At 33.9% G+C, this 72,089-nt stretch overlaps 2 protein-coding genes across 2 annotated transcripts; one reads left to right on the top strand and one right to left on the bottom strand.

The window, feature by feature from the left end:
* Window positions 1–19,788: 19,788 nt before the first annotated feature.
* On the bottom strand, window positions 19,789–36,131 carry LOC107846013 (BEL1-like homeodomain protein 9). Its single transcript, XM_016690540.2, has 4 exons — window positions 35,040–36,131; window positions 27,367–27,761; window positions 20,834–20,894; window positions 19,789–20,576 (listed from the first exon to the last, which is right to left on the bottom strand). Exons 1-4 carry the CDS (start codon window positions 35,829–35,831, stop codon window positions 20,043–20,045), a joined length of 1,782 nt encoding a protein of 593 aa, XP_016546026.2. The 5' UTR covers window positions 35,832–36,131; the 3' UTR covers window positions 19,789–20,042.
* A 3,471-nt stretch (window positions 36,132–39,602) lies between these two features.
* On the top strand, window positions 39,603–40,609 carry LOC124887826. The gene is made up of 2 exons (XM_047397742.1): window positions 39,603–39,667; window positions 40,090–40,609. The coding sequence occupies exons 1-2, from the start codon at window positions 39,603–39,605 to the stop codon at window positions 40,607–40,609; spliced, it is 585 nt and encodes a 194-aa protein (XP_047253698.1).
* The last annotated feature ends 31,480 nt before the right edge of the window (window positions 40,610–72,089 follow it).

The following is a 72,089-nucleotide window of genomic DNA, read 5'->3' as shown; positions in this document are numbered from 1 at the left end:
AGAAGCTCAACTTCTCCAAACTCGCCAATAAGTATTTAAGAGTAAATGTCAAAAGAAAAAAAAGAAGTGCAAAACTGGTAAGAGTAAATGTCTCAACATAGGACATATCAACTACGTTTCAATTCCAAACAAGTCTGAATTTGCACTGCGATTTTCATTCAAATGCTCGATAATTTTTTGCTAGGATAAATGAAGGATTATCTACTACTCGAGATCGTCGAATCTCATATGTCCAAATCAAGACACTTGACAAGTAAACACTAGACAAACAAATGTTCTGCAGCAGTACTAATTAACCTCCCTGGCTACCACATGAATGTTGGAACCATTAGCTGAACATTGAGATGAAGGAAAAAATAAACCATTTAATTATCAATACAAATTTTTGAAAAGGCAAGCTAGTAAAATGGCAGATACCGATGACAACGATCCACGCTGAGCCTCAAGGGGATCTCAAAATCCAGTTCAGGTATCTGCACAGCACAACCATAAACTAGTAAGATAGTGAAAACCATAAAGTAGCCTACCAGTTCTCTAACATTGGGCCCAAAAATAAGTAATTTTTTGATAAATTATAAGTATATTTCTTGCAAGTTTATCCACTTTTTACCTTGAATCAGTGAAATTGACCATGCAATTACCACTTTTTGTGAGAGATGCAACCTTCACCGCTAATTTTTTAGAGAGACGCAGAGAGAAGAGAGCCGAGAGATAGAGAATTGATAAAGTTGTGTGTTTAACGTATATTAAATGTAAATTTCCGACTATTTCAATTGGGTAAAAATTTAATATATTTAATTATTTAATGTTTCCGACTACTTCAGCCGGTTAGATATTTAATATAATTAAATTATATATTTAAATCAATTATTTGTAAGATTTCTAACTATAATAGTCGAGAATATTTTTATTATATTTAATTATTTATTTTTTACTACAACGGTCGGTTGTATATTTGATACAATTTAATTATATATTTAAATTAATTAATAAAACTTAATTAAATATATAAATTAATTAATACAATGTGAAAGACTATGTGTAACTTATATTGTATATATAATTATTTATTTAATAGTTAAATATAACATTCCGACCACTACAGTCAGGTATAAATTAAATATATTTAATTATTTAATATTTCTAACTACAATAGTCAGATAAATTTAATAAATTACAGAGCAAACTTTTTTAATATATTTAGTAATACATTTATTTAATGTATCTAGTAGTAATATAATTAATAATATATTATATTATAGCATTTTCGACTACAGTGGTCGAAAATATATATTTAATAATTTATTTAAATAATTATTTAATTTTTGTATAAGAATCTAATTATATATTAAGTAAATTATTTATTTAATTATTTATATTTTCGCCTACAATAGTCGGAAATACATATTTAATTATTTATTTAAATAATTATTTAATTTCTGATTATATATTTACTAATATATTTATTTAATTACTTACATTTACAACTACAGTGGTCGAATATATATTTAATTGATTATTAATTTTATGTAGTTATTAGTATTTTCAACTACAGTACTCGAAAATATATATTTAATAAATTATTTAAATAATTATTTTATTTTCGTATAAAGAACTGATTATATATTTAGTATTATATTTATTTAATTATTTATATTTCCGACTACAGTAGTCGCATATATATTAAATTAATTACTAATTTTATTTATTTATTAGTATTTTCGACTACAGTAGTCGAAAATATATATTTAATAATTTAGTTAAATAAATAATTTATTTAATTATTTACCGACTACTATAGTCGAAATATATATTTTTTAAAATTTGCTGCCAAATATTCTGACTGTTTTGTCACAAATAGTATTGAGAAAATATTTTGTAAAAAATAAAAATAAGAAAATAAGATTTCCGACTGAAGTAGTCAGAAATTTCTGACTACTTATTTCAGTCAGAAATTTTTAGTCGGAAAATAGAAAATTTTTGGTAGTGCTCCTCCTGTTTTAAATTGTCTCAAACAGATTATATTTTTGTTGCAACAGATGGATCAACTGTTGGGACAAATTATAACATGAGGAAGACCTGTATGATAATTTTCAAGGGATGAACCATTTGTTGCAATATATGCATCTGTTTGGAAAACTAAACTGGTAGGAAGTCTTGATTTAATTTGTCCCAACAGATCACCCATCCGTTGCAGCAGATAAGTCATCTGTTGGTACAAATAAAAATGGTATGTAGAACCATTTGATTTGCAATGGATGAACCATATGTTGCAAAAAATATTGTATATAATACAACAGGTTAGTCAACTGTTGCAACAGATGTATATATCTATTTGATAATTTTCAGCAGATGTGTCATCTGTTGAAACAGATATGTGTCTGTATGTTCGTTGGAACAGAAGATATATATTCACTTTCTTTAGATCATGCTGCTCTCCTGTGGCCCTTGTACATTGCTCAATAGTGCAACACCAGACAGAGTTAAGATTTCTCTTTTTTGGATGCTTAATAATGTCTTAGAAATTACTTTCTTTCTCCCCTTAGCCTTAATATCTAATGGAGTGGATGGACATAAAATCCACTTTGATGGAATGACACCCCTCATAGATGTCAATTTCTTTACAGAAGCAGTTAATGCATTACTAGCATTAATCACTACATCATTTTTCTCCTTGCAATCTTAACATTTGTATGCAAAACATTAGCTAGGAGAGGTAAAATTTGTATAACCAGTATGATCATACTCATAATGGTTTATTGTAAAAACTGTAAGAGGGGCATCATTATCCCCAACAACAGCACCACTACCACCACCAATATCTCTACTACCATTATCAATAACAACAAGCCCACCTCCAAAATTATTTTTCTTCTGATGGTTATAGTTCCAAACAATTCCATTTTTATTCTGTCAATGACCTTAGGGTCCGATAAAGTTTGCAAAGACCGTAAAGTAAGAAAAAATGGCATCTTCAAGTCTCGATTGGATGGAAAAAGTGACGAATGCACAATCTAACATATATCATTACATATATTAGAATGATGACTAGATCATTCGAAAAAATCATTAATCAAAATAAAACTTAATTATAATTATATTGACTACATCCTTCGGGGGTTTGAAGAGATCAAGAAATTTTATATTTTTATCAATTTTAACCGACAACCATCTCAAGATTCTTGGACCGAAAACTTCTTCCTGGTAGTTCACTTGTTGTCTCAAACAAGGAATGGCTTTTAATGTCCAAGTCTATAAAATAACATCAATAAATCAAAACCATTATTGAATAAAAAAATGAATCATATAATATTAAAAGAAACATTTACCATTAAAGCCCATGAAAAGCCATATAAGTTGACTGTCTTTGGCGTTAATGAAATCAACAATTATTTGACAGTCATTTTGAAGCTTTCAAAACCCCAAGGATAGTTGTTAAATTCCTCCAGATTGTCAGAGAGCCTTATTAAACCAACGCTTCTGTTGTTGTTAACCTCTCTCGCCTAAAGAATATTATGTACAAACCAAACCAAGCACAATGATTGCTTGTGCATTTTTGAAATTATTTTACCTTTAAACGTTTCTATCAAATTTTTATTTTTAAATCTTGGACCAATAATAGTCACCAGGCCATGATGATCACTCGACTTGCCTTTGCCTTTTTGGGGTATGGAGGGTGCCTTTTTGAGTTAGAATAGGTATAACTTGGGAAGAAAAAAGAGGATAATATTTTAGTTAAGTAACTATGACTAACTCCTTCCAACCAAAACAAACAGGCGTGCCATAGTAATTTATCCACACCTCATCTATCTTATCTTTGTTTTCATACATAAACCTATGCTTGAGAAGTTCATATACCATTTTCATTTGAAAATGAGCATTGTTGTCCTCCAGCAAATCAAGATATTGCCCAAAGCAGTTGTCCCTGAAATAAGCATCCAATTTTTATTATCGAAGTATTTTTCTGAAGGCGTCGAAAGAATTTCTCATAGCTGACTTAATCACGAAATCACCCGTTAAATTTGTAGCATTATTGCACTGCATTCTCATAGGATAACGATCAATGCTGAAGGTTTTAACCAACTCTTTAGTGAAATGGCTATTAGCATTTAGATCATCTCTTTTGAAATATTTTTCCTCCCCATGTTCATCATATTCTGCTCCTGATTGAGATAACACTTGTAAAGCAAGCTCATAGAGTGGTAGATGTAACCTAGTTTCTTTACTTGTTCCTTTACTTGGACTTCTGGGAGCCATATAATCTAAATATAACAGAAACATAAAATATATTATAATTGAATAATGCATCGTTAAAAAGGGACAGCAGTATATCTAACATGTACAATAGTAAAATAATAATTCCAGTAGACCACATATCTATTGCACCAGGTAGGTAATTTGTTGGAACAAATAACTAACCTGTTGAAACTGATGAGTAATCTGTTGCAACAATAAAAATAGATACTCATCTGTTGAAATAAATGACTAGATTGTGCAACAGATCACACATCTGTTACAACATATGAGAGATCTATTGGAACTGTTATCAATGGTCAATATGGTTTAGATTTCTTCTAACAGAAGAGTCGTCTATCACAAAAGATGAATGATCAGTTGGAAAATTAAGTCTTGGACATGTACTGTTGGAATAGTTTCTAGGATTTTAACCATCAAAAGGTTCATCTATTGCAGCAGATAATTAATCTGATGCATTAGATTTTTAATCTGATGATCCCTCTATTGCATTAGATAGTTGATCTGTTGCATTGGAAGGTTAATCTATTGTATCAGATTATAAATTAGTTAGTTCTTTTTTATATCTGATGGTAAATCCGTTGCAATAAGTATTTAATCTGTTGCATCAGATTGTAAAATTGTTACATCAGATGTTTAATCTATTGCATCAGATGGTTAATCTGTTGCATCAGATTATTAATCTGTTTTATTAGAAGGTTAATCTGTTGCGTCAGAAGGTTAATCTGTTGCGTTAGATGGTTAATCTGTTGCATCAGGTGGTTAATCTGTTGCATCAGAGGGTTAATCTGTTGCATCAGATGATTAATCTATTGCAAAAAAAATAGTAGCATGATTTTGTTCAATAAAACAACATCAATATCACCATTTTTACCAAGAACAAGAATAAATCAACCCAACAACGAGCGCAACACCAAAAATACCAACATTATTGTTTTGTTTGTACAGACACAAACAACGAAAATCAAACTTCAAAAAATCAACAAACAGCAAAAAACATATTTCACTCCAAAAAGATAAGAGAACAAATACCAGAAATTAGGGTTTGATTCAGACCGCATTTCAAATTAAAGTAACAAATATTGAAATTGTTAATCAGACCGCATTTCAATATTGAAATTATTAATCAAAACTAAAAAGGTCATAATTTTTTACCTGTGACAGAAGAAATAGGACGATGAAGAACTCGAAGTTGTTGTGGCTGGAGAGCAAGACTGTCACGTTAATTGATGATTGAAAGTCAAAAAAAACTCGAAGCCCAACTATTTGTCACAGGAGGTTGAAGTCGCCGGAGATTGAAAGAAGAAATTTGTAGAACTATTGGTTGGGAGAAACTGAGAGAGGAGAGAGACGGTTGATGATTTGGAGAGGAGGGATGTGGGTTGATTTGTATTTTTGAAAACATTCAAAAAATTTAAAAATATTAATCAAGTCCACAGTTAACTTAATCAAGTTTTCTAATTATGTTTGACCCTTTAAGTTGGTCAATGTCACCAATCCTTCATTCAAGACTCAAATGACACTTTTCCTTCAATTTTCTCAAGTAACTAGGGTTTTAATCGAAAATCTAACATAAGAGATTGAAAAAAATTGATCTTTTTCAGACTCGAACGCATGTTGAATAAGAAATTTGGAAGCCCTTCACCACTGAACCAAGCTTTAGCCATGTATCAAGGGGTTCAGTACTTAACATATATACGGTAAATCAATATTTTAATCATATATACATTGTGTAATTTTCTGATGAAGGGGTCCATCTCCATGTAGATCCGCCAGTGGGCGCTTGCGGTCACCTTCACTGGTAAAACAATAAAGAATAGTAAAACTACCATTAGTGAATAATATGTATATTGGAGTGTCAATGGTTCGGGTCGATTGCTAATCTTAAAATAATTACAATCATACTATTTTTTGATCACTTTATTTTGCATAATCAAAATTGGATTTTTGAGATCATATCAATCACTTTGATGAATTTATGCTATTGGTACATATACTATACCCCATAAAATACATCTTTAGTATGTAACTATGTTGGATATATAATAATATTCTCTCTGGCCCAATTTATATGACTCACTTTTTATTTTTGATCAATCTCAAAAAAATTGACATATTTGTACCTTTAGTAACATTTTAGCTTTAAAATATTCATTTTATCCTTAATGAAATATTTATAGCCATAGACTTATTTTAGACTACAAGTTTTAAAAATCTTTCTATTTTTTCTTAAACTCTGTGTCAAGTCAAACTACCTCACTTAAATTGGGACGGAGGGAGTAATTATTTTTTAACAAACTTGTTTAAGCTCTGGCCCCTTTGTCAAAGAATAAATCTTTACTCCTGGTGCAAGGACCTCATCCAAAGTTTTGGGTCATGGAACTGATTAAACTTTGATGCATCTATTCGCAATTGCATTTTGTGACACTTTTTTATGTAACACTCTAACCTACTTGACTACTTTTACTGGTCCCAAAAGAACAATCCAAAGGAAAATTTAAAAAAATAAAAATATATTATCTATAATATGTTAAAAGTATGAAGACCTTTAGAAAAGTGATTCGAACTTTTGGTCCGTCATAAAAAGAATCTTCTTTAGACAAAACTGTCTTTACACTATTTTCTTCAATTTATTATTTAATTATATATATTATATTAACTAGACTCCTGAAATATATGGGACTCCTAAAATATATGGAAGGAGACTCAATTAATATTTTTCTTTGTACAGATCAATTAGAAAAAAACTCATAAAATAGAATGAAAAAATACTCCTAAAATAGGACTCTATTAAGAAAATACTTCTATAAATATTGAGATGCACGTTAAACTAGAGAAGAATCTGCTTTACTTATTGAAAAAATATGATTGATGCTCATCTAACTTGATTTGGTTGTGTCACGACCTGAACCGAGGCCCTGGCCATAACGAGCATCCCAAACCATAAAGGCCCAAGAGCCCTTCTGATTGGCAATCATATGCAACATTCACATATTGTAAAGAAATGCGGAAAACATAGTAAAAACAAAAAATATGGTCATATTCTTGTTAATACTGAACAATACTAATGTGAGTCCACAAATATTCAAAACATCTAACATCAGTTTGTGGAATCTCTAACAGCATGAAAACAACTTCTATCTGAACACTGGGACAAGGCCCCCAGCCGGACCACGAACTAGAATTAAATGACCCATAACAAGGCCTTCTGAAGTAAGGGAGCCTCACCAACAGCAACTTCCGATAATAATTCTAGTGCTTAGCGGTACCCCTAGGCTGTGCCTCAGACCCTGAAATATAGGGGTCAATACAGATGTACTAGTAGGCAGAACAATCCAAAAAACAAAACACATTTTTATACAAAATAGGTGAAAGTATTTCGTAAATCTTGTCGACATAAAATAATTTAAAATACATGGGCAGTTTCAATAGACTTCAAAATAATTCTGTAAATCGTAACTCTTTTTTTTATTTTACTTCTGAGCTAGGTGGTACACCCTACAATTCTGATATTCCAAGGACTATATGGAATCCGCCCTTGACTTGGTGGCCAAGACCCCAACCCAAGTTTGTCGCAAAGGTTGGAGTTTCTAATTCTGATACGCCACATGGCACTAGGCCATCATATCATCCCTATTTGGGGACAGAATAAACCCATATCGGCAAAACACAATTTTGGGCATTGAGTTATCTGAACTTGTGCCTTCTTCGAGTAACCACCTAACCCTCTTTAATCCTATTTTTAGGAAGTTCTAAACATACATCTTTCAAAAATGAAATTCTGAAAAATCTAAATAAAATCTAAATTCTATTCTGTTCTGAGTCTGCTATGGCATTTAGCTGCTTTGTATCATCATACAAAAACTTGCAAGTCATTTACACAGCCATATCATAATATGCTTAGTTCTTCTAATCCAATCAAGTCAGTTGACCACCAAAAACACTTAACAATACAAGAGAGTTCTTATTTCAAAACTTATGTCAAACTATGCAAAGGTTCTCTCTTTTCAACATTTCAACAAATGATGGTCAATTTCTTAAAACAATCATGCAACTATTTCGATTATCACATTTAGCATTTACAAATAGGAAAATATCCCTTTCTTCAATTCATAACCAACATAAAGTTCGTAAGTGATAGTAAAACCCTTGGCTCATGCTTTAAGACATGCAATTGAATAACCCTTAACTTGTAAATCAAAAAGTAACACAATGAGAGAGGGAAATTCGTTCTTCATGCTCTCGATTCATAATTTAAAATTGAAAACATATATATACATATGCAGGAGAAAAATTCAAATTCAATGTAAGGCCTCAAGACCACAACTCTATATCATTGGCAGAGTTCACAATGCATACTCTTTAATGTAATTCAAAATCCTTCATAAATACATGATTTCGCAACATTCAAAACATTACTAAAATGATTTCACCATGCTCATGAAGTTTAAGAAAGCCCCACGTACCTTAATTACAAAGAATTCACGAAGAAATTGACTTTTTAAGCTTGAATTCCCAAAGCCTAGGTTGCTTTTTCTCCTCTTATGTTTAAGGAAGATAACTAGGGATTTTGAGAGTGTTCAAACGTATTTAGGGACTTTGATTTTGTGTAATTATGTTTAGGGATGGTTATGTAGTGTCAAAATACTTTGTTTCCCTTGATTAACTTAAAAACGGAGTTCCTACACCACAAAAAATAGGGTAGACGGCACCTAACCCATGGGAAACCTTAATTTTTGCGGTGCCTAAGCTATGGCCAAACCTTTTCAGTCAAGGTAGGTGAAGGTAAGGTGATGCCTAGCCGTTGCCTAAGCTCTATTTTTGCTACACCTACTTAGTTTTGAGGTCCTTAAACACTCCCAATACCTCTCACAACGTCAATACATAATCTTCCATCACTACGGGGGTCCTAAAGATTATTTTAGAAGCATCAAAAGAGTGTTATGACTAGGGGTATTACATTATCTCCCCTTGGGATCATTTATCCCCGAATAATGAGTCAAAGTACAATTAGCACGGTTTCAAGCACTACAAGGAAAGAAAAGAGTAGGATAAGGTAGGTACCTTTTATATCATTCTCCACGGTTTCAAAGAGGGTCTGATATCTTGAATGCATGTCATTCTCTGTCTCCCAAATAGCTTCCTCCGCTTTATGATTCTTCCACTACACCTTAACTGAAGCTAGCTTTCTACTTCTTAACTTTTGGACTTGATGATCTAAAATAGCAATGGGTTCTTCTTCATATGAAAATGAGTATTTTACTTTAATCTCCTCCACAGCCAAATCAAGAGAATGATCCCTAATATATTTCTTCAACATTGATACAAAAAATACAGGACGGATAAAAGCTAAACTCATTGGCAAATCCAACTCATAAGCAACCCCACCAATCCTCCTTGTAATCTAGTAGGGATCTATGAAGCGAGGACTAAGATTTCCTTTTTTTCTGAATCGCATGACTCCCTTCATAGGGGAGATCTTTAGAAATATCCAATCATCAACCTTGAATTCTAATTCTCTCCTTCTAACGTCAGCATAAGACTTTTGGCGACTCTGAGCTATCTTAAGTTTCTCTTTAATGACCTTTACTTTCTCTATCACTCGATGAACAATATCAGGCCTAAACAACCGAGTTTCACCTACTTCATGCCATCCAATCAGAGACCTACATCTCCTTCTATAAAGTGCTTCAAAAGGAGCCATCTGTATACTGGAATGGTAACTATTATTGTAATAGAATTCTATAAATGACAAATGATCCACCCAACTACCCTTGAATTCTATTACGCAGACCCTTAACATATCTTTTAAGGTCTGAATGGTGTGTTTAGCTTGCCCATCTGTCTAAGGGCTGAAGGCGGTACTCAGGTTCACTTGGGTTACTAGACCCTTTTGAAAAGACTTCCAAAACTATGAAGAAAATTGCGTACCTCGATCGGATATAATAAACACTGGAGCTCTATGAAAATAAACTATCTCCTGAATGTATAGCTTAGCATAATCATTCCTGAAAATTGGTTCGCACCAGAAGAAAATGAGTGGACTTGGTCATCCTGTCCATAATTACCCAAATGGATTCATATTGGTTTCGAATCTCGGAAGTCCCGTAATAAAGTCTATATTAATCAACTTCCATTTCCACATAGGCAAAACTATCTCTTGGGAAGTTTCACCTGGTCTTAAATGTTCTACTTTGACTTGTTGATAATTCAAACACTTAGACACAAAGTTAGCAACTTCTATTTTCATGTTATTCCACCAGTAAATCACCATAAGATCATGATACATTTTAGTAGATCCTGGGTGAACAACATACCTCGACGTGTCTTTCGCACAACCCATCTATATTCGGCACACATAGCCTACCCTAGTACCTTAAAATCCCATCATCGCCAATTTCAAATGCCATCACCTTTTATTGACCAACATCATTCTTAATCTGCAACAAGATGGGGTCTTCGGTTTGCTTTTTCTTAATTTCAACACATAGAGAAGATTTAGCTATCTCATGAACAATTACTCTGCCATCCTCGAAATCCAAAAGTCGAACTCCCAAATTTGCAAGCCGATGAATATATTTCACCATCTCCATCTTTCCTTCCTCAACATAAGAAAGACTGCCCATTGATAATCTTCTAAGGGCATCAGCCACCATATTAGCCTTTCCCGAATGATAGTGCAAACTCATATCATAATCCTTCAAAAATTATAACCACCACCTTACTTGAGATTCAACTGTTTCTGCAAGAAGACATACTACAAACTTTTGCGATCAGTGAATATATCAACATGTACCCCATATAGATAATGACGTCATATTTTAAGTACGAATACCACTGCTACTAACTCTAAGTCATGGGTGGGACCATTCTTCTCATGCACCTTCAACTGCCTAGATATATAAACCACCACTTTACCATGCTACATAAGCACATACCCATGTCCCAACCAGTACACTTCACAGTACATGACAAAGCCCTTTGTACCCTCGGGAAGGGTCAAAACTGGCGCGGTAGTCAACTTGTCTTTCAGTTTCTCAAAGCTATTCTCACAAGAGTCTGACCACAAGAATTTTACCTTTTTGAGTCAATTTAGTAAGTGGAGCAGCTATGGAGGAAAAACTCTCTACAAATCTTCTGTAATATCCTGCCAAACCAAAAAAGCTCTGGATATCGATTGGAGTCGTGGATCTGGGACATTTTCTCACTACCTCAACCTTAATTTCCTCACTAGAAACAATATTCCCCAAGAAAACAATAGCACTAAGCCAGAATTCATATTTGGAAAATTTTGCATACATGTCATGATCTTTGAGGGCGTGAAGGATTACTCAGAAGTGATTGGCATGATCCTCCTCACTCTTAGAATAGACTAAGATGTCGTTAATAAAGACTATGATGAACAGATCTAGAAACTGATGGAACACCCTATTCATTAGGTCCATAAAATTTGTAGGGGAATTAGTAGTCTGAAGGACATAACTAAGAATTCATAATGGCCATATCGGGTTCGGAAAGCTATTTTGGGAAATCAGCCTCAATAACCTTTAATTGATGATACCTCGAACGAACGTCTATCTTGGAGAAACATTTGGCACACTAAAGTTGGTCAAATAGATCATCAATTTTAGGAAGAGGGTATTTGTTTTTAATATTTACTTTGTTTAGTTATGATAATCTATACACATACGGAGAGAGTCTTCTTTCTTACACACGAATAGTACAGGTGCACCCCAAGGAGAAATACTAGGATGGATAAAGCCCTTGTCTAGAAGATCTTTTAATTATTCTTTCTACTCTTTCAGTTCTACAAAATCCATTCTATATGGAAAAATAGAAATAGGATGAGTGTTCGATAATAAATTAACACCAAAATCTATTTCCCTATCAGGTGGTATCCCAGGGATCATCGAAAAAACTTCTGGGAACTTATTAACTACGGGAACAGATTAGAGGGAAGGACTTTCAGTGCCAGAATCTTTGACCCAAATAAGATGGTACAAACACCTCTTTGATTTAAGTTTATGGGATCTGAGATAAGATATGACCTTCCCCCTAGGTGCTAAAGAATACCCCCCCCCCCCCACTCTATCACTGGCTCATTTGGAAAGAAGAAAGTGACTTTTTGGGTTCTACAGTCTAATGTGGCATAGCACGAATGGAGCCAATACATTCCCAAAATTTCACCAAAGTCAATCATATCCATATTTACAAGATCTGGCACAGTATCACGATTATTGACAAGTACAACACAATTTTTGTACACCCTCCTAGCCACAATAGAGTCACCAATAGGAGTGGAAATAGAGAAAAGTTTTGGAATAATTTCAGGCTCAAAACCAAAACTAACTGCCACATATGGGGTCACATAAAACAAGGTAGACCCTGGATCAAGTAGCACATACACGTCACGGGAGAAAATTTGCAACGTACCTATAACAACATCTAGTGAAGTCTCTGCATCCTGGCGGTTAGATAAAGCATATAACCATTTTCAACTGCCTCCAGTAGCTGAATTAGTACCCTTGGGTGGTGGTGGTGGAGCTGTGGAATTAGCTTAGGACTTAGCACCACCAAAATTCCCTCTTGCAGAAGGAAAATCTCTCTGAAAATGCCTGACTAACCACAAGTATAACATACCAACCTACGCAACTGTCACTTTCCTGGGTGATGTTTTTCACAAGTCTCACATCGCAAAAAAAAAACTGATGTGATTGAGCCACACTACCTTGGGACTGAGTACCCTGCATCTTCCAATGACTGCGAGACTGAGGGTTATAAGATCGTTGATCAACTAGAGGTCTTGTCACCGGGGCACTAGCCGATGTCTAAGTATTTCCCCAAAATTTCTTTTTAGACCACCTATTTCCCCAATTACCATCTTGATACTGATCGGTATACTGATCTGTGGACCGGCTCTCTTTGGTTGACTTTCTTTTTCCCTTACCTCAACTAACCTCTTCATTTTTTCTTCAACCTGCTATATTAAATGGACAACATGGAGAAATTCATATCTCTATTGAGCATTGCTCTTTTACATTCCAGCAACAGATTATCCGAGAGACCGAATGCAAACTTCCTCATGCGAGCTCTTATGTTGTCAACTAACCCTGGAGCATAATGAGACAACTGAGTGAACTTCAATGCATACTCCTTAACATTCATCTTGCCATGTTTCAAAATTACAAATTCTTCAGCCTTTGCCTTTGCCTCTCTCTGCTCCTGAAAAAAAAATAGTCCAGGAAAGCTTCTACAAACTTACCCCACACATAAGGTTCAACATCACCACCCTTCAAGTCCTCCCACTCATTGTACCACTGGTGATCTACGTCCTTTAACTAATAGGTTGCTAACTCAACCCCCTCAACTTCATTAGCATGCATAACTCTGAAAATTTTCTCCATTTTATCAATGAACCCTTGGGGTTCCTCCTCAAACTTTGTGCCAGTAAAGTTGGGTGGGTTTAGCCTCATGAATTGCCCAACACAAGTAAGTTCAGATGAACCAGATATAGAACCCATATCTTCAGACCGATGGGCTGAGAAGCCACCAGCTGAGCAATCATATGGATGGACTGTCGGAACTCAGCATTCAAAACTTTTTCTTTGAGGAGACTGGTGATGGTTAACACTGGTCCATGGACCCCAATATGGACTATCTAGAACTGGAGGAACTCCTAGAGTAGCAACAACCTCCAGAGTATAAGCTCTATTACGGGTACGCATCCCATGAGTAGGGCTGACATCCTCAGCTTAATTAATTTGATCGTTGGTTCTATAGGGAGGCATGATCAATATTTGAAAGATAGGAAATCAATGATTAGAGGACATTCAGACTCTATAGCACAAGCTAAAGCATGAGAGAAGGAAAGACATTCCTGAATGCCTAGTAGCTTCCTATTTATAAGTGTGGCGGGCTACACACCTATAAATAGGACTCTAATCGGTGTAATTTAACAAACACCCTAGGACCAAAAACCATGCTCTGATACTAAATTTGTCATGACCTGAACCGAGGCCCTGGCTGCGATGAGCATTCCGAACTATAAAGGCCGGAGAGCCCTTCTAATTGGCAATCATATGCAACATTCACATATTGTAAAGAAATACGAAAAACATAGTAAAAATTAAAAACATGGTCATCTTCTTGTTAGTACTGAACAATACTAATATGAGTCCACAAACATTCAAAACATCTAACATCAGTCTGTGAAATCTCTAACAACATGAAAACAACTTCTATCTGAACACTTGGAAAAGGCCCTCATCCGTACTACGAACTAGAATTAAATGACTCATAACAAGGCCTTTCAAAGTAAGAGAGTCTCAAAAATTACAACTTTCAACAATAATACTACTGCTTAATGGGACCTCTAGACTGCGCCTTAGATCCTGTAATATAGGGGTCAATACAGATGTACTAGTACGCAGAACAATCCAAATAACAAAATATATTTTTATACAACATAGGTGAGAGAATTTCATAAATCATGTCGACATAAAACAATTTAAAACACATGGGCAATTTCAATAGACTTCAAAATAATTTTGTAAACCATAACTCCTTTCTTTGTTTTTCTTCTAAGCTAGGTGGTACACCCTACAATTCTAATATTCCACGGACTATATGGAATCTTTCCTTGACTCGGCGGCCAATCCCTCAACCTAAGTTTTCCACAAAGGTTGGAGTTTTTGATTCTGATACACCATAGGGCACTAGACTATCGTGTAATCCCTCTTTGGGGACATAATAAACCTGTATCGGCAAAACATGATTTTGGACATTGAGTTATCTGAACTCATGCCTTCTTCGAGTAACCACCTTACCCTTTTAAGACTATTTTTAGTCTTTTCTAAACATGTATCTTTCAAAAATAAAATTCTAAAAAATCTAAATAAAATCTAAATTATATTCTATTCTGATTCTGTTATGGCATTATCTGTTTTGATATCGTCTTGTCAAGACTTGCAAGTCATATACACAGCCATATCATTATATGCTTAGTTCTTTCAATCCAATCAAGTCAGTTGACCACCAAAAACACTTAACAATATAAGAGAGTTTTTATTTCAAAATATTTATCAAACTATGCAAAGATTCTCTTGTTTCAACATTTTAACAAATGATGGTCAATTTCTCAAAACAATCATGTAATTCTTTTGATTATCGTATTTAGCATTTACAAATAGGAAAATATCCCTCTCTTCAATTCACAACCAACATAACATTCGTAAATGATAGTAAAACCCTTGGCTCATGCTTTAAGACATGCAATTGAATAACCCTTAACTTGTAAATCAAGAAGTAACACAATGAGAGAGAAAAATTTGTTCTTCATGCTCTCAATTCATATTTCAAAACTGAAAACACATATCTACATATACACAAGAAAAATTCAAATTCAATGTAAGGCCTCAAGACCACAACTCTATATCATTGGAAGAGTTCACAATTCATACTCTTTAACGTAATTCAAAACCCTTCATAAATACATGATTTCTCAACATTTAAAATATTACTAAAATGATTTCACTATGCCCATGAAGTTTAGGAAAGCCTCACGTACCTTAACTACGAAGAATTCATAAAGAAAATGACTCTTTAAGCTTGAATTCCCAAACCCTAGGATGCTTTTTCTCCTCTTATGTTTAAGGAAGATAACTAGGGATTTTGAGAGTGTTTAATCATCTTTAGAGATTTTGATTTCATGTAATTATGTTTAGGTACAGTTATGTAGTGTCAAAAGACTTTGTTACCCTTGAATTAACTCAAAAATGGAATTCCTATACCGCAAAAACATAGGATATACGGCGCCTAACCCATGGCAAACCTTAAGGTTTATGGCACCTAAGTTATGACCTAACCTTTCCAGTAAAGGTAGGCAATGGTAAGGCGGTGCCTAGCCATTGCCTAAGCTCTATTTTGTGACTAGGGGTGTTACAGGTTGCATGTCTAAATTGGTGGATGCTTAATTTTCTATTGTTGTTGTTCTTCACTATTGTTGTCAACATAATAGAATTCAACATGTGTGTGTATATATATATCTTCTTTATTTTCATTCAAGTCATTCTTTAGTGTTAAAATTTTCATTCAGACAAGAATTATTTTCATCAAAACTGAAGCTTTGTGATCACTATTGTATTATTTTGTTGTAGTTTACAAATCGTAGGTGAATTTACAAGTGGTAGATGAATGTCGGTCAACTTTGAGAAAATTTTTTAGGTAAAAGTTAGGTTTAATTGTATTATTTTTATATCTCTGTTTTGAAATTTTTTGTGTAAAGGTAAAGTTTAGTTGTATTATTTTGATATCTCTATTGTCGTATTATTTTGTTATAGTTTACAAGTGGTAGATGAGTGTCGAACGACTTTGAGGAAATTTTTGGGTAAAGGTTAGATTTAATTATATTGTTTGATGTCTCTATCATCTTTATTGTTTTGTTGTAGTTTCCAAATGGTAGATAAATATCTATCGACTTTGAGAAATTTTCTTGGTAAATGTTAGGTTTAATTAAATAAATTCTCCAAAGATGTTGAATTTAATTATTGTATTCATATTTATTATTTAAAAAAATACCCTATTTAGTGCAACATTTGAATTCAATAAAGGTACATGCGCGAGGCGAGTACAATTAAACTAATTGATATAAGAGATATAACGATGGAACGTTGCAGCTTTATTCGCCAGCAATAAGGAAAGGGCATTATTAGTAAGAAGAAAAAATGCTATAGATATTTTTTAAAATCCCTTCCTTCTATTTTTTTTAATTGATGACTCAAATCTCACCAACCTTAAAATAGAGATGGTGGAGGCCGGAGGGTGTTTACTATCTGAGTTTCCCTCTTGTCTCGCAATAACTACTCTGCATCCCCGTGAAAAATTCATGAGGGAAGGTGGGGAGGGTTAAAAACATATGAACCTAAAATGACAATTGTTTTTAAAAAAAGTTAAACCAAAAATATAAAAAAAGTCAAATTAAATTCTAGAAAACTCATAATAAAAAGATGCCTTAATTAGACACGAAACAGCAGTAAAAGTTACACCTCAAAAAGTTAACCGTTATTTCCTTCTTTTTAAAATAATTAAATTATTGGGGTATGATATACCTTTTTAGAAAAAAAAAATAGAACATAAATTGTAGAGTCCGTTGCATTTTACACCCTAATAATGTGTGCTTTCTTTTGTAACTTGCACCCTATTCTATTTTTTTTTAATGATTACATCCTAATCTCTTTATTTTCTTACAAAACAATAAAATCACCCTTTTCATAAGTTTTTTTATGGGGGTAAAATAGGGATAACAATAATAATAATTTTATATTTAAAGAAAGAAACATTTCTCTCGTCAATTTGAACATTGACAAACGAAATAATAAAAATAATGAATTAAGTGCATATCAAAGAAGGACAATTGAAGTCTTAAAAGAGAGACTATTTTGAGAATAAAAATGACATGGATCCACTGAAAATTGAAAAGTACTCCCAATTGAAAAAATTGACTATCGTTTGAAGAGAGATTATTTTGAGTATGCTTTCCTGTAAAAAGTAAAAAGGTGATAGAAACCAAGCTATGGAAACATAAACATAATTTGAGCTGATTGAATCAATAGGTTCATTATCACCTTGATAAACATTCAATAAAAGAGCTCAAATTAACTTGAAAATTGCTAATACTAAAATGTTAAAGAGCTGAAGAGAAACTACCTCCAATAAAGACTTGCAAAGAAAGGGATGAAATTTTCATTTTCATTAATTTACTATAATAGTTTTTTATTCTATCTCGCACAACAGATATTGCGGAAAAAAAAAATATAATCCTAAGACCTATACCTAAGTAATTAGATAAAAACCTGAAGTTCGAAAAAAAAATTATTCTGCACGAGCAGAACACTAAATAAACACCTAACTACAAAACCTCATTTACAATACTGAGACTTCTCTAATAGATAGCTTGTGGTTAGGGGCGGAGCTACACTTCGGATAGAAGGTTCATCCGAATTCCTTCGATAAAAAATTATACTACATGTACATGATTAAAATTATTATATATATATATATATATATATATATATAATAGATGTTGAACCCCCTTCGATTAGTTCATATGTTCACTTGTGAACCCCCTTGGTGAAAATCCTGGATCCGCCACTGCTTGTGGTCATATATCGCTTGGGCCATCTATATAGGGAGATAAAGTTACAGACCTATTCCTATTTAGAAGATGCATGGGTTTAATAAGCTCATCGAGATCATATAGTTGCATCTCTATGGGACCACTCTCAGAAAGTGGTACTTTCTCACTTCTGTGATCAATTGTTTGTTCCTCTTTATCACTATCATCATCTAGACTAATAAAATCAACAAACCTCCTCTCCCTACAAAATATGTCATTTCTTCTTCTTCAGTTAATTTTGCAGTTTTCTTTTAAATTTTTATCCATTGATGATTTACTCGTATTGTAATTTGTTGTCTTCAGTAAATATGAACTATCGCTTTGTTTACAGTTGGAGAGAGTTTAACTTAAGATCAGATGAAAAATAAATGGCGAAAAGAATGTAGTTCATTTAGCCTCTTACATTAAAAATTAAATAAATTTATTTTAAAAAATAAAATATTGTTATTCCTGTTTTACCGTCATGAAAAAATTATTAAAAGAGTAGTTTTACTATTTTGTAAGGAAATAGAAAGATTAGGGTGTAAATTATAAGAAAAAATAAGATAGGGTATAAGTTAAAAAAGATAGCACACATTAGGATGAAAATTGCAAGGAACCCTAAATTGTAGGTTATTTTCTCATGTTACCTTTTAATTGTTCTTAAATTACTCTTCTAGAATATGTGAAGTACTTAAGAACCTCATTAAATAAAGGGGTAAAATATGAAGAAATTTTCAATCTCTTGAAGAATGAATAATTCATTTATTTTGAACATGAAAAAATAATTTAATAATTTATTTATTTTGAAATAGAGGGATGAAACAAAACATGCACCTCCAAATGTGAATTACTGCTGAATCATGTTTTTTCACAGTTCTCGTCAAATCTAACTAAGGAAATTTGTTAAATATTTTACAGAAAGCAAAAGTGCTATTTTTTACGATTTAGGTTCCGTTTGATCATGAAAATCATAATTTTTCAAAGTTAAAGTTGAAGTTAAAATTGAAGGAAAATTTGTTAAATATTTTACAGAAAGCAAAAGTGCTATTTTTTACGATTTAGGTCCCGTTTGCTCATGAAAATCATATTTTTTTCAGAGTTAAAGTTGAAGTTGAAATTGGAATTGTATTTAACCATAAATATAAATTTGAGTTGTTTTGAAATTTTAAGAGAAAAAAGTGAAAATAAATTTTACTTGTTTTCACGTTTTGTTTTAAAATTTTATGAGAGAAATAAGAGTGAAAATAAATTTTACTTATTTTAACTTTTTTCAAATTGTATTTAGAATTTTCATGATTAAACACATTATTTTCACTTTTTTCACTAAAATAAAATAATTTTCTGAAAAAAAAAAAAAAATTTCATCGTCAAACTTCTACTTAAATGACAGAACTGCTCAAAGATTTATATTTATTTTTGAGTGGTTCATCTGTGTTCATATTTTCTCTTAAGTCTAAACATAGACACCACTTTAGAGCAAATTGAGTTCAACTAAACCCATTGCTTTCTGCTCGATTTGAAATACATAATCAAAAAAACTTTATGCAATATTCAAATTTGATTCATGATCACTATATATAAATCCTAGATTGATATCTGTCAATACAGGGCTACAAAATGCACAAAATAATAATCAACCAACAAAATCATGCAATAATTGCCCTTCAAACTGACGATTTGGTGCTTCAAATCCACCACCAAACATGAATCCCTCATTACTTGCATCGATACCAAAACGTCGTGCAGCATTTCTTGGAAAGGGATCTGTTGATAAACCCCCAATTCCAGTTCCATTATTGTTCTGATGATGAAGTCCCAATGTTAATGATACCCCACCATTTCCACCTGATGATACACTCACTTGATCAATTCCAACTCGTGAACGAGGCGAAAAATTGTCGTATGATAAATTCATATGATCTGTTGGATCATTATTTCGCATTCGCTTTGATGGAACTTGTTGAAATTGTTGTGCTGATGATGTAGATGGATTTTGATCAGATGGAAGTGAATTATTACTTGTGGGGAAATTTACTTCAACGGTATTGTTGTTGTTTTGGCCCCTTTGTGAAGCAGATTTGTGAGCTTGTCTAGTTTCAAGCATGTGTATCTCTTCAACCATAGGCTTCCATAATCTAACTCTTGCATTGATGAACCAGTTAGAAACCTATTCCACAAGTAACATATTGTGTTAGATAATCTACGTGTGAAAAAGGAGTTTTTCTCAAGTCACCCAACTAATAATTATTATTTCTCGTCTCGGAAAGTCACTTTTTGTCGAATAAAATTGAAATCAAGAAGGATGATTTTCTAAATAATAACTATTTATTGAGTAACTATCCGAGAAATCAACCTGTCCAAAAGATCAGCTATCACAGTGTTTAACTAGACACAACTTTTAAAGGGAGTGAAAAATGTGCAGACCTGATTCCTTGAAAGACCAGTCCGTTTGGCCAACATTACTTTGTCAGAATCTGTGGGATAACTGCAACAACATCAACACTAATGAATTTAATTTACAGTTTTTTCAAAATGAATGAAACATTTTCCCATTTTATTCTTAATCAAGGAGAAGTTATCATAGAAACACAAACGTGCATTAAAACATATTTAAAAAGCAATAAAAGTCAAAAAAAATTATAGTCACCTAAATACTATAACATATTTTCTCACAAATTTCAAAATACAAAAGCATAATAAATCCATTAAAAGCATGCATTCGTAAACAAATACATAATAAATCCATTAATAAATGAAAATACTAGTGAAATGGTATGATCCTTGAATGCCGACAAGAAATCTCAGATTTAAACCCTAAAAATTAGTCGTGTTTTCCAATAGGAAGCGCCAAAATCCATATTAGTTGGCCAGTGGGTAAATTAAGGGCACGGAATGCTTGAAGCAAAAGCAAAACAAAGAATGAACGTAGTTCATTAATTCCACATGGATGACATAAAATTGCTACTTGGCTTCATTTTGTTTAACGATATTTGACTAGGCAGTAGGCACTAACTTGGGAAAGAAAAAACTTATGCCACATACTAAAACTGTTCCAAAAACTTAAGCACAACTCAAGTTGACATAACTAGTGGAAAAGACAACAATATCCTTTTGGCCCCAAAATCACCTGGTTCCCACTAACCTTTCCCTCAAAAACAAAAACCACCTTTAACTCTTCCAGTTATCTTTCTCCTTTTCTTATTTTAAGTCCTCTCATCTACATAATGCCCCCTATAATATTAAAAAAACAAAATGAGTCCAAATAAGAGAAACAATGAATGGTGTTTTGCGGTTAGATGATAGTGAAATTTGCTCGCCAATGATAATCAACATGATGAAGATTCAAACAGTGGTAATGGTGGCAGCCTAGATCCATATTTAAAGGGTGATTCTTGTTCAAGAGATAAATATGTCTGATCATGTGGAGGAAGATAAAGATTTAACTGTTCCGTATGGAGAAGAATATGAATATGAGGATGAATCGGTTGATGAAAAAGATGAAGATGCAATGTATGAGGATACCTTTACTAACCAACAATATTTAGAAGGCCCTATTAAAGGTCTGATTTTTGCAAGCGTTGGATATGTCTTTGCATTTTACAAAAAACATAGTCAATTGACATGTTTTGGCATTGTAAATAGTACATCAAACCAAAAAGGTGGTGAATTCATAAGATATTTAATATTTGATTGTGATAAGAATAGAAAATCAACACCAAAGAAGCAAAGTAAAATGATTGATTCCAAATTAAAACTAAATTATTTGTTGTTGCTTAATGGTTGACGTTGTGTTACAAAAGTTATTTCAGAGTACATTCATCAATTGAATTCTTCTTTATCACGCTTTTTGCTCTGACACAGGGAATTAAGTAGGACTTTGAAGAGAAGTCTTATAGCTCACAACATTGCTTGAAATAAGACTTTTAGAGAGTATAAGACTCTTGCAAATCGACGTTGGCGGTCTTTATAGAATGAGGAGTACCCCTAAAGACCGTAGAAATTACATTCTTTAGCAAAAGAGGCTTAGAGATACTAAAGCAATACACAAGTTCTTTTCTAAAATAAATATAGGTCAAGAATGTGAATTTTTTTCTATGCAATCGACATGAATAATAGTGAAACACATTGAAATGCAAATATTCTTAGTATTAATATCGCGAGTTCAATGATGTTATATGCTTTGATACATGAATGGTACACGTCATTTGTGCCATTCATTGGTGTGAATCAGCACAAGCATTCCATACTTTTGGGATATGTTTTTATCACAAGTGAGGATATCGAGACATACAAGTTTGGGTTCTCAACTTGGCTTATGGCCATGGGTAATTCACCTCCAACAACTATTCTCACAGACCAATGCGAGAGTATCAAGTCAGCAATTAGAGAGGTGCTTCCAAATACTGTCCATAGGTATTGCATTTAGCATATCTTCAAAAAGCTACCTTTAAAGCTAAAGGGTGTGAGAAATTATAAAGTTGTCAAAATTGAATTCAAAGTCGTAATCTTTGATAGCATCACAATTGATGAATTTGAGGATAAATGGTCTTAATTCATTGAAAAATATGATGTTGAAAAAAAATTATGGTTCCTTAATCTTTATTTAAATAGGGGGAAATGGGTTTTAGTATTCTTCAAGAATTAATCATAAAATAGCATGGCGTCCATACAAAGGTGTGAGTTAATGCAAGCCTTCTTTGATGGCTATAATAATGGTCGAAACACTCAAATAATTTGTTGAGCAATATGAGAAAACCATGAGTTACAAATATTGCAAGGAATTAGAAAGTGAAGCATCCACCATAAAGACACAATCATCACCTATGTTTGGATTTGAGCAGGAGAAGTGGATGCAAAATCATTACACGCGATAAATTTATCATCTCTTCACAAAGCATATATAAAGATTATTTCACTGTGAAATAGAAACGGTTGAGTATTTTGATGCAGGGAAGAGAGTTGAGAAGTATACTATAACTGATTTTTTAATAAAGAGTAATTATCATTGAAATCAATTTGTGTTCAATCTGAAGTATAGACCTAACGATAACTATTTTGATTGCAATTGTAAATAATTTGAGATTGAAGGGATTTTTGCTGCCACATTCTCAAGTTAATATCATACGAAAGGATTAAGACCTTCCACAATAGGAATATATTACGTCGATGGAGAAGAGATGTAATTCATCCATACTCGAAGATCTTCCTAAGGCAACCGAACAATGATGGATGAAGTCAAAAAGAACAATGCACTCAAGAAATGGTTTGATAAATATTGTGATCTTACATTGGACAATGATGTTAAATGCATAGACTTCATAAATATTTTGAAATCATAATTTAAGCATATTTAGATTGGGACGATAACATTTTTGTCTCAAGGGATGGTGGACCAGACTCGAATGATAATGCAACATTCATAAGAAATTCAATGAAAGTTCATTTAAGTGGAAGGCCTAAATCTGTACCATCTTCAGCGGGTCTCATGTAATACTTGGATGCTAAATGTATCTTTGCAACTATTGCTACTTCAAAAAATTAAATGAAGCACTCCCTAATCGATAAACATACTTTTACCATAACACTTCCACTTTTATTGTCTCTACCATCCCTTCTACCTCCCCTATTACCACTTTTATTGTCTCTATCGACATTATTTATATTCGCATTTCCACCCCATCTCCCATCATCCCTCGTACCTTGCCTACTACTCCTCTCATAAGGTATATTCTCATAATTTGTCCTGCATTATCTACTATCTCTCCTAAAAATATTTTCACGTGCAGATCTATTCCTGTTGATCGGAGGTCTTCCATGTGAATGAACTTTTTTTATTTCTTATAAATACTACATCATTATCCAAGTCAAGTTCACCATAATTTAGGATAGCCATGTCTTCATCCCAATCGAGCTTTCAAAATAATTTTGAAGTCCATATTAACGTCACTGTATAAGATAAGATCACAATTTCTATCAAATCATTCCTTAAGAACATTGTATTTTTTAAACTCATTCATCATTGTTGGGTAGCCTTTGATAAAGAATTTCTTCAAGTGTGGACGAATTACATCTCTTCTCCCCCAACTTTCGATTTGACATTGTCTTAAGAGTGTGGCAACAATCAATCCTTTCATTTTTAAAGTATTTATAATTGTCAATAAAATATTTATCATTAGACTTATACTCCACAGTAAACATAAATTGATTTTCATGATAATCATTCTTTATTAAAATAGTTATACTATATTTCTCTACTTTCACCAGTTCATAAAAATCCTCATGCCTTTTTATTTCACAGACAAACAACCTTCATATATGCTTTGTGAAGAGATCATAAATTGCTAGCATGTAATGATCTTGAATCTGTTTCTTTCAAGCAAAATCTAGATATAGGTGGTGATTGTGTCTTTCCGGCGAACACTTCACTTTCTAGTCTTTAGCATATTTGTATCTCATGTCTATACAAACTATTTCTGAATATTTCAACCATTAATATAGTCATCAAATATGGCATGCATTGACTCACACCTTAGTGTAATGACTATGCTAGTCCAAAAGTAATGCTTGAGGAATACGATAACCCATTTCTTCCTTTCCAAATAGAGATAGTGGACACATCATATTTTTTAATGAATTGAGCTCATTTATCCTCAAATTCATCAATAGTGATACTATTAAAGATTACGAATTTGAATTCAATCTTGACAACTTTATAATTCCTCATATCATTTAGCTTTAAAGATACTTTTATCTATGGACAGTGTTTGACAACACCTCTCTAATTGTTGTCTTGATACTCTCACAATGATCTGTAAGAATAGTTGTTTGAGGTGAATTGCTTATGGTTGTAATTCAAGTTAAGAGCACAAATTTGTATGTCTCGGTGTCATCTCTTGTGATCAAAGAAAATCCCAAGAATATGGGTTGTTTATGCTGATTCACACTACTAAATGAAGCTAATGGCATGCACCATTGATTCAGAAAGTAAGTTGTACCAATACATATAAAACCATTAAACTCGCGATGTGCATGCTTGTAATGTTTGTGAACCCATACTACATTTTGATGTCTGCCACTATTATTATGTGTCTATTGCATAGAAAAATTCCTCATCCCTGACCTGCATTTCAAAAAAGACTTCGTATATTGCTTCAACAACACTTGACAATGTTCTTAATCTCTTTTGTTGAAGAATGTATTTCTACAGGCACCTCATTCTATTAGGGTCACTATCTTCGACTTGCAAGAGTCTTATGCTTTTTCAAGGTCTTAATCTTTAAATGTCATAAGCTAAAAGGCTTCTCTTTAGAGTCTTGCGCAATTCCCATGTGGTATAGGAAAAAAACGTGCTAAAGAAGGATCCAATTAATGATTGTATCTTTAAATTACTTTTGTAACATGATATGAATCATCAGACAGAAACGAACAATTTATTTTTGACTTGTAATCAACCCTTTTACTTTATTTTTTAGTGTTGATTTTCTATTTTTATCACAATCAAATGTCGAATACCAAACGAATTCACCACCGATTTTGTTTGATGATAATTTTACAATACTAAAATCAGTTAATTGACTATGCTCTTTGTAAAGTGCGGAGGCAGATCCAACACTTATAAAGATAGACAATAAAGTTATCCTCATGCAATGCATCTTCATCTTCTTCAACTCATTCATCCTCATATTCATATTCATATTCATATTCTTCTTCGTGTGAAACAGTTAAATTTTCGTCTTCCTCTATTTGATCAAGTTTGGAAAACCTTTATCGACACTTTCCAAATATGAATCTGAGTTACCACCATAATGATTGTCTGAATCTACATCATGTCGATTATTTTTCGCAAGCAAACTTTCACTGTCATCTAATATCAAAACACATCATTCAAAATTTCTCTTATTTGGCTATGGTACTTCTTTGGATCCATTTTATTTTTAAAATACTTAGGAAAAGTCGGTGCAATGCACGAGCCCAATATCTATCCTAAATTAATATTATAACAATAACCATACGTGGCATTTATTGAATTTTGAAATTTAAATAAATTTATTTATAAGAGTAAATTTTTGTATATATTCTTAAAATATTTTGAATTATCAATTATTGTAATTTACGACTCAAATATATATATTTTTTTTCAAAAATTTAATGCATGATCTAAATTAAACTCTATAAATATATAAAACTGATAATAAAGAGTGTAAAAGCAAAATTTAGTAGGCTTATATTTTTTAGAAGAGTGCAAACTTTATTGGTCCAATAAATACTCTAATAGAGGTGCAGCTATGTTCAAGAGGCTAAAAAAATATTATTGTCATTGAGGATCAATCTTGAGAACTCGAACACGGATAGTCAAGCTTAAATCACCAGGCCAATTGGCCAAAGCAGCTTACACATTAAGGAAGCACATATATTGACGGTGAGTTGTGTACTTCTCTTTTGTCTATTCTCTGCTATTAAATAGTTCTATTATCAGGGGAAATTTTGTAGATGAGAGGACTGAAAATCAGAAAAAGAAAAAGAGAGAAACATGAAAGGGTTATAATTGGCAAAAAGTAGAATAAAGGTGTTGGAAGAAAGAGGAAAAAATATACAAACATATTTTTGTTTTGGAGAGAAAGGTTGGTGGAAACCATACGGTTTTGGAGCGTAAAGGGTATTGTTGTCTTTTGCACCAGTTGTGCTAGGCTATGCGAGACTGAGATTCCAAATATGGTAATTAGGAGTTTTTTGACAAAAACATGAGTAAAGAATGCCACAAGAATGGGGAAGTACAGTACGGGTCTTCCAGAACCCTTGAACTTCGATGTGATATATGCTAAGCTCTTTGAGAAATTCACTGAAATGAACATATAAGAAATTTTATATTCAAATTCACAACTCATAAATTTTATAAATTTTAAATATTAAATCTGTCCATATTAAAATGAAACACATGATGAAGTAGGAGGACTTACGGGTGCAAGAAATGGTCAAACAACCAAGCCCTGAGAACTGTTACAGCACGTTCCGGTAGGCCTCTTTGCGGTCGCCAAGCAGGCTGATGATGCTCAACAAATCCAGCATTGTGTATTGCTATTGCTCTTTGGAAATTATTATAATTTAGCTTGTCTTTCCCAACTAATTTTGTAGAGGTAGAATCATCACAATTTATTTGACTACTATGACTATGAGATTTAATTGTGTAGTTCATTTGGTCACTAATGGCCTTTTTTAGACACCTAAAGTGTTTGGACAAGGCTTTTATAGATTGTTTAGCAAATGGGGCTGCATTCCCAAGTCCAGGAACTGATTCAAATGATGCCACTACTCCTTGTAGCTGTTGATAATATTGCTTATACCTTTTGTATACCTGAAAAACATATCATCCAAAATGATTAATTTTTGTCAAGTACATGCAATGAGAAATTTCCTTAATATCATAGATATTTGATTAAGCATGAAGTTTAAAGAATTAAAAAGGCTGCCTTTTATCATACAGACTTACGCTAAAAATGTGCTTATAATGTAACAAATTGTCCTTTAAATTTTGTGATCTTACACGTGTCCCATTAAAGAGTTATTCTATATATCCGTTTTAATTTATTTGACAATGTTTAATTGAATTCGGAGTGTAAGAAGGACTTCTGAAATTTATGATCGAAATCAAGACAAAAACATAGATATTTGTACAACTATAAATTATCTAATTATAAATAAGATGAAAAGTTTAAAATTAAATTACTTCTAAATAAGTGTAACATTTGGGATAAAAAATTTTTAAAAAAGTATAAAATTTAAATTAGGACAGGAGTATTAAATGTAGAATATGACATGCGTCCTTGAACAGACAAGAAAGAAAAGAAAAGTCAAATGGTAGTACTTTTGCTTTATATAAAATCATAAATAAGTGCAAAAAAGTTAATCCAAATATGAATACATATGTCAATTAAATACCCAAGAATAACTCTTAAGGGGTCGTTTCGTTGAAAAAAAATTATTTCGGGATAATTAATCCCGAGATTAGTTATCCCACTATGTATATAAAATAATTTATACCAGCATTATGATGTAAATAGTGGAATAAATAATATCGATACTATTTAATACCTCACACCAAATATAAGGGACGACCCGGTTCATACCTACTCCGTAGGTGTCGGGGAGGGAGGGACCACTCCGGGCCTGACCTACGTGCCCTCACCCCAGCTTCGCTGGATGGGCGTTTCGAACCCCCGACCCTGGCACACCACGGTAAGCAAGCTTACCGCTGAGCCAAGGCCATCCCTCCCCTCACACCAAATATAAAATAAAATAATTCTTCATTTTATCTCGGAACTATTTATCTCTTATACCTCACACCAAACAACACTTAGTTTCATATTACCACATTCAATGTCATATATTCCTATACTCCATAAAGCTATTAGAGCTCACTTTCATTCAGAACAGATCGAATTACAAGAAAATACCAAGTGTTTTGAGCAATTGATCATCACTGGTATCAAAATCACTTTTTTGTTGTGTCAAATTAATGGTGGTCACAAATATTAAAATCTTTCCTATTTTATAGGCTAAATAAATCAGTTTTAGAGAATGATTAATTTTTAGTCTTTTCATCTTCCATTTTCTTCAATGCATGTGTATTAATTTTAATGAATGTTTTAAATGAACATAATTAATAAGGTAATGATTTTAAATACTTTAATGTCATTGATTAATAGTATTTTATAAATTTATAAATGAGGAAAATTTAAGTAAAAAGCTCAACACTCTCAACCCCTAACTCTTGATCATCCCACCCCTACGACCCTCACCTCAGTCCCAACCCTAACCTACTCCCATAATATTTTGATAGATTACAGATAAATATTCTATGGATAATATTTCTTTTATTTATTTACCAATCACTAAAAAGTATATAAGAAACTCACTTATTTTCGACCAACAAAACATTTCCTACCGAACACACCTTGCATTCGGTTTCAATGGCTTTGTGAAATCCTTCAGATAAAACGACAAAACAATTTAATTTTAGAAGCTGTTCAATGGTGTGAAAAAGAAAAAGAACAAGAAGTTTTGTCGTACTATAAGACTAATTAAGCTTTTCTGGCCTCAAGTGCCTACCCTTAGGTGTCATGTAGGCAACAGGTCCGATGGGAAGCCTAAACATTACTGACTTATTAGCTACAAGGCCTACAAGAGAATTAACTGACCTTAAGTAGTTGGATAATATTTGGGTGAAGTTAAAAACTAAAAGGTACTCATTTGGTAAAATGAACGAGTATTTGGAAGTCTAAAGTCGTGCTTACAACATAGATTTCACAAGAAAAAAGAAAAGAGATAGTTGATAAATAAATATCATCATAAACTTGACATTAAATTATAATTTTGATCTTAAATTTTGACAGTGCACAAATATGACCTGTAACTATTCAAAACTGCACAAATATGACCTCCGATCGTACGTGACAAAATGCGTGTTTAACACGCAAAACTGAGCGCGTCCGACTTAAAATCTAAGGGCATAATATATAAATATGACCTTAAACTTTGATAGTGCACAAATATGACCTTTAATTATTCAAAACTATACAATTATGACCTTTAAATGACTTTTCACTATTATTTTTTCATTATTTTCGGCTCAAAGATGAAAATGACATCTAATTTCTTTTGTCATTGCGGAAAAAGAGCAATATTGAAAATTTATTAACTAGGTGGGTCAGCCCATACGAAAAAATCATGCAAGTATGTATATATATTATAAAGCAGAGGGCGAATTTAAGTTATAATATATCTAAATATAATTTATTTAAATAGTAAATTAAAGATGAAACTATAATAAAAAAATCATAGTTTTAATAAAACGTTATTAAATTAACGATATTAAGGTTAGTCGTAGTAGTATATTAAATTAATGTTATCAATTTAACGTTATTACAATGTAATTAAATTAACATTATTAAAAAGATTAAATTAACGCAGGGACGGACCTATGTGGTTGTTATGGGGTTCACCCGAACCCCCACGGTAAAAAAATTACGTTAAATATTTAAGATAGAAAATTTATATTTATGTACGTATATTAATGTTGAACCACATGAAACAAGATAATTAGATAGCCCAGTGGTGTATTTTGCTCTTCTTGGGCGCTTCCTTAATCCTACTGCACGGATTCGATTTTTTAATTAAAAAAATGTTAGGTATTGCTGTTATAGAAATAAATAAAATAATAATAATAATAATAATAAAAATGATGCTGTTTTAATACAAAAAGCAAAATTTTAACAGTGTACAAATATGACCTTTTAACTATTCAAAATTGAATAAATATGACCTCCCTTCAAGTGCGCCCTTTTAACGACGTGACACCGTGTGATTGGATTACCTTTCCACGTAGGCGCGAGTGAAACTCACGCATGGGATTGCAAAATCGGAGGTCATATTTGTTCAGGTTTTAAATAGTTAAAGGTCCTATTTGTGCACTATCAAAGTTTAAGATCAAAGTTATAATTTGGTATCAAATTTAGGATCATATTTATCTATTATCTCAAAAAAAAAAAAATTGAAAATATTTGGAAAATCATTACATATTTCATTTGAAGTACGATATTTGCAGTTAGTGACGGCTAAACGAACATATGCAAATACTACTTACTATTTATTCCCAAACGGGGTAATTAATTTCTACGAAAGCGAAATGCATTTGGTTACTTGATAGAAGTTACAATGCCTTGATTAACCAACATCTTACAAGTCTATCAGTGGCGAATTAATGTTCGAAACATTTTCGAGTCCATTTCGTTTTGCATCCCTAAACACATAGGATATCTTCTTTCGCAAGAGAATAAAAAAGTTATATCACAAATCATAAAATAGAATAGGACAGGATGTAAATCATAAAAGATGGCATATGTTAGAGGTGCAATGCGCAACGAACTCAAACATTTTCAGCATAAGTTCATATGCTTAAAAGATGGCATATGTTAGAGGTGCAATGCGCAACGAACTCAAACATTTTCAGCATAAGTTCATATGCTTAAAAGATGGCATATGTTAGAGGTGCAATAACACAACGAACTCAAACATTTTCAGCATATGTTTTAAAGCACATAGCATGTTTTCTTGTGAGAGAATGCACAATCAGTAATACTTAAAAAGGAGTTAGTAACTCAAATGATCATTCAACTTCGAATTTTTATCTTTGATTCTTACTTCAAAAATCACTCAACTATTGATTTTTATCCTATAATGTCACACAACTTCGATACATATTTCAAAAGTTACTCAACTATCATATTTTTACTCTAAAAATTACTCAACCTATTTGATTATTTTTTCAAAAGAATTTGATTATGTGAAATTTCTATTTAAAAATAAAATTCCGCAATATAAAAAGTACTATTTCTTTAATGATCATTTTATTCTTAATTTCCTAAATTAATATTTCTCCCACATCTATCTCATTTTTCTTCTCCTTCTTACTTTCTTCCCAAAATTTTTTCCATAACTCGAACATTTGTCGTATAATCTAGAAAATTAATAATTACAATTGCACGAAATAAAATTACTATCATATTTTATTTTTGTATTTTATTTTTATTTTTTCTTTACCCAAAAAAAATAATAAAGAGGAACAAACGAATAGAAAATAAAATAAACTACAATATCCTATGCATCCCCTTTTTTTTTCCTTTTTAAATACTTTATAAGTTTATTTTACTTCTCTTCTTTTGCCCTCTTTATTTTTTTATTTTTTAAATATATAATAAAAATAAAATGTAAATATGATAGTAATTTGATTTCGTACAATTTTAATTGTCGATTCTTAGAGTATAATGTGTAATTTATAAAAAAAATTATGGGAAGAAAGTGAAAAAACAAAAGAAGAAAAATGAGATAAAGGAGGAAAAGATATTAATTTAGAGGAAAAAAAATAAAACGGTCATTAAAGGAATACTTTTTATCTTTCATAGTTCTATTTTTAAATAGAAATTTCACATAAGCTAATTTAATTTTAAAAAAATAATTAAATAGGTTGATTGACTTTCTAGTAAAAATGAGTTAGTTGAGTGACTTTCTGAGATAAAGTCCGTTGTTGAGTGACTTTTAGGGGTCGTTTGGTGTAAGGAATTAAAGCACATAATACCAGGATAAAATAATAGTCCCGAGATAAAATTTTTGATGCCTTGTTTGATTGCCTAGTTCGGGATAACTTATCCCGAGATTAAAAAATAGTACCGGAATAAGTTATCTCACCCTTTGGATGGTATAAGTAATTCCAACATACATAACCTTGGGATAGAGCCATGAAATGACAAAATTATCCTTCAAATCCTTTGATTATAACTTTTCAAATATATATATATATTACTACTATGTATAAGAGAGAATGTGAGATTTTGATAATCCTCACATCAAATTTTTTTGTCAATTTTATCCCTAATTTAAATTTTAATTACTCTACAAATTTTATTCATTTTGATAAATTTGAACAATAATATGAGCTTATTAAATGCTACAACAGTGATGAGTCATAAAAAAATAATAATGACACCATAAAAACTATTTGTACAATCAAGTTCAAAATTGCTACAAGAATTTATTGTCTTTCTATTTTATAGAAATATTTATTAATCTTACTTTAATTTTTTAATTTTTCTAACAAATTTATCATGGACAAGTAATTAAAATATTTTGACATTCCCTTTCTAACTTAGTGCATGCTTAATTATTAAATAAAAAGTTATATGTTATATATAGCTAAAAATATTTGAAAATTTAATTTTAAGAAAATATAATTTAACTCTTCAAATACTAATGATACAAAATAATGAAAAATGAGAGTAATTCTTTTTCACATTTTTTAGTGATGAATTCTTTTAACAAAAAATGAGATTATCAACAGTTTATAGAATTTAGGACAAAATAAGTAGTTTAACATGAACTATTAAAGCTTCATACATGTTTAAGAAATATCAACATAAATTTCTTAACATATATTTTTAGAAAAAAAGAAACTACTAAAATTGAAAAAAAAAAATTAACTTCTCAATTTCTTTTGTATGGCTTGATATGAAGGAAAATCTACAAAAATATTTTGTTGAACCAAGTTTTTTAATTATTTTAATTAAATTCTGTCGTATTTATAAGTTAACATTATTAATGTTATCATACAACAATTTTCAGTGTTAAATATTTATTATATCACTTTTAATGTTAGAATTTTTTTTTTCATAATAAATGAGTGAATTAATATAAATTTAATTGAAAAAAAACTTAATGAAAAAGAATTGAGAAAAAAAATGATGAAGTTAATTCAACATAAGATAAAACTTATTAAGCTATATAAGGTGAAGGGTATTTTTGTAAACAAACTATCTATTCTTAAAAATAAAATACAATGCACATTATTTTTAGTACCACAAACCAAACAATCACTAAAAAAATAATAGGAGTACCAGAATAATTAATCTCAGGACAAGTAATCCCGGTATAACTAATCCCAGTATAACTTGTTTCCCAACCAAATGACCCCTTAAGATAAAATCAAAGTTGAGTGACTTTTTTTAAGATAAAAATTGATAGTTGAATAAATATTTGAGTTATTAACTCCACATGTTAACATCTTATATATGGTATAGCAACCTCTTGGAATCACTGAATAGAATTTTCAACAACTCCAAACAAGTGATTGAGTTTTAATGTTTCGATGAAATACAATTGTTGTCAACACGAACTAAAGGCTAGCTAAAGAAAATATGTTAATTTAAGAAGATACGCTCAAAAAAATAGTAGAACTTTTAACTTGGGCTTCAATTTCTTAAAAAGGAAAATAAGAAGAAAGAAATGAGGTCCTGAATAATTTGTCCCTATGGTAAGTATATATTTTCTTATAGATTCCCCCTGATATATGTATCCTCATTCACAATATACACGGCCTAACTAAGCTTCATTATAAGCAATCAGAAGTGGCTTTCTTCAGTCACTTAAGGGCACCAATCTTTGTGCATATATTCCCTATCAATCACCTTTCTTTTTCTTCCAAAAAGATGATTTAGTGATCGAACTGTTATGCCTGAAAAGCACAGGCATCAACATATACCTAATAATAAAACCAAGACTCAAAAGAATTTAATTTGTATGTGCTAAAAAGCATATATAAATTATTGATACTGCATGTTGGCATGCCTTAAAGGATGAATGTTTGGTTAGATAACACATAATAATCTACAAAGAAAGAATTAAATAAGAATACTGTTCACTTAGAAATAAAGCGTACAAGATTAGACATGACTTGGTCGAAGTTTATTAAAAAGAGCAGTTGAGTTAGAAATTAGAAAAGGGTACTTAGGAGTTATGAATAACCCTAAGAATTTTTATTTTCTTTTTAAGTTCTCTAAGTGGAAATTTGAAGTACTCCTCAAACTAGTCTTTCAAATTTCAAATCTAAAGTAGAAATAATGGAGCAAATTGTAAAACAAGGTCTCATTCAAAATAATCTAAAATAACATTTCAAAAGCCTGACATCAAATTCTATGGCCAAACTGTTATACTAGCTAATAGTTTAGAAATGTAATAAGTTCTATATAGGTATAATCACACAAATAATAGTGTATTACTAAGCTACAGAAAATAAGTTAAATACCTCATCAAGCATTGAAACTAAGTTGGACTTGTTCCTCCTGTGTTCACTTCCATCGTCATCAGATGCATCAGGTGAAAGATCCATCACTACAACATCATCAACTTCTACAAATTTCTCAACATAAGTACCCTTATTATTATTACCCACATCACAAATTTGTTCCATCAACTGTTCTGCAGGCTTCAAGAATCTTGATCCCTTGAGAATTGAAGCATACCCAGTAAAAGGTCCAAGAATAGTACTACTATTACTCTTTGATGACAACTCATTATTACAATAGGCCGCGGCTGCCGCGGCCACAAATAATGATGAGTCGTATCTTTGTAAATTCAGCTCAAGCGGAACAGTACTATTACTAGTACTTGTCCTAATTAGTTGGTTCTGATGATGAGGCTGATATGATAAAGATAAAGACAAACCTTGACCCGTACTAACATAATTATTACTAGAATTATTATTATTGTTGTTGTTGTGAGTAGTAGTAATATTTGGCTCATGAGCTGCTGATGATATTTGTTCTTGTTTATATACGACGTCAAAAGTCGATTGCTGGGTGTTATAGAGAAAAGCGGGGGTGTTATCAATTTCTTGAAAAGAAGAGGATATTTGTGGATCCATAAAATGAAGGGATTTTTGTTTATTATGTGATAGAAGAAGCAAATCTGAAGGGTTTAGGAGTGATTGATCATTGTAAAAAGAAGGGAAAACAGTGCAATCGGATACTCCACCACGAAGCCTATCTCTACGACTTTGTTGTGGCACATGGTATGCTTCAAATCCTTCTGCAGCCATTGAACACTGTAGGGAAAGAGGGGAAGAAGCTAGCACTGTAGTACTGTATTTTTTGATGGATTGAGAAAGAGAGAGAAGGAGGAAGGAACAGTGGAAGAAATGTGAGGGGGTGTGATGGGATATTGATGATATGAAAGGCTATTATTATTATAACTATCTAGCTAGCTAGGTAGCTCATCATATCTTTCACTTCTTAGCTGCAAGAGAGGACTTGCTGTTAATTCAGTCAGGGGTCGTTTGGTTTGATTATAATAGAAAGAAACACCTACTCAATACTACTATTCTTCAAAGAAACCTTTTGATTTGACAAATATTTATTTTTTATTATAAATAGAAAGATTTTGAAATTTGTTGTGTTAAATCAAACCTGATATATATGCGACTAAAAATATTTATGAAAATTTATTTTAATTATGGAATTATAATTTTTTTATTAGAAAAAACTAAAGTAGATGTACCATTAAATTGAGGCACATTTTCCATTACCGCACGAGGAAATGAAATCTCTCTCATTATACATGTATAACATTTTACTCCTTATCTTTTAATTCTTCGCTCCCTCCATTTAAAAAAGAATGATCTACTTTTCATTTTAATCCACTTAAAAAATAATGATTTCTTTTCTTTTTTAACAAAATTTTAATTTCAACTTTCCACATGACATGTCTAGGACCACAAGATTAAAGGATATTTTGTTACATTTGACATAACTTTAATTTAAGGCTACAAGATTTAAAAGTTTTATTTATTTTCTTAAACTTTTTATAAGTTAAAATAGATCATTCTTTTTTAAATGGAAGGAGTATTATAAGAATGTGTCATTTCTTAAGAAATAATTCGGTGAAAAAGTATGAATGCTAAGATTCTTAACTGTATGCTTTTTTTACGGGCCAAATCCATCGTCAGCCCCCTAAACTTGACACGATCTTTCACTTTGACACCTTAACTAGACCATATTCATTTTTAACACCTCAACCAACTATTAAGTGTGTCATTTTGACACTTTTTGTACAATCAACTGATTTTGCAAAGTATCTGTAAAACACATTTTTGCAGGCATGTGACATTCTTATTTAAAATAATAATTTTAAATAAATTATAATTTAAAAAATTAATTTTTAAATAATTAACTTTAATTTTAAATAAAAGATTAATAAATAAATGACCCCTCCCCCAAACATCATCTTCTCCAAGTACCCCACCCCACCCACCAAGATTGCTGTCACCCCACCACCACCCCAAGATTGCTGCAGCAACCCCCCTCCCCCACCCTCCCCACAAACTAACGCTGCAGCAACGCAGCCTCACCCCACCCTTCCCCTCCTCCCTCCCCGATCATTTTCTCCAATTTTCATCTCTAAAAATTATCTTCAAAATTTCTTTAAATTTCTCAATAACAGTGGTGACAAGTGATTGCAATAGCAAAATCGGAATTCACAGAAAAAGTCTCTTCTTCTTTTCTAGCAAGAAATTATATAGAAGATGCAGAAATTATTTACATTGAGGTCCTTAATTAGTTCTGCAATAGCCAAAAAATTCAAATCCCAACAATATCGACGAGCTGCTTTTTCATTTCATATATTTGTTTTCTTTTTGTATATGTTCATTTTTGTTTGCATATTTTTACAGTTTAAAGAAAGTGTAGCAAAGTTAATGGTGGGAAAAAAATAGGTGCAAAATGGTTGGAGTAATTGAGAAGAAGAAGAAGAGGAAAAGAAAGTTAAAAATCAATTAAATCTCATCATTCACGCGCCTATGGAGAGTGTAATGCACTCTCTTTACCATGTCAGCGAAAGGTGTCAAAATGACACACTTATAGCTACTTAAGGTGATAAAAATAAACATGATCTAGTTGAGGTGTCAAAGTGAAAGATCGTGTCAAATTTAGGGGCCACCGATGGGTTTGGTCTTTTTAATGTTACATTACCAATGTATACACCAATATTTTTTATTGGTTGAAGTAGTGGCAATGTTGCATATAGAAGCAACCCTTTGCCTCCATGTTAAGTACATTAGAAAATAACAAAAGTTTGAGTATACATTTCTTATTAATTCTGCTCTGTTAATTTAGCTTAGAACACGTTATCCGTATCAGACTCTACTATCTCAAAATTTGAAGGCTAAGGTATTTTTTTTCTTTTAATATGTCTATTTCGTAAATACAAAATTTGAGTTCGTTGCTCTTTAAAATTCGGGCAAGAACTACCTTTCATAAGTATTGGATGCTAAAATCCATTAGGATGCTATAGACTTGGAGATACCACTATTAAAAATGAAAATAAAGCATCAAATCAAGATCCTGCCAAGGCTATAATATTCTTGTGTCATCATATTCACGAAATTTTAAAAATTGAATATCTTACTGTTAAGGATCCACTTATTTTATGAAATGGTCATGGCCTAAAAGAAAGGTTTGACCACCTAAAGGTAGTCATACATCCAAAAACGCAATATAATTAGACGCATCTGAGCTTTCAAACTATAAGTTTGTTCATGAGTACAACTCTGTTATGTTCAAAAAAAATTTCTCAGTTGAAACTATGTGGAAGAACTATTAATGATGTAGGTATAATAGAAAAGATACTCTCCACCTTTCATGCCTCGAATGTGCTCGTGCAACAACAATATCGAGAGAAAGGTTTCAAGAAGTATTCTGAACTAAGTTCTCATCTTCTTGTGGCTGGACAAAATAGTGATTTGCTAATGAAAAGTCACAAATTTCGACCTACTAGATCTACATTAGTTCCTGAAGTAAAAATAGGTATATGTCTACCATGCTAAGTGCAAGAAAGATCGTAAATTTGATCGTGGAACTGATCATGGTCGTAATTATGATCAAGCAAAAAATCATGTTCATGGTGTTAATTATTCATCAAAAAAATGACACCCTCAAAAGGAACAAGGAAAGGATGAGAAATGTGAAGCAGTTAGAGCATGTGTTTGTCTTTAATGTGGTGCAAAAGGATATTATGCATGTGATTGTCGCACTCTCAAACACTTGATTGTGCTTTATCAAGCATCACTAAAGAAGAAAGAAAAAAAATTTGAAGCTAATTTTATCTCTGAAACTTATGTTGACGTTGCATATTTGGATATAGCAGATTTTTTCAAACACCTTGAGGCAAAGATAGATCACCTAATTGGTGATGATTTTGTGGCTCCGAACGGGTGAATAACTTTTAATAATTGTAAGTAACAATGGTTAATGAATAAATGTTCATGTACAAGTAGTTATTCTAATCTTCTAACTAGTACTTTTATTTTAGTCATATTAGCACAAGTCTATTAGTAAATTTAGTTTTGATTTGATTTTATCACATTTTAATATTGTAATTTACTATCTACTTATGAAAAAAATTACTCATTGAATTATATTATTCAATGAGACCAGTTCCTGCATCAGTTTGTCGATATCCAACATACCACATAGGAAAAAAGAACGTGGTCTACAAGCGTAACCCAGTGACTTCTAAACTTTGTTATTTCCTTCTTTGTATTAATTCTAATATTATCTCCTGTATCTTGACTTGTGTTTAATTTGTTGGGATTATGTATTGTCGTATAGTGGTGACTAGCCACGCTTTTAATATTGGTTTTGTTGTCCTTAGTGCTAGGCTATTAGTGTGCTCTATATTTTTTGTAGTTAGTTTTGTTTCTATCCTAATTTAATTTTTTTTTTTATCATTATTTGTTTCCTACTGTTAGTTTTATTTCCATCTTTGTTTGTGTTTCTTGAGGAGTGGCTTTAGGCGTTGATGACAAAGTAGGGTAATGTTCGAGGGGGTTGAGGCTGGGGACAGTTGTTGGTATGTGGAAGAAGGGAGGGTTGGTGGGAGGTGAGGAAAAAGGGGCGGACTAGTTCGGGACTGGGGGCAAAGTATGGTGTTAGGTAGGAATTGGGGTATGGAGTGGGGGTGGTAGAGGTAGACGTGTTGCAAGTATAGATAGGGTGAGGGTGGAGTCTTGGAATATAGAGACCCTTCAGGGTAAATCCATAGAGCTTGTAAAGATTCTTAAAAAGAGGAGGATTAATATTGTGTGTGTTCAGGAGACCAAGTGGGTAGGATCTAAGGCTAGGGATGTAGATGGTTACAAGATTTGGGACTTGGGGAGTGATAAACGTAGGAATGGAGTAGGCATCTTAGTAAATGAAGAACTTAGAGGGAAAGTAGTAGAGGTTAAAGGGGTCAATGATAGGTTGATGGCGATTAAGTTTAGGGGATTTACTATGAACGTGTGTAGTGTTTATGCGCCTCAGGTGGGCTTGGACGGTGAAGAGGAAGCGGTTTTGGGAGGCTTTAGATGAAGTGGTAAGAGGCATGCCTAGCTCAGAGAAGATTATTGTAGAAGGGGATTTCAATGGTCACATCGGGGTATTACCGGAAGGCTATGGGGATGTGTATGAGGGTTATGGTTTTGGGGAGAAAAATGAAGAGAGAGTTGCTCTGTTGGACTTTGTGAGGACCTTTGGGATGGTGGTAGTGAATTTGAGCTTTACAAAGAAGGAGGATCACCTGGTCACCTTCCAAAACGTAATAGCTAAGATGCAGATTGACTTTCTGATGCTTAAGAATGGGGATAGGGTACTGTGTAAGGATTGCAAGGTCATCCCGAGTAAGAACCTCTCGACCCAACACGGGCTTCTGTTAATGGATTTGGGCTTAAAGAAGAATAAGAAGAGAAGGGGCAGAGAGGGTCGTCCTAGAATAAAGTGGAAAGGCTTGACACCAGTAAGTATGCTGGAGATAGGGAAGACGGCGGCGGAGTTGAAGGTGTAGGATTGTAGGGGGGACGTGGATAGTATGTGGGATAAGGTAGCTAGGTGTATCAGGGAGACGACTAGAGGGGTGTTGGGGGTCTCAAGGGGTTGGGCTGGTCAACGTTAGGGGGATTGGTAGTAGAATGAAGAAGTAAAGAAGAAAGTGAAGACTAAGAAAGAGGTGTATGCTAAGTTGGTTGAGAGTAAGGATAAAAAAGAAAAGCGGGAAGATAGGGAGGAGTACAATTTAGTTAGGAAAGAGGCTAAGTTAGCAGTTACGACAGCTAAGACGATAACTTTTGAGAGCTTGTATGTGGGGTTGGAGGAGAAAAGTGGGGAGAAAAGGTTATATAGGTTTTGCTAAGGCGAGGGAGACGAAGGGTCATGACCTCAATCAAGTGAAGTACATTAAAGGGGAGGATGGTAGTGTGCTGGTGGAGAATGCTCATATTAAGAGAAGATGGTAGTTGTATTTTCATAGACTCTTGAATGAAGAGAGGGATAGAGACATTGTGTTAGGGGAGCTGGAGCACTCATAGGGGTGTCGCAATTTCAGGTATTGTAAGCTTTTTAAGGTGGAGGAGTCAGGGAGGCTCTTCACAGGATGAGATGGAGTAGGGCGATGGGACCAGACGAGATTCCTATGGATTTTTGGAAGTTTGCTGGCGGGGCGGGTTTAAGGTGGTTGATCGAATTATTTAATGGCATTTTCAAGACTGCAAAAGTGCCTGAGGCTTGGAGGTAGAGCACCATGATTCCTTTATATAAGAATAAGGGTTACGTACAGAGTTGTAACAACTACAGGGGTATTAAGTTGTTGAGTCACACTATGAAGATTTGGGAGAGAGTGGTCGAGCGGAGGTTGAGGAAGATAGTGTCTATTTCAGAGAACCAATTTTTCTTTATGCCCGTTCGCTCGATAATGGAGGTAATTCACCTGGTGCAGAGACTAGTGGAGTAGTATAGGGAAAGGATAAAAGATCTTCACATAGTATTTATCGACTTGGAGAAGGCCTATGACAAAGTCTCTAGGGAGGTTCTTTAGAGTTGCTTGGAGGTCAGTGGGGTTTCGGTGGCGTACATCAGATCGATTAAGGACATGTATGAAGGAGCTAAGACTCAGGTGAGGACGACGAAAGGAGATTCGAAATATTTCCCTATCTTGCCAGGGTTACATTAGGGTTCGACTCTTAGCCCTTTTCTATTTGCTTTGGTGATGGACATCTTACTGCGGCGTATTTAAGGAGAGGTACCTTGGTGCATGCTTTTTGTGGATGATGTAGTATTAATTGATGAGATGACGAGAGGTGTGAATGATAAATTGGAGGTTTAGAGAAAAACCCTTGAGTCTAAAGGGTTCAGATTGAGTAGGAGCAAGACAGAGTATATAGAATGCAAGTTTAATGACTTGAGACAGGAGGACAAGGTGGTAGTTAGGTTGGATTCCCAGGTTGTGTGTAGGAGGGATAGTTTTAAGTATCTCGGGTCCATGATTTAGGGAAATAGTGAGATTGATAAGGATATATCCCACCGGATTGAGGCAGATTGGATGAAGTGGAGGCTCTTCTCGGGAGTGTTGTGTGATAAGAAGGTGCCGCTTAAACTTAAAGGAAAATTTTATAAAGTGGCAGTCCGATTGGCCATGTTGTATGGAGTGTAGTGTTGGCTAGTGAAGAACATCCATATCAAAAAATTGAAGGTGGCAGAAATGTGGATGTTGCGTTGGATGTGTGGGCTTACTAGGAGTTATAGGGTTAGGAATAAGACTATCCGGGAAAAGGTTGGAGTGGCTTCAGTAGAGGACAAGATGCGGGAAGTTCGATTGCGATGGTTCGAGCATGTGAGGAGGAGGGGCACGGATGCCCCGATTCGTAGGTGTGAGAGATTGGCTTTGGATGGTTTCAAGAGGGGTAGGGGTAGGCCGAAGAAATATTGAAGGAAGGTGATTAAATGTGACATGGAGCAGTTACAGCTTACTGAGAACATGACCCTAGATAGGAAGGTTTAGAGAACGCGAATAAGGGTAGAAGGTTAGTGCCTGCGGGTAGGCCGTAGTCAGTAGCTAGGAGAGCTTTGGGGTGGGGGTGTCTTTGGTTTGTTCGTATAGGGTATTACTGTGTGGGTGCTTCTTCTATACTATGCTAACTTGTTTCATTTCATATTGTATTATGAATTTGCTTAGTATTCTTTGTCCTGAGCTGGGGGTCTATCGAAAATAGCCTTGCCACCTCTCCGGAGGTAGTGGTATGAACTGCGTATATTTTATCCCACTCTCCTTAGACCCCACTGTGTGGAAATAAACTGGGTTTGTTGTTGTTGTTGTAATTATAGTGTTGATTCTTGCATATTTTTAGATATCATACGATATAGTTCACTAGGTTATGTTTATAGAGAAACATTTAATAAGAAAATATATAAGTTTTCTTTAACATGGATTAGCTATTAGTATTATTATTTTTCTCGACAAGTACATGAGAAATAAATCTTTTTATTGGTAGGTTTCTAGTAGAACTTAACAAAATTTATTGGAGAAATAGACATTACTTGTTTGATTGCTCAAATTTGTTATACTACTTAGTGTTGACTTTGTAGCTTATTTTAGCATCATTAATATTCAATATATATTTATTTTGTTTATGTTATTTTATTTGAAGATATGAATAATTTTCAAAGCAACTTATTCAACTATGAAGACATTTGCTTAATTGATTCTTGTACAACACACATTATTTAAGAATGAGAAATATTTTTCTCATTTAAGTACGGGCCAAATAAATATTTCTATGATTTCTAATAGTACTAATTTGATTGAAGGCTTCGGAAGAGCCATTATAAGGGAGCTAACTAATCACAAATAATGCTATTGATTGAAGGTTTCTAAAGAGCCATTATAAGGGAGCTAACTAATCATAAATAATGTTATGTTTTCTCCTAAGCCCCTAATAAACTTGTTGAATTTTAAAGATATTCGTGAAAGTGATGATCATATCAAGAAAGTGGATAAGTTGAATCATGAATATCTTGATATTATTAAGAATGCCTCCGGGCAAACATGTGTTATTGAAAAACTTTTTGCTGTAGTTTTTGGCTTCTATTGGACAAAGATTGGTGCGATTAAGGCACATTCTATAGTAATTCAAAGTTACTAATTTCAATGTTTTTAAAATTTGGTACGAACGATTGGCATATCCTGGATCTATAATGAAGAGACAAATTATAAAAAATTCTAATGGAAATATATTAAAGAACATGAGGTCATCACCAATTAAGATTGAGATTGATTTTTCTACATTCTTAGAATGTATATAAAGGGATATTTGTTGACCTGTTCACCCGCCTAGTGAGTCGTTTAGATTTTCATAGCTTAATAGATACTTCTACTATATTGTCTCATGTGTTAGCCTCCTATATTTATGTTTTATGTTTTAATAATAAAAAATTAATAAGTGACTTTGCAGGATATTGAAGATCCCTAAGGATGGAAGGAAAGCTCACACAGAGGACATTTAAGATCTCAAATCATGGGAGGATATATCTCACAAGGCAAGGAATATTCTCTCAAAGAGTATTGTGATAAATATGGAGCCACATCAAGGATATTGAATATCCCTAATGATGAAAGGACATCTCACACAAAGTACATTGAAGATCTCAAATCATAGGAGGATATTTCGTACAAAGAAAGAAATATTTTCTCAAAGAATATTACGCTAAATATGGAGCCACATCAAAAGTAGGATATCGCTTGACAAGGCAACAAAAATCATATCAACTAAAGATCCCAATAGACAAGGCAATTGGATGCATCTCACAGCAAGATCAAAAGGGAAGGAGGATCTCACTCTTTACATGGACATATCTGATATGGACATGTATAGATGTAAGAAAGAAAACTCACACCTAGTATAGAAATATCTAATATAGATATACCATAAAGTGCAAACTCCCTCAATCAAGGAATAAACTCAAATCCTCTATTGATAAGAAATCTCTTGAATTTCTTTATGAAGAAAATAAACATATACAACAGAACACTATAAAGGCCAAAATGGAAGAAAGAAGACACTACGCAACTTCAAGGAGAAAAATTAAAGTGTCTCAATCTTAGTCTCACAAGGATTTGTAACTTTTAGTTTACAATTGTTATATAAAGAGTAGGATCAAGTCAATTTTGTAACATCAACTGAAGCTATTTCACGAGATCTGAAGAGCAAAATAAGTCTTCAGAACTTGTTTCCTATCATTATACTTAAGCCCTGCATTGAACGATTTAAGAAAACTTTGAAACCTAAGAGAACTAAAAGTAGGCAACATATTGGTGTTCCAAACCAGGATAAATATCTATGTTATTATTTTATATTTTGTTATTTATTTACTTAATTATTTTAAATCTAATCTGTTTTGTGAAGTGCTCTGATCTGTAGGCGAGTCGACTATAAGGAGTCAGTAGTCAACTCACAGAAAAATTTCAATTCACCCTCTCTTGAATTTCAATTGGTATCATAGCATGTCTCACCAATAGTTTTCTTAACCACAAGTAAGTAAAGATCAAATAGAAAGTCATCAAATCCCTAGTGCTCTTCTTCAAGATGGTCACTCCTCCACAAGACCATCATATTTTAATGGACAACATTACTCTTACTGGAAAAACAGGTTCAGAATGTTTGTCCAATCAAATGACTTTCAATCTTGGGTTGTTATCAAGAAGGGTCCAAAGCCAATTCCAGAAAGTAAAGAGAAGTCAAAGGACAAAGACAAAGAATCTAACAGTTCCAACATAGCAAAACTTGAAAGCTTCGAGTCACTAAAGAACAACACGTGGTAATTTAAACTAATGCGCGTGCTATAAGTTTAATTATTTGTTCAGTTAGTGAAGAATAATACGATAAGATATCTCCCTACAAGACTGCAAAATTAATGCGGGAAAAATTAGAGGTAACCTATGAAGGAACCTCCAAAGTCAAGAAGTCAAAGATTATTACACTGGTCAATGAATACAAGAAGTTCAAAATGGAAAAGAATGACGACATTGAAACAATGTTTGCCAGATTCAGCAAGATCGTATGCGAACTTAAATCACTAGGGATGATCTATCCACATAGCCTGCAAGTATAGAAGCTAGTTTGAAGTCTCCCAAAGATTTGGGAAACCAACACTGCTATTCTGGAAGACAGAGATCTTCCCAGTATGGCATATGATGAATTATAAGGTAACTTTATTACATATGACAAAAATTAAATTAACACGTTCCACAAGGAGGAAAAAAAGAAACCAGTAGTCTTCAATGCTGCTCCAACTGAAGAAGTGGACATTCTGAAAGATGATAATAGTGAATGAATGGCTCTCTAAAATCGTGGAGTAAGATAAATCATGAGGCAGAGAGAACAAAGATCCCAAGGGGCCAAGAATGATAATTCTACCTAAAATGATGATTGTTGTTATTACTGTGAAAGGTCTGGTCACTTTAAACAAAATTGTCCTGAGTTAAGAAGAAGAGCATCCAGGAAGTATCAAAATTTTAGAGCCTGGAGTGATAAAGATGAAACCAAAGAAAAAATAGAAGCCGCCAATATATGATTCATAGAAACACATGAATCTAGCGAGGTAAGACTACATGATTGTCATAATTGTAATACTCTTGAATCTAATTTAGATATGGTAACTGATGAGCTTTAAAAGATATAGAAGAATATAACAAACTCGCTCAAGAGAAGAAGAGTTGCAAAGCTCAATTTAAACAAAAACTCGAAGAGGAACAAAGAAGTTATCAAATAGAATCAGAGCATGTCAAATTAAAATTGACTTACTTCATGAAGAGCTTGATGATGTAAAAATAAAATTAAAAAGTGTTAAGAGATCACCATGTCACAGTTTTGTGAGATCAAACTCCTTTAAAATAATTTGAGTTCCTCATCAGATTAGTTTAAATCCACCAAGACGTCCTTCTCCTCTCGAGGACCTATCTATTTTATCTGTGGACATAGAGGGAACAAATCGTATAGCTGCATGCATAAACCTAAAAGTGTGTGGGTTCAAAATTCCAAAGGAAGCATATCTAACCCGTAAGGACCTAAGATCACTTGGGTACCAAAAAAATTAATCTTCTTGTTTTGCAGGAATAGGTCCGCAAGAGCTATAAAAAAGGAATATGGGTCGTTGATAGTGGATGTTCCAGGCACATGATCGGTAAAAAATAAAAATTTTGTACTCTAAAGAAAATTGATGGGGGATCAGTCAGATTCGGTGACAATGATAGAGGCAACGTCATCGAAGTTGGCTCAGTAAAACTAAGCTCTTCATGTGAATTCACTGAAGTATATCTAGTGGACGACCTCAAACATAATCTTCTTAGCATCAATCAGTTCTATGACGCTAGTTTTGAAGTCTTCTTCAAAGTCAAAAATTGCTCTATCAAACACGACAAAAGAGATATCTCTTTCATTGGTGAATGCGTTACCAATATTTATATTTTAAATAGTCCTGATTTTTCTACTTTTACCTGCCTCACTATGCAAACCAATGATATTTTATTGTGGCACAGAATGATTGGGCATGGGAGTATGCATATCATTGAGAAATTGTCAGACTGGAATTGGTGATAAATCTGCAAAAACTCAAGTTTGAAAAAAGAATCACATCTGTGATGTCTGCCAATTGGGTAAACATACCCAAACATCATTTAAAGTCAAGGACATTGTCTCTACTACCAATCTCTTCAAACAATCCACATATATCTGTTTGTCCACATTAAGACCGCAAGTATTGGTGGAAAAAGATATGTTTTGGTTATAGTTGATGATTACTCGCATTTTGCTTGGGCGATGTTTCTTGCTCATAAACATGAGCCTTTCACAAACTTTGAGATTTTTTTGTAGAAAATTACAAAGAAAAGTTAGACACTTCATCACCTATGTTCATAATGATCACGGAGGAGAATTTAAAAATAAGGCATCTGAGGAATACTATGCTTAGAGTGGATACTCTCAAAACTTGATGTATACTCTCAGAACTTCTCATCGCCTTGGTCTCCTAAACAAAATGGTGTGGTGGAGCGAAAAAATCAGTCTCTCCAAGAAACCACCAGGACCATGTTGTTAGAGCATAATCTCCCAGCTCACTTTTCGGTAGAAGTAGTAAGTACAACATGTCACATAATCAACAGATGCCTAATCAAACCTATTCTATAGAAAACGCCTTGTGAACTATAGAGAGAGAGGAAGCCTAACATTAGTTACTTTCATCCTTTTGGATGCAAATGCTTTATCCACAATAATGAAAAGAATAACTTGGGAAAATTTGATCCACAAAGGTATTTTCCTTGGGTATTCTCCCACTAGTCGCGCTTACAGGGCTTTCAATAAAAAAACCTTATGTATTGAAGAACATATGCAGATTGTATTTGATGAATCTAATTATCCTACTATAAGTTTGAGTATAGATGAAGAACAGGTGAGTGATCTACAATCATGAGCCAATGCAAGCACAACCTCTGAGCTATCATAAGAGGAGTCAACTATACCTTAGCAGGAGTCGACTCCCACAACAGAAATAGTCAAATCGACTATTCTAAGAGAATAGAAACACAATGCTAGCTATCCAAATGAATTTATCATCAAAAATCTAGATGATAAAATAAAAATAAAAGCATCATTAAGAAAGCAAACATCTGTTGCCCTTATATCTCAAATTGAACAAAAGAAGACCGATGAGGCCCTTAAAGATGAATCATAGGTCGACGCAATGAAGGAAGAATTAGACCAGTTTTAAAGAAATCAAGTTTGGAATCTGGTTAAAATAACCAAGAACTGCTCAGTAATTGGAACTAGATAGGTCTACAGAAATAAATTAAATGAAGAAGGTAAGGTTATAAAAAATAAAGCCAAACTTGTAGCTCAAGGCTACTCCCAATAAGAAAGTATTGATTATGATGAAACCTTTGCACCTGTTGCAAGGTTAGAATCAATTTGAATTTTATTAGATTTTGCTGCTTTCAAATATTTTATGTTATATCAAATGTACGTCAAAAATGCCTTCTTAAATAGTTTCATTCATGAGGAAGTTTTTGTAAAACAACCCCTCGGTCTGAAAATTCATCTTATCCAAATCATATTTTTAAATTATCAAAAGCACTCTACGGTCTCAAACAAGCTCCAAAGGCTTGGTATGAGAGATTGAGTACTTTTTTACTAAATAACAATTTTCAAAAAGGTAAAATTGATACAACCCTGTTCATACAAAAGCTTGATTCAAATCTTTTTATTTTACAAATTTACGCTAATGATATTATTTTTGGTAGTCCTAACATCTCTCTGTGTGAGAATTTAAATAATTTGATGAAAAAAGAATTTAAAATGAGTCTTATGGGAGAGCTCACATTCTTCTTGGGATTTCAAATCAAACAAACTCTCAAAGATACCTTCATCAGTCAAGTGATAAAAGTGATAGAAAAAGAACTAGTGAAACGTGTCAAATTCTTGGTGATGCCCTGATCTCATGGCACAACAAGAAGCAAACTTCAGTTTCTCTTTCAATAGCTGAAGTCAAATACATAGCCGTTGGACGTTGTGCTACTCAAATTTTATGGATTATGCATCAAATACTTGATTTTATTTTGTCCTTCGAATATGTTCCTATATTGTGTGATAACACCAGCGCTATTAGTTTATCTAGATATCCTATGAATCATTCTAGGGCCAAACACATTGATATTAGGCATTATTTTATTTGGGATCATGTAGAAAATGGTGATTTTTCGTTAACATTTGTTGACTCAAAAAATCAATTGGCAGATATTTTTATAAAACCCTTGTAAGAAGAAAGATTTTTTTACCTTAGAAAAATACTAGGTATTCTTAGCATTAATGAATTATGTGTTTTATTTTTGGATAAAAATCTCGTTTACTTGTTCCAATTTTCTTGTCAGTTTTTTAAACAAAAAATTGGTTTTCAAAAGGGGTGTCCTATCCTTTCTTTTTTCCTGGGTTGTTAAATAATTTTTGACACACTATCTGCGGCATTGTTTGTTTTGCCTAATACTTGTTAGTTTTTAGATTAAATTTCTACTATCTGTCTACTACTTTTCCCACTACTCTGTGGTTCTTTCTTATTATACTAAAAGAGGGAGAAAGATAGGAACATTAGAAATGCCAACAAGTCAGGAGGAGAAAATTAGCAATCAATACATAAGAGTTAACTGATACTCAAGCTCTCAAAATAGCAAAAGCATTTATAAGTCAGGGGGAGCAAGCCGACTACTGTGACAGACCGGGAAGTCAACTAATGTATATGCTTGTTCGTCATTATCCGGGGAGAGTGTTAGCTTGCTATATTTATATTTTATGTTTAAATAATGTCAAACTAATAAGTAATTTTACAGGATATTAAAGATTTGTAAGGATGGAAGAAGATCTCAGACAAAGGACATTGAAGATCTCAAATCATGAGAGGATATCTTGCACAAGGCAAGGAATTTTCTCTCAAAGAATATTGTGCTAAATATGGAGCCACATCAAAGATATTGAAGATCCTTAGTGATGGAAGGACATCTTACACAAAGGACATTGAAGATCTCAAATCATGGGAGGATATCTCGTACAAGGCAAGGAATGTTCTATCAAAGAATATCGTGCTAAATATGGAGCCATATAAAAAGTAGGACATCGCTTGGAAATGTAAGAAAAATCATATCAAATAAATTTCCCAATAGACAAGGCAATTGGATAAACCTCGCGGTAAGATTAAAGAAGAAGGAAGATCTCACTCCTTCTATGAATATATCTGATATGGACATGTATAGATGTGAGAAAGAAAAATTACACCAAGTATGGACACACCGTAAGTTGTAAACTCCCTTAATCAAGAAATCAACTCAAATACTTGATTGAGAAGAAATATCTTGGGTTTTCATATGATGAAAAGAAGCATATACAACAGAATACTATAAAGGACAAAATGGAAGAAAGAAGACACTACGCAACTTCAAAGAGAAAAGTCAAAGTATCTCAATCTTAGTCTCACAATGCTTAAATTTTAGTTTACAATTATTATATAAAGAGTATGATCGAGTCAAATTTGTAATATCAACTGAAGTTGTGTCACAACATCAGAAGAGCAAAATAAGTCTCCAAAACTTATTTTCTATCATTGTACTCAAGCCCTATATTGAACGATCTAAGAAAACTTTGAAACCCAAGGGGACTGAAAGTAGGCACCACATTGGTGTTCCAAACTAGGATAAATCTGTGTTATTACTTTATGTTCTATTATTATTTGCTTAATTGTTTTAAATCTAATCTATTTTGTGAAGTGTACTGATATATAGGCGAGTCGACTGTGAGCAGTCAGTAGTTGACTCACAGAAAAATTTTAATTTATATCCCTCCTCTTGAATTTCAATGTGTACCTATTTTTATCTCGCAACTTGACATTTGTAAAATTACTGGCACAAATAATACGATTATGGGTGCAGTTTGCTGATAGTAAGATTAACTCAATTCTCCTTGATAATGTTGCAAAATTTTCATCCCAAGCATTTAGTTATTATTTCTTATTAATTGGGTTAAAAGTTGAACATTCTCTGACTCATGTTGACACTCAAAATAATCTTGCTAGGTTATAAATTAAATGCCTGCATTTTATATAAAGACCATTGCTTATGAAAACTAAGTTGTCGACCCCTGCTTGGGGTCATGTTATTTGAATCCTGAAAAACTTATTCATCTCAGAGCGACAAATTGTCATTAAAATTCTCCGTTATAATTGATTTTGGGTTAAGTGCCTAATATATCTCATCTGAGAATTTTTGAATATTATGTATATATATATATATATATGTCTATTTCATCGCCACATCGCACAAAGATGGACCCCCAAAGAAGATTAGAAATACATGTTGGGCTTTAATCTCTATCTATTATTTACTACATTGAACCATTAACTGGAGATATGTTCACTACTCGATTTGCACATTACCAATTTAATGAGACTGTTTTCCCAAAATTACGAGTAGAAAATAATAAATCAAAAGAGAAATTTTTTGAAAGAGTCATCATTATCTTATCTTGATCCACGTGCTTCTATTTGTAATCAAGAAGTATAAACAATTATTCATTTGTAAAAAATTGTAAATAAAATGTCAGGTGTATTTACATATTTGAAAAGGATTATTAAATCATATATTTCTACAGTGAATGTCCCTATTCGAATTGAGCTCCCTATAAGACCATCTACTAGTGTCATGGCTAATGCATCCAAAGCATGTCTAAAGTGTTATAGACCATTGGGGTTTCTAAGGATCGAAATCCTTTAAAAAAATAATTGGTCAAGATAACACTACAAAAGAATCTCATATGAAAGCACAAGATTTGAAATTTTTTTATATTCCTGGAGGAACCAATGAGTCCGAAACTCAACAAAATGAAGAATTATCCATAAATTCAACTGGTGGTGCAACTAATTTGAATCAATCAAAAATTGTGGTGGACTATGTCTTTTCATATAATGTTGCAATAAAAATCATGCAAGATAGTGAGGATCGTGAATCTTAGTCTATCACAGAATATCGACAAAGAAATGATTGGCCAAAATAAAAAGAACCAATTCAATCTGAACTGAATTCACTTATTGAGTGTGACATTTTTTGACCTATTGTCCAAATACCAAATGGTATTATCCCTGTTGGCTATAAATGAGTTTTTATACAAAAAAAAATGAGACAAAGAAAATACAAAGGTATAAGGCACTCCTTGTTGCACAAGAATTTTCACAAAGGCCTGGTGTCGATTATTAAGAGACATACTCACCAGTTATGGATGAAATAACGTTAAGTTATCTCATTAGTTTCACTGTCCATAAGAGACTTGAAATTCATCTTATTGAGATGATTACAACCTATTTTTAAGATCACTTGATTATTATATATACATGAAAAATTGTGAATGATATTCTCTCTCAAATTCTCAAGGTCAAGAACACCTAGGTTTCAAGAGAATGGCAATTAGAGCTGTCAAGGATTGTGTGTTCCTGATGTTGATGGGTTGCGATAGAAGATCTTGGTTGAGGCTCACAAGTTAAGTTACACGGTTCATCCTGATTCGACAAAAATGCACATGATAAAAAAGAGATATATTGATGGAATAACATAAAAAGGGATATGGCTAATTTTTTGGCCAAGTGTACGGTTTGTCAGCAAGTGAAGGTGGAGCACTTGAGGCCTGGTGCTTTGTATCAAGAGATTGATTTACCTATGTGGAAGTGTGAAATTATTAACATGGACTTTGTTACCTATCTTCCATAGTATCCAAAACTAGTTCAGTTCTATTAGGTGATCGTGGTTAGGATGACTAAGTCTTCTTACTTCTTGCCCATGAGGACTGATTATTCTGTGGAAGATTATGGTAACCTTTTTATGCAGGAGATTATCAAGTTGCATGGTGATTCATGTTTTTATAATATCTAATTGAGGTACGCAGTTCTCATCTCACTTTTGGCTGTCATTTCAGAGGGGTTTGGGAACTAAGATGAACTTTAAAACTGTTTTTCACCTTTCGAAGGATGGACAAGTGGAGAGGATTATTCATACTTTAGAAGATATGCTAAGGGTTTTTGTAATTGACTTTGGTAGTAGTTGGGTTGAACATTTGCCTCTAATTGAGTTTGCGTATAATAACAGTTATCATTCTAGTATTCAGATGGCTCCTTCTGAGGCTTTGTATAGTAGGAGATGTCGTTCTCCTATTGGGTAGTTCAAAGTTGGTTTTACTAGACTATTTGGTCATGACTTAGTTCATCAGACCATGAAGAAGGTAAAGGTGATTAGAGATAGACTTAATACTGCCCAAAGTCACCAAAAGTCATATGCGAATATGAGGTGTAGGGAGTTAAAGTTTGATGTTGGTGATTGGATGATCTTAAAGCTGTCTCCCATAAAAGGGGTGATGAGGTTTAAAAAAAAAGGGAAGCTCAATCCTCGGTATGAGGGCCCATACTTGATTTTAAGAAGTGTAGATAAAATGGCCTACGAGTTTGAGTTACCTTCGAGTTTGGGTTCTATCCATTCGGTGTTCCATGTTTCAATGTTGAAGAAGTGTGTGGTCAATTCTTTCTTGGTTGTTTCTTTCGAGAGTGTTGACATTTCAAATTTCTTATCCTATGAGGTAGTTCCGATAAAAATTTTGGATAGGCAAGTTCGCCTTTTGAGGACCAAGGATGTGGCTTCAGTGAAGGTTCTATGGAGGAATCCTAAGGTTGAAGAAGCTACTTGGGAAGTTGAAGAGAACATAAAGTGCAAATATTCGTTCTTATTTCCTACCTTGGATAATCTTGGTTATGGTATGTGTTCTACTTAATATCTTAATTTTCTAACTTTGTTAAATAAAAGTGTGGTTGTGTTTCATTGTTAAATTGTGCTAATGGATGTCTTGATGTATCACGGGGACAAATGATCCTGGGAGGAGGGGGGAATGTAACACCCCAGATTTTTTTACCTAAAAATTAATTAATTTTGCGTTTACTGCCCAACCTACGGCTCACCTTACGAGTCGTAAAGTGTCATTACAGGTTGTAGGACCCCAAATCGCAAAGTGACCAGTGTGTTACCCAACATCTTTGACCTAAGTACGACTAGGACGTAACGAGTCACATGGACTCTTTACGAGTCGTAGGGTCCCTTCTATAGCCAAACCAGTGTAATAGTCTTTTTGTTATGTGTCTACGATTGAACCGCACGATTCATAAGAGTTGAGCACGATTCGTAAGGTACGACTCATAGTTAGACTAGTGTGGGTGCCTTATATTACTATCTAAACACCAAGTCATGGTGACGAGTCGTAACATGCCCTCACGAGTCATAGGGTGACCCGTCGTCACTGGCAATAAATTTTCAGCCTTTAATTAAGGGTACTTTGGATATTTCTCTTTTTCTCCCACTTAGACCACACGTCCATAAAACAAGAAAAAGGGATTATTTCCATCTTTTAACAAATCAAAACACATTTTTTTCTCTTAAATTTCTCAAGTCAAGAAAACCTAGGGTTTCAACAGATTGGCAATTAGAGTTTCCAAGAGTTGATTTCTCTTTGTGATTCTTGATATCTCAATCATGTTACTCTTCCCCAAATCTTATTTTGTTAAAGTATGAGGTTTAAATTGTTTCAAGTGGTTTTGAATGTTGGCTTTGGAATGTGAGTTGAGCGTTTTGAATGATTATTTTCTTAAATGATGGTCCCATGGTCTATATGTAATTTTTAATGCTTTAGTGATTATTTTGAACGTATGGGGTGCATGGGCATGGTGAATAAACAAGGAGGTCATGGATTTCCCTAATTTTGTGGATTTTGATAATTGAATTGTTGATAACTTCAACCTAATCTTGTGAAACTTACTTTGAACATGAGAAATACACATCGAAAATATCTTTGCAACTATTGCATAACATAAAAGTCTAAATAATCAAATTTAATTTATTGAACAAATGGGTTCATGGCATTCTTCTACACTGATTTAATGAATCAAGAGGGTTGAGACATTCCACCAAGTTAACGAAATTGTAAAGGCATAATTACAAGCTTACAAGCGTAAGGGTATGACGATAACTATGGAGTGCCTCAGTGGTCAATTCCTTGGTTAAATGGATGGGATATGTGAAACTTGTTTTAATTAGTCTTAATGGGGGTTATGTAGCTAAGCCGTAAAAGTGGAGGTCCCAAAGGACCAATACTGAAAATTTGTATTTGCATGGGTGAGGGTTGGTCTTGATGACCGTATGCATGGTTCACACTATTTATACTTATATGTATTCTAGTTTGACGTGGGATCGGTTCATTCTCTGGTATTCCTTGATACCTCTGGTTCGTGTGTCTATCATGCACTAGAGCCCTTTCAGCAGGGGGAGCTAAACTCATATAACCTATAGGTGACTTTTTATGACGATTAAGCCACATTGACCAGGCTAATATTTTACTTGCATACGAAGCCTTATTCCCTATCCCAGCATTTTATACATGTGTGTGCATATGTGTGAACATGTACATTAAGTTTGGACAGAATTTTGAGACTTGCATTATTTTATTCTTATCCTGAGTTACATGTTAGAGCTCAACCTGCTAACCATCTTTGAACATTGTATCCCCATACGATGCAAGAAATAGAGACACTTCTACTTTTCCTGCATAGTGATAGGATTTTTGGGTTGTCAGCAGTCAACTTTGAAGTGATTAGCTTTCATTATCCGGGAGCGCAATCATTTTAAAGTTTTATTTCAATTATGTTTTAAACTACTTCTATTGGACTTTTTTAGCTATCATTAGGGGCATGTCCCAACTTAGATTTGTTTTAGTCTGTTTAGAGGCTTTGTGGATTGCTGTAGATTGGGATGGCTGTTAAAGTTCTTAGATTCTTTTATAAGATTAAGTGATTTGCCTACTAGTTATATTTTCAGAACTCAACCTATTTTGGTATATGTTTAAAATTTATTTGCTGCTAGTTGTAATGTGTAATAAGATAAATGAGGATGGTCTCTGGTCCTCGGCAGATTTAGGGTATCCATCACGGCAAGTGTAATGCCCCGAGTCTGGTACCCGAAATGCTATGCGGTGCACATGACCCCAAAGAACCACAAGCTAACTCATGACTGATATCTGTACTTGAGTACTGCATGATCTACTGTATAAATGCAAAATATAAGCTATAAGGCCATAAGGTTCAAAACTGTAACATGTCTAATAAAACTATATTTGAACGGCGTATAGAAATACTAAAAACTGAAATAAATTGTCTGAACATACTATAGTCTGAAAGCTTCTAAACTATCTGAAAACTGGGGAGTTGATGGGACATGTCCCCAACTAAGTCCAAACTACTAAAATAAACTAAGTACTAAAGGAATAAAATAATCAAATGATAACATCCTTGAAAGATGAGGACTCATAATTGACTCTTACTATTGAAACTGAAATGCTACTAATACTCTGGAGCTCGTGCTTTCGAACCTATGGTATAAAAACACCATAGATTAAATACGTCAGTATGATTGAATGTATTGGTATGTAAGTAAGGTAAGCTGAATGCAAAGGGTTCATATGCATGAACAATACTAACTGACTGCACAACATGAACGTGAGAATACATGCATGGATAAGTAATTGAAACTGAATACGTGGTAATATTAACTACTGAGTCTGAATACTGATAACATGAGCTAATGATAACTGAGATAACTGATATTGAGTGACTGTATCTAATAGTCTAGATTCTGATGAAAATAGCTGAGTTCTGTATGGTACTGAGTGACTATATCTGACAGTCATGATATCAAAAGAACTATCTGATTTCAATTACTAAGACTGAGTGACTATATCTAATAGTTCTAATTTTGTAACTGAAATTATAGGAGAATTCAGCTAACCAACATGCCCCGAATAAGACAGTTCCTGTAAACCTGTTAGTCTATGATAGTTTTACCCACTAAGGTAGAGATTGCGAAGGGTTCTACTAGAATTTCGGTACTTACTCTGAAATCAACTGCTATATAAGAAGTAATAAAAGATAAAGAGGCTCGTAGATCTAGCAAAGCGTAAAAATGTAAGTGAAAGATCGATAACGTACCAGTGACCATATCAAAAGAATTTTCCTGATCCTATCTGGACTGAAGAGCATATAGTCTATATGGGAATTGCCCATTAGTGGCACTGGAGGTGACATCCTGCTGATTCGGGCGATCGGACTAAGCTGAGGAATAATTATACTGGCTTTGTGGACCAGCCTTAGGATAGTATCAGACTCTGTGACCTGACTCGCCACACCCATAACACACATCATTGTCATCTCCATATATAACCTTATGATATTGGCCACAATTTTGACAAAAGAGATGGGTTTGGGCACTGTAAACACCGCCTTGAGGTTTAGGACCTGGTACTCTATCTTTGAATTTTGGGACCGGAGCACTGGTTGAGGAAGGAAATGGAATCAAATACTTTAGGTCGAACTAATAATGGTTACCACCCTCTAACTTAGGCTGAGTGAAATTGAGATTACCTGTTCTATCTCTCTTATTTTCTCTTTTTTTTCTTTCTTTCTACGTTTTCCCACCTCAATCTACTGGGCATGAATCATATGCCTGGTTAGGACAACAAACTGCTGATTTCTCTGAGTTACTACTGAATAAGATAAAGTAAGAGAGTTAATTCTGAATTCGCCATGAAAGACATGCTCGTACAGAAAATCTGCCTGAATGGGCAGAGGTGACGACAGATTCTTGATTCTCCTTTCGTTAGTCCTTTTAGGAGATATTTCTATAATAAAAGGGAGAACGGATTAGACTTAGAGTTAAATTTAAGCTCATGCTCACTGGCACGACATGAATACTGAAAGAGGGGAAACTATTCCTAAAACATCTCATAGCCTACTATCCATAAGTGTGGAGCACAATACACCCATGCACAAGACTCTACTAGATGCGGCTTTTCAGACTTCCTAAGACACTGTTGAACCTTAGGCTCTAATACTAAGTTTGTAACACCCCGAGTTTGGTATCCGACATGCTACACGGTGCCCATGACCCCGAAGGACCACAAGCTAACCCATGACTAATATCTGTAATTGAGCACTGCATAATATATTGTATAAATGCAGAATATAAGATGTAAGGTTGTAAGGGTCAAAACTATAACATGTCTGATAAAATAATATCTGAACGGGGTATAGAAATATCCAAAACTAAAATAAACTTTCTGAACATACTGTAGTCTGAACGCCTCTAAAATGTCTGAAAACTGTGGAGTTAATGGGACATGTCCCCAACTAAATCTAAACTACTAAAATAAACTAAGTACTGAAGAAATAAAATAATCAAATAATAACATCCTTGAATGATGTGGACTCACTATTGACTCTAACTACTGAAACTGGAATGCTACTGATGCTTTAGAACTCGTGCTTCTGAACCTATGGTATCAAAACACCATAACGCAAATGCGTCAGTACGATTGAATGTACTGGCATGTAAGTGAGGTAGGATAAATGCAAAGGGTTTATATGCATGAAGAATACTAACTGACTGTACAACATGAACGTGAGAATACATGCATGGATAAGTAACTAAAATGGAGTACGAGGTAATACGGACTACTGATTCTGAATACTGATAACATAAGCTACTAATAACAGAGATAACTGATACTGAGTGATTGTATCTGACAATCTAGATTCTGATGAAACTAGCTAAGTTTCGTACTATACTGAGTGACTGTATCTGACAGTCCTGATATCTAAAAAACTATCTGAGTTCTATTACTAAAAATAAGTAAATGTATCTGACAGTCCTAATTCTGTAACTTATATTATGGGAGAATTCATATAACCAACGTGCACCGAATAAGCTATTATAGTTAAGTTGGGGTCCAATCTGTAACCCCAATTGGAATAGTGTCAATACCATACCACTGGTAAGGACAAACTATGAGTGACCCTCATCTAACAGTGTCCTCAAAGGAGAATGGTATGACCCTCATCTGACAGTGTCCCCAATGGAGAATGGTGTGACCCTCATCTCACAGTGTTAACTACCTCATCAACCCTCAACTGACAGTATTGATGTCTTTACCTATGCTGGCTACATAGTTTTGGAATGCAAGGATAACTTCTAGAAATCACACCCTCTGCTGATAGTATGTGTTCCCATCCTTGGGTTCACTCGGTGCTGAATCCTACTCCCAACTAAATAGACACTGATCTGATTTTCCTAGTTCACACTAGGTATGACTGAGTTGTTATTGATTATACTAATTAACTGGCTCACTGAGTTTCATTGACTGATGAAATACTACTGAGATCTGATAACTAACTGAAATTACTGATATTACTGGACTGATACTGAATTTATTGAGTTTTCCTGAGTTACATGACTGACTGAGTTCTACTTATCATGGCTTGACTAAGAGAATCATGAAAACTAACACTGGCTCTAGGCACACAGCTAAATTTTTTGGTACAAGTACCCCCAGGACTCGATAGCATGAAACTGAAAAGACATGACACTTCTTGACACATGACCATAGTCAATAATTTCATAGTACAATCATTAGGGATTTCCATAAAGTATTTATATGTCATAAGCATACACATGAATAGGAATTGGATGTTATCATAACGTAATTTCACGATTCCATACTTATGAGAGTTCCACTAAATTATTACAAGTCATAGCTTTAGCATGGGAGTCAATTTGAACATGTGGTTGCATCATGAGTTCATCATATAAATCACAAATAGGCCATAAAACACAACTCTCATTCACTTAGGCATTTTAACAAACACATGAAAGGCATAACCTTTTCTAGGGCATAACTTGGCAACTAATAATGATGGCTATATTAAATACTTAAATTTTTTTTAAGGATTTCAATCCACATACTAACATGATGTCATGATAATTCAATAAAGATTCAATCTTGGAAATCATATCACAGCATAGACATGTGTGCAATGAGACCCACAACATAAAATTTAAAATTTATATTTGAAAAAGGTTTTTTGAGCTTCATGGGTGAAAGTAACCTATTAATCAACACTTTACATACTTAGAACGTAAATCCTTAAGGGTTCTTGAATAGATTCTTGAGCCTTGCCCTTGAATTATGAAACTAGGGTTTCCTTGCTTTTGAGAGAGAATGATGAACTTTGAGACAACCTGAGTAAAGAATGAGATATTTAGGTCATTAGGGATTAATTTTGTGTTTGGGGCTGACCTGGCTCATGGGAAAATAACCTATTTACCCTTAAAGATGCAACAATTTAATGAATGAAAATTGGGCATCAATACTATAAGCGATGCGTCGCGCCATGATTACACCAAGCCTCAGTACTTTTGGCTCTGGAAACCTGCAACAATGTTAACCAACGCGATAGGCGATGCGGCGTGCTAAGATTGTGTTGATCAACTATTTTGGACTTCCAAACATAGTTTAACGAGTTTTGAAAAATCCAAAACTTGTCTGGGAACACTTATTAACCTTCATGGTCATGAATTCAGCAAAATATAGAACATTTAAGAATATTAAGGTCGCGAAATGAGATTGCAAACTTTTGAAGGCTAAAATAAACTAAGTCTGGCAACTTAGCTAGAATTTTCCAAGTCTGGGACCCCTTAACAAGCATAAATGGTCTGAATTAAGCTTAGAATTTTTTTGCAGGGTCTTACATCTTACAGCTAGGCCCTAGTTTGGGTTGTGACAAAGTTGGTATTAGAGACCTAGGTTTATGGTCATTAGGTCTCCACAAAACCGTGTCAAGTTGAGTCTCTTTTATGGGTGTATAGCGCATCACACTTATAAGGGAGAGGCTATGGGGCATTTAGTAATGTTTTCTTTTCTTGTGTTCCATTTTTGGGCAATAGAGTCTAAGGTCTTTAATCTCCTTTAATTTTTATTTTTCGTATTTCAAATAATGTCTCCCTGAAGATATGATGATTGTGGGAACTCCTCTGTCCCACCTTAGGACAATACGAATGGAACTCGCTCTACTTATAGAGTATAAACCCAGTCTAGGGCCCCTACTCCTTACTACCCATGTGGAGTTTCACCGGTCCTTAGCAGTCCTTCTTGGGCTTCTCGGAATGATGAAAATCATGCCCCACCACCCTAAAGAGATATTTCTAATGATAAATTTTTTCAATCTATTTATTTACTGACTCAGTTGGTGACTTCTTAGTCTTGTAAGCCTGACCGTATTGGTTCTATTGCTCTATCTTCTAAGGTCACTAGAGTTTTTTAATTCATGAGGCTGAGTTTTTCAACTTTCACTGGTTCCAAGGTTGAGAATAATCTTCAAGGATTCATAGATGATATGGAAATAATTATTCCAGTGATGTATGATTCTAACTCAGAGGGTTTGGAGTTCGCTGCATATCAGTTGAAGGATATGACATATCAATGGTACAAGGAGTGGGAACAATTGAGAGAGGATGGCGTTGAGCTGGCATTATGGAAAAAACTTTCTGGTGCTTTTCTTAATCGCTTCTTTCCTGAAGAGTTGAGGGAGGCAAAGGTTGAGGAGGTCATGAATCTGAAGCGAGGTAGAATGACTGTGAAAGAGTATGCCTTGTAGTTTTATCAGTTATCCCACTATGCTCCAGAGTTGGCATCTTCTATAAGGGCTAAGATGAGGAAGTTCCCTTCGGGTTTGTCTCAAAACATGATGTTGAGTGTAAGGCCTCCTTGTTGAACAAGGATATGGATATCTCAAGGCTTCTGGTTTATATGCAACAAGTCAAAGATAAGAAGAAAAAATGAATAGATATGTGAAAGAGGAAAAATAAGAAAACCAGGTATTCTAAGCAGGGTAGAGGCCACCAGAATAGTGGTAGAGATGGTATGCAGTGGTCTAAAAAGAAGTGAAGAAATTTTGGTGCTTATTCTATGATTAGTGCTCGATATCCTAAGATGTACGATGATCGCTGCTTTTAGAGAAATAATGGGTTTAAGGCACAGGGTAACTAATCTCATGCCAGTGGGGCCCAGTCAACTCTATCATGTCCTACTTACAAATTTTGTGGACAATTGCACCATGGTTTTTAAAATGAGGAGAGAAATAAGTGTTTCAGATGTGGCCATACTGGAAGAATTCAAAGGAACTATCCTTCGGGCGATGTCACTACTAGAGCTAATAAGGTTTCGATTGCTATTCTTCAGCTCCAGCACCAAAAAGTGCTACTTCTATTACTGGTACTAGTTGAAATTGTCTGTATGCTCTTCCTACCCATCAGGAATCTAAGGCGCATTCTGATATCATTACTAGTAGGTTACAGCTTTTTTCTCGTGATGTATATTTTCTGCTTGATCCAGGTTCTACCCTTTGTTACGTGACCCCTTATGTGGCTATTTATTTCAGTCTACTATTTTGGACTTTCAAACGTAGTTTAACAGTTTTGAAAAATCCAAAACTTATCTGGAAATACTTATTGACCTTCCTAATCATGAATTCAGCAAAATATTGAACATTTAAGAATACTAAGGTCGCGAAATAAGATTGCAAACTTTTGAAGGATACAATAAACTAAGTCTGGAAACTTAGCTAGAATTTTCTAAGTTTGATACCCCCTAACAAGCATAAATGTTCTGAATTAAGCTTAGGATTTTTTTGCAGGGTCTTACAGCTAGGCCCTAGGTCGGGTCGTGACAAAGTTGGTATTAGAGCCCTAGGTTTATGGTCATTAGGTCTCCATAAAACCGTGTCAAGTAGAGTCTTTTTATTGGTGTATAGCGTATTACACTAATAATGGAGAGGCTATGGGGCATTTAGTAATGTTTTCTTTTCTTGTGTTCCATTTTTGGGCTATAGAGTCTAAGGTCTTTAATCTCCTTTAATTTTTATTTTTCGCATTTCAGATCATGCCTCCCTAAAGATATGACGACTGTGGAAGCTCCTCTGTCCCGCCTTAGGACAATACGGATAGAACTCGTTCTACTTATAGAGTATAGACCTGGTCTAGGGTCCCTACTCCTGACTACCCACGTGGAGTTTCACCAGTCCTTACCAGTCCTTCTTGGGCTTCTCAGAATAATGAAAATCAAGCTCCACAACCCCAAGGATACATTCTAATGATGAATTTTGTCAATCTATTTATCTACTGACTCAGTTGGTGACTTCTCAGTCTTTTCATCCTGATCGTATTGGTTCTATTGCTCTATCTTCTAAGGTTACTAGAGTTTTTCAGTTCATAAGGCTGAGTCCTTCGACTTTCAGATCCAGTGATGCATGTTTCTAACTCGGAGGGTATGAATTTTACTGCATACCACTTAAAGGATATGACATATTAATGGTATAAGTAGTGGGAATAGTTGAGAGAGAATAATGTTGAACCGGTATTATGGGAAAAGCTTTCTGGTGCTTTTCTTAATTGCTTATTTCCTTACAAGTTGAGGGAGGCGAAGTTTGAGGAGTTCGTGAATTTGAAGCAAGGTAGAATGACTGTAAAAGAGTATGCCTTGAAGTTTCATCAGTTATCCCACTATGGATGAGGAAGTTTCTTTCAAGTTTGTCTCAAAACTTGGTGTTGAGTGTAAGGCCACCTAGTTGAACAAGGATATGGATATCTCTAGGCTTCTGGCTTATATATAATAAGTCAAAGATAAGAAGAAGAAGAAGAAGAAAATAGATATGGGAAAGAGGCAAAATAAGAAATCTAGGTATTCAAAGCAGAGTGGAGGCCACTAGAATAATGGTAGAGATGGCATGTAGTGGTCGAAAAAGAAGTGAAAAATTTTTGGTGCTTATTCTACGGCTAGTGCTCTATATCCTAAGATGTACGATGATCGCTGCTTTTAGAGAAACAATAGGTTTATGATACAAGGTGCCTAATCTCAGGCCAGTGGGGCCCAGTCAACTTTATCATATCCTTCTTATAGATTTTGTAGACAGTTGCACCATGGTTTTTATAATGAGGAGAGGAATAAGGGTTTCAGATATGGCTATCGTAGTAATATTCAAAGGAATTATCCTTCGGGCGCTTTCACTACTAGAGCTAATAAGGTTTCAATTGCTACTTCTTCTGCTCTAGCTCTAAAAAGTGCTACTTCTATTAGCGGTACTAGTTGAAATTATCTGTATGCTCTTGCCACCCGTCAGGAATCTAAAGTGTATTTTGATGTCATTACTGGTAGGTTACAACTTTTCTCTCGTGATGTACATTTTTTGCTTGATCCGGGTTCTACCCTTTCATATGTGATCCCTTTTGCGTCTATTCACTTTGGTTTGGGTCTTGTGTGCATTTTTTATTCCTTCTCTGTGTCTACCCAGTGTGTGATTTTTTATACCTTGAAGGGTCTGTAGGGGTTGTGTGGTATCTATCTGGGGGTCGAGAAACCTTGGTGTACCTAATAGAGTTGGATATATTAAACTTTGATGTTATTTTAGGGATGGATTAGCTCTATTCGTGCTATGCATCTCTTAATTGTAGAACCCGAGGGGTGAGTTTCCAATTCCTAAATAAACCGGTGATTGAGTAGGAAGGGAGTTCCCTAGTACTAAAGGAAACGTTTATTTCTTATCTTAGAGCCCAGAAGTTAATTTTTAACGGGTGTCTATACCATTTAGTTTGAGTTAAAGATTATAGTTATGGGGTTCCCTCTTTACAATCTGTCCTTGTAGTTAACGAGTCTTCTGAAGTATTTTCCAATGATCTTCTTGTTGTTTCTCTTGATAGAGAAATAGACTTTGAAATTAATCTTCTATCGGATACTCATCGTATCTCTATTCCACCATATAGAATGACCCTGGTTGAGTTAAAAGAGCTTAAGGAGAAGCTAAAGAACCTTCTTGATAAGTATTTTATTCGCCCTAGTATTTCTCTATGGGGTTCTCCTGTACTCTTTGTGCATAAGAAGAATGGTTTCCTTTGAATGAGTATAGACTATCGGCAGTTAAATAAGGTAACTGTGAAGAATAAGTATCATCTTCCTAGGATTGATGACTTATTAGACCAGCTACAGAGTGCTAGATATCTTTATAATATTGATCTTCAGTTGGGTTATCACCAGTTAAAGATCAGGAAGGTAGATATTCTTAACACTACTTTCCATACCTAATATGGCCATTATGAGTTTTTTATCATGTCATTCGTTTTGAATAATTCCCCAACGATATTTATTAATCTTATGAATTAGGTATTCCTTTATTTTTTGGTTTATTCGTTATTGTTTTTATTGATGACATCTTGGTATATTCTAAGAGTGAGGAGGATCATGCCAATCACCTCCGTATAGTATTTCAAACGCTTAAGAATCAGTAGTTGTATGCTAAGTTTTTGAAGTATAAGTTTTGGTTGAATGTTGTTACTTTTTTGGGTCATACTATTTCTGGTAAGGGGATCATAGTAGATCCATAGAAATTGAGGCGGTTAAGAAATGGCCTAAACGCACGACTCCAACTGACATTCGAAGCTTCTTGGGTTTAGCTGAGTATTATAAAAGGTTTGTAGAGAGCTTCTCTTCTATCGCTGCTCTATCAACTAAGTTGACTCAAAAGAAGGTGAAGTTTTTGTGATCCATTGCTTGTGAGGGTAGTTTGAGAAGTTGAAGGATAAGTTGACTTCAGATTTGGTTTTGACCCTACTCGAGGGTACTTATGTCTTTGTTGTTTATTGTGATGGATCTCATGTGGGTCTGAGTTGTGTTTTGATGCAGCATAGTAAGGTTGTGGCATATACTTCTAGGCAGCTTAAGGTGCATGAGAAGAATTATCCGACTCACAACTTGGAATTGTTGGTTGTGGTTTTTCATTAGAAAATTTGGCGTTATTATTTGTATGGAGTTCATATTGATATATATTCTAATCATATTAGTCTGCAGTATATGTTCACCTAGAAAGAGTTGAATCTTAGGCTAAGTAGATAGCTTGAGTTGCTTAAGAATTCTGATATGAGTTGCCATATCATCCAGGTAAAGCTAATGTGATTGCTGATGCTCTTAGCATGTTGTCCATGGGGAGCTTATCTCATGTTGATGAGGAAAAACAAAATTTGGTGAAGGATATCCACCATCTGGCTAATCTTGGAGTTCATCTTTTGGACTCTGAGGATGGTAGGGTGATTGTTTAAGAGGTGGTGAAGTTTTCTCTTAGTACTAGGGTAAAGGAGAAGCAGAATTTTTATCCTATAATGATACCGATTTAGAATGATGTGGGCCAGCAGAAAGTCATGGATTTTTAGATTGGTGGTGATGGTGTCCTGAGGTACCAAGGTAGATTGTGTGTTCCTGATGTTGATGAGTTGCGATAGAAGATCTTGGTTGAGGCTCACAAGCTAAGTTACACGGTTCATCCCGATTCGACAAAAATGTATATGATTAAAAAGAGATCTATTGATGGAATAACATAAAGAGGCATATGGCTAATTTTATGGCCAAGTGTACGGTTTGTCAGCAAGTGAAGGTGGAGCACTTGAGGCCTGGTGCTTTGTCTCAAGATATTGATTTACCTATGTGGAAGTGGGAAATAATTAACATGGACTTTGTTACCTATCTTCCACAGTATCAAAACTAGTTTAGTTCGATTTGGGTGATCGTGGATAGGATGACTAAGTCTGCTTACTTCTTGTCCGTCAGGACTAACTATTCTGTGGAAAATTATGCTAAGCTTTTTAGGTAAGAGATCATCAAGTTGCATGGTGACGCCTGTTTCTATAACATCTGATCGAGGTACGAAGTTCTTCTCTTACTTTTGGCTGTCATTTCAGAGAGGCTTGGTAACTAAGATAAACTTTAAAACCGTTTTTCACCTTCAGAAGGATGGACAAGTGGAGAGGATCAATCATACTTTAGAAGATATGCTAAGGGATTGTTTATTTGACTTTGGTAGTATTTGGGTTGACCATTTTCCTCTCATTGAGTTTGTGTATAATAACAATTATCATTCTAGTATTCAGATGGCTCTATCTGAGACTTTGTATGGTAGGAAAGGTCGTTCTCCTATTGGGTGGTTCGAAGTTAGTTTTATTAGACTATTTGGTCCTGACTTAGTTCATCAGACCATGAAGAAGGTAAAGGAGATTAGGGATAGACTTAAGACTGACCAAAGTTGCCAAAAGTCATATGCGAATACGAGGTGTAGAGAGTTAAAATTTTATGTTGGTGATTGGATGATCTTAAAGGTGTCTCCCATAAAAGGGGTGATGAGGTTTAGAAAAAAAAGGAAAGCTCAATCCTTGGTATAAGGTCCCATACTTGATTTTGAGGAGAGTATAAAAAATGGCCTACGAGTTGGAGTTACCTTCGAGTTTGGGTTCTATCCATCCGATGTTCTATGTTTCAATGTTGAAGAAGTGTGTGGGAAATTCTTTCTTGGTTGTTTCTTTGGAGAGTGTTAGCATTTCAAATTTCTTGTCCTATGAGGTAGTTCCGATAAAAATTTTGGATAGGCAAGTTCGCCTTTTGAGGACCAAGGATGTGGCTTCAGTGAAGGTTCTATGGAGGAATCCTAAGGTTAAAGAAGCTACTTGGGAAGTTGAAGAGGACATAAAGTGCAAATATTCGTTCTTATTTCCTGCCTTGGATAATCTTGGTTATGGTATGTGTTCTGCTTAATATCTCAATTTTCTGACTTTGTTAAATGAAAGTGTGGTTGTGTTTCATTGTTAAACTGTGCTAATGGATGCCTTGATGTATCACGGGGATAAATGATCCTGGGGGGAGGGCGGAATGTAACACCCCAAATTTTTTTACCTAAAAGTTTCTTAATTTTGCGTTTACTGCCCAACCTACGGCTCACCTTACGAGTCGTAAAGTGTCATTATAGGTCGCAGGACCCCAAATCGCAAAGTGATTAGTGTGTTACCCAACATCTTTGACCTGAGTACGACTAGGACGTAACGAGACGTATGGTCCCTTCTGTAGCCAAACCAGTGTAATGGTCTTTTTTATGTGTCTACGATTAAACCTCACGATTTGTAAGGTTTGAGCACGAGTCGTAACATACGACTCGTAGTCAGACTAGTGTGGTTGCCTTATGTTACTGTCCAAACTACGACTCATGGTGACGAGTCGTAGGGTGACCCGTCGTCACTGGCAATAAATTTTCAGCCTTTAATTAAGTGCACTTTGGACATTTCTGTTTTTCTCCCACTTAGACTATAAGTCCATAAAACAACAAAAAGGGATTATTTCCATCTTTTAACAAATCAAAACACATTTTTTGTCTCAAATTTCTCGAGTCAAGAAAACCTAGGGTTTCAAGAGATTGGAAATAAAAGCTTCCAAGGGTTGATTTCTCTTTATGATTCTTGATATCTCAAGCCTGTTACTCTTCCTCAAATCTTATTTTGTTAAAGCATGTGTTTTAAACTATTATTCAAGTGATTTTGAATGTTGTCTTCAGAATGTGGGTTGAGGGTTTTGAATGATTGTTTTCTTAAATGATGGCCCCATGGTTTATATGTAATTTTTCATGCTTTAGTGATGGTTTTGGATGCGTAGGGTGCATAGGCGCGGTGAATAAACCAAGGGGTCATTGATTCCCCCAATTTTGTGAATTTTGATAATGAAATTGGTGATAACCTCAACCCAATCTTGTGAAACTTGCTTTGAACATGATAAATACATATCAAAAATACCCTTGATACTATTGCATAGCATAAAAGGATAAAGAACCGAATTTGCTTTAATGAACAAAGGGGATCGTGGCATTCCTTAACACTAATTTAATGAACAAAGGGGGTCGTGGCATTCCTTAACACTAATTTAATGAGCAAAGGGCGTCGAGGCATTCCCCTAAGTTAATAAAATTATAATGGCATAATATACGCTTACAAACGTAAAGGTATGGCGATACCTATGACGTGCCTTAGTGGTCAATTCCTTGGTTATATGGATAAGATATGTGAAACTTATTTTAATTGCGCTTAATAAGAGTTATGTAGCTAAGCCGTGAAGGTGGACATCCCGAAGGGCCAACACTGGAAACTCGCATTTGCCGGCGTAAGGGTTGGTCTTGATGATTGTGTGCATGATTAACACTATTTATACTTATTTCTATCCTAGTTTGACGTAGGATCAGGGGCATTCCCTGGTCTTCTTTGATACCTCTTATTCGTGCGGCTATCATGCACTGGAACCCTTTCAGCACGGGGAGCTGAACCCATATAGCTTATAGGTGCCTTTTTATGACGATTAAGCTATATTGACCAGGCTAATGGTTTACTTACATACTAAGCCTTGTTCCTTATCCCAGTATCTTATACGTGTGTATGCATGTGTGTGAACATGTACATTGAGTTTGGACTGGATTTTGAGGCTTGCATTATTTTATCCTTATCCTGAGTTATATGATAGCACTCAACCCGCTAACCGTATCCGGACGATGTATCCCCATGTGGTGAAAGAACCGGGGACACTTTTTCTTTTTCTACTCAGTGATAGGATTTCTGGGTTGTCATAACTCAAATTTGAAGTGGTCAGCTTCCTTTCTCCGAAAGGGCAATCATCTTAACGTCTTATCACATTTATATCTTAAACTACTTCTGTTGGACTCTTTTTACTATCTCAGGAGCATGTCCCAACTTATATTTGTTTTGGTATATTTAGAGGCTTTATGGATTACTGTGGATTAGGATGGTTGTTGAAATTCTTTGATTCTTTTCTAAGATTAGTTGAGTTGTCTATCTTGTTTTATGTTTGCAACTCCATTTATCTTTTTATATGTTCGGAATTCATTCGCTGCTAGTTGTAATGTGTTCTGTTTTGACTAGGCAAAGGGAGGGTCTCCGGTCCTTGGTGGACTTGGGATATCCGTCTCGGCCAAGCCCTGATTCGGGCCATGACAGATATAAAATGCTCAAGGTATATAATTCAAAATCTCAAAAAATATATTCATTTAAATTACAAAGATCATCATCTATATAATTTAAAGCATTTTGAACGCATGAGGTATAGTCGTCTTAGTAAGTTTTTATCTAAAGAGGATTATATAAATAATATATCTTGCCTATGTGTTTTTATCAAGGAAACAACATCGGAGTTTTACTTGTTGTTTATGTTGATGACATAAACTTTAATGGAACTCCAATAGAGCTTCAAAAGGCAATTGATTATTTAAAGAATATATTTTAGAAGAAAGATCTTGAAAGGACAAGATTATTTCTTGGTTTACAAATTGAACATCTAACAAACAGTATCTTTGTCCATAAATCTACCTATGCAGAAAATGTTTTGAAAAGATTTTATATGGATGGAGCACATCCATTAACTATTTCAATGGTTGTTCAATCACTTGATGTGACTAAGGATCCACTCCAGCTTTAAGAAAAGAATGAGGAAATTCCTCATCCTGAAGGACCATATTATAGTTCGGTCGATGCATTAATGTATCTTACTAAGTCTACAAGGCCTGATATAACCTTTTTTTATTAATTTTTAAGTAAGGTATAGTTCTGCTCCTACTAAAAGGCATTGAAATGAAATCAAACATATATCACGGTATCTAAAAGGGATTATCAATATGAGCTTATCTTATTCTAAAGATTGCAGTCCCAGTCTTGTTGATTATACTAATGCAGAGTATTTATCTGATCCACACAAATCTCGATCTCAAGCAGGTGATGTGCCCATATGTAAGGGTACTGTCATATCTTGGAGATCTGCAAAATAGTCTATCGTGTCCACTTCATCAAATCATGATGAGATAATAGTTATTCAAAATGCAAGCTAAGAATATGTTTGGTTGAGATCCATGACACATCTCATTTGAGAAAATGTGATCTGAAATATAACAAAATATCCACGATTTTATATGAAGATAATTCAACATGCATAGGCAAATAAAAAGTGTATTTCATAAAAAAGGATAGAACGAAACACATTTTTGCCAAAAATTTTCTACACACATGAACTTCAAAAAATGGTGATATCAACATAAGACAGATTCATTCAAGTTACAATTTAGCAGACTTGTTCACCAAAGGATTGCCAACCTCAATATTTGGAAGATGATATACAAGATTGGGATGCGACATCTTCGAGATATTAAGTGATTTTTTAATCAGCGAAAGTAAATACATACTGCATTCTTTTTTTCTTAATCAAGATTTTGTCCCATTGAATTTTCCTTGATAAGATTTTTAATGAGGCAGTTAAAAGAAATATATATTACAAGATATGCATTATTAGAATTTTTTTTTGGTACAATATAGAGGCACATTATCTAGACATTCAAGGAAAAGTTTTAAGAAATAATTCATTGAAAAAGTATGAATGTCGAGATTTTCAAATGCAAGTTTTTCAATGTTGCATTATCAATGTATACACTAATATTTTCTATTGGTTAAAGTGGAAATGTTTCATATAAAAACAACCCTTTGCCTCCATTTTAAGTACATTAAAAAAAATAAAAGTTCTAAATTTGTTTCAAAATTTTACTTGAATCCCTCAACTCAAACTTGTACCTATCAGACCCCTAACCCACATGAAATTGGGTCAACTTAGGTCTTTTTTGCCCACATAGCATGTCGTATGATATTCACTCGCTGTGGGCGTGTGAATGGATCCCAAATAATATTTTATTTTTATTTTTCTAAAAAATTTACTTAATAAATATTAATTTATTAATAACAAACAAAAGAGAAGCACCTCCACCCCATGTTATCATCTTCTTCACCCCCATTTCTTGATTTTTAAGCAGTTTGAATCCTATAAAAATCTATAAAGAGAGCAAATTTTATAACTCAATAAATATTCTCCCTCTCTGTCTTCTTTGATAAAAGTAAACTTAACAGTTCATGAATCGCTCTTACTGTCCATTTCTCTGCTTGATCACTATTCGAAAGTCAAATGAAATGCAACTTCATAAGGTGAAATGTAAGGAAAATTATGTCACTCCGCAATCCAACTTTTCACCTTTTTCTATAAATCAAACCCTTTTGGGAATTTCATCAAATACCTTATATGCACTCTTTTTCCACCCCCAAAATCCTCACTTTCCACCCTTTTCTACATCGCAGAAATAACTAAATCCTTTCT

The sequence above is a fragment of the Capsicum annuum genome, chromosome 10 (assembly GCF_002878395.1).
Source record: "Capsicum annuum cultivar UCD-10X-F1 chromosome 10, UCD10Xv1.1, whole genome shotgun sequence".
Taxonomy (NCBI): domain Eukaryota; kingdom Viridiplantae; phylum Streptophyta; class Magnoliopsida; order Solanales; family Solanaceae; genus Capsicum; species Capsicum annuum.
The sequence above is the reverse complement of the archived record's forward strand: the minus strand, read 5'-3'. Positions and strand labels throughout refer to the sequence as shown.

Coding starts and splice junctions, on each gene's coding strand:
- LOC107846013 (XM_016690540.2), bottom strand. CDS start 35,831: ATGGCTGCAGAAGGATTTGAAGCATACCATGTGCCACAACAAAGTCGT. Junction 27,762..35,039: donor TAGTTTCAATGCTTGATGAG/GTATTTAACTTA, acceptor TATGTTTTTCAG/GTATACAAAAGGTATAAGCA. Junction 20,895..27,366: donor TTTGACCATTTCTTGCACCC/GTAAGTCCTCCT, acceptor ATGTTGTTGCAG/TTATCCCACAGATTCTGACA.
- LOC124887826 (XM_047397742.1), top strand. CDS start 39,603: ATGTTCGAGGGGGTTGAGGCTGGGGACAGTTGTTGGTATGTGGAAGAA. Junction 39,668..40,089: donor GAAGGGAGGGTTGGTGGGAG/GTGAGGAAAAAG, acceptor TATGCGCCTCAG/GTGGGCTTGGACGGTGAAGA.